This window comes from Schistosoma haematobium, chromosome 1, assembly GCF_000699445.3.
Source record: "Schistosoma haematobium chromosome 1, whole genome shotgun sequence".
NCBI classification, from domain to species: Eukaryota; Metazoa; Platyhelminthes; class Trematoda; order Strigeidida; family Schistosomatidae; genus Schistosoma; species Schistosoma haematobium.
Window position 1 is genome coordinate 58851996 of NC_067196.1, and position 72089 is coordinate 58924084.

The 72089-nt window shown below is 32.3% G+C and overlaps 1 protein-coding gene across 2 annotated transcripts; it reads right to left on the minus strand.

Annotated features, from left to right (window-relative positions):
• Positions 1-7277: 7277 nt before the first annotated feature.
• MS3_00001724 (uncharacterized protein) lies at positions 7278-30445 on the minus strand (the record flags this gene model as incomplete). 2 transcript variants are annotated; one of them, XM_035729628.2, is made up of 7 exons in its annotated part: positions 29872-30445; positions 18347-19822; positions 16011-16151; positions 15851-15953; positions 12567-12638; positions 10516-10671; positions 7824-8142 (listed from the first exon to the last, which is right to left on the minus strand). In XM_035729628.2, exons 1-7 carry the CDS (start codon positions 30311-30313, stop codon positions 7824-7826), a joined length of 2709 nt encoding a protein of 902 aa, XP_035586437.1. In that variant the 5' UTR covers positions 30314-30445. The 2 variants fall into 2 exon arrangements, with proteins under 2 accessions (XP_051074634.1, XP_035586437.1); XM_051209201.1 differs by having other exon boundaries at positions 7278-8142; positions 15851-16151.
• Between the last annotated feature and the right edge of the window lie 41644 nt (positions 30446-72089).

The window sequence follows — 72089 nt, forward strand, 5'->3', positions numbered from 1 at the left end:
GCTCACTAGTGACTGACTTCAGGAGACACTTCTGGAGTTCTAGTGAGAAGTCGTTACCAGTGGAGTTCAACCAGGTCTGTTGTGAGATAGGAACTCACTGAAGACAATGGTGTACGGTAGCGCAACTTCGTGGATTGGTTGAAGTTAGACATTAACACCGTTGGATGCCGGCTCAGTGGTCTAATGGTTAAGTGCTCGCGCGCGAAGCCAGTAGGTCCTGGGTTCGAGCCCCGGGTGGTGCGGGGTCGTGGATGCGCACTGCTGAGGAGTCCCATACTAGGACGAAACGGCCGTCCAGTGCTTCCAGGTTTTCAATGGTGGTCTAGCTTCAACTGACTCATGAGTTCAATCTGTGAAAATTTCTAAAAATCTCCACAAAACACATTCTGATAATAACAATCACCTGCTCACTAGTGACTGACTTCAGGAGACACTTCTGGAGTTCTAGTGAGAAGTCGTTACCAGTGGAGTTCAACCAGGTCTGTTGTGAGATAGGAACTCACTGAAGACAATGGTGTACGGTAGCGCAACTTCGTGGATTGGTTGAAGTTAGACATTAACACCGTTGGATGCCGGCTCAGTGGTCTAATGGTTAAGTGCTCGCGCGCGAAGCCAGTAGGTCCTGGGTTCGAGCCCCGGGTGGTGCGGGGTCGTGGATGCGCACTGCTGAGGAGTCCCATACTAGGACGAAACGGCCGTCCAGTGCTTCCAGGTTTTCAATGGTGGTCTAGCTTCAACTGACTCATGAGTTCAATCTGTGAAAATTTCTAAAAATCTCCACAAAACACATTCTGATAATAACAATCACCTGCTCACTAGTGACTGACTTCAGGAGACACTTCTGGAGTTCTAGTGAGAAGTCGTTACCAGTGGAGTTCAACCAGGTCTGTTGTGAGATAGGAACTCACTGAAGACAATGGTGTACGGTAGCGCAACTTCGTGGATTGGTTGAAGTTAGACATTAACACCGTTGGATGCCGGCTCAGTGGTCTAATGGTTAAGTGCTCGCGCGCGAAGCCAGTAGGTCCTGGGTTCGAGCCCCGGGTGGTGCGGGGTCGTGGATGCGCACTGCTGAGGAGTCCCATACTAGGACGAAACGGCCGTCCAGTGCTTCCAGGTTTTCAATGGTGGTCTAGCTTCAACTGACTCATGAGTTCAATCTGTGAAAATTTCTAAAAATCTCCACAAAACACATTCTGATAATAACAATCACCTGCTCACTAGTGACTGACTTCAGGAGACACTTCTGGAGTTCTAGTGAGAAGTCGTTACCAGTGGAGTTCAACCAGGTCTGTTGTGAGATAGGAACTCACTGAAGACAATGGTGTACGGTAGCGCAACTTCGTGGATTGGTTGAAGTTAGACATTAACACCGTTGGATGCCGGCTCAGTGGTCTAATGGTTAAGTGCTCGCGCGCGAAGCCAGTAGGTCCTGGGTTCGAGCCCCGGGTGGTGCGGGGTCGTGGATGCGCACTGCTGAGGAGTCCCATACTAGGACGAAACGGCCGTCCAGTGCTTCCAGGTTTTCAATGGTGGTCTAGCTTCAACTGACTCATGAGTTCAATCTGTGAAAATTTCTAAAAATCTCCACAAAACACATTCTGATAATAACAATCACCTGCTCACTAGTGACTGACTTCAGGAGACACTTCTGGAGTTCTAGTGAGAAGTCGTTACCAGTGGAGTTCAACCAGGTCTGTTGTGAGATAGGAACTCACTGAAGACAATGGTGTACGGTAGCGCAACTTCGTGGATTGGTTGAAGTTAGACATTAACACCGTTGGATGCCGGCTCAGTGGTCTAATGGTTAAGTGCTCGCGCGCGAAGCCAGTAGGTCCTGGGTTCGAGCCCCGGGTGGTGCGGGGTCGTGGATGCGCACTGCTGAGGAGTCCCATACTAGGACGAAACGGCCGTCCAGTGCTTCCAGGTTTTCAATGGTGGTCTAGCTTCAACTGACTCATGAGTTCAATCTGTGAAAATTTCTAAAAATCTCCACAAAACACATTCTGATAATAACAATCACCTGCTCACTAGTGACTGACTTCAGGAGACACTTCTGGAGTTCTAGTGAGAAGTCGTTACCAGTGGAGTTCAACCAGGTCTGTTGTGAGATAGGAACTCACTGAAGACAATGGTGTACGGTAGCGCAACTTCGTGGATTGGTTGAAGTTAGACATTAACACCGTTGGATGCCGGCTCAGTGGTCTAATGGTTAAGTGCTCGCGCGCGAAGCCAGTAGGTCCTGGGTTCGAGCCCCGGGTGGTGCGGGGTCGTGGATGCGCACTGCTGAGGAGTCCCATACTAGGACGAAACGGCCGTCCAGTGCTTCCAGGTTTTCAATGGTGGTCTAGCTTCAACTGACTCATGAGTTCAATCTGTGAAAATTTCTAAAAATCTCCACAAAACACATTCTGATAATAACAATCACCTGCTCACTAGTGACTGACTTCAGGAGACACTTCTGGAGTTCTAGTGAGAAGTCGTTACCAGTGGAGTTCAACCAGGTCTGTTGTGAGATAGGAACTCACTGAAGACAATGGTGTACGGTAGCGCAACTTCGTGGATTGGTTGAAGTTAGACATTAACACCGTTGGATGCCGGCTCAGTGGTCTAATGGTTAAGTGCTCGCGCGCGAAGCCAGTAGGTCCTGGGTTCGAGCCCCGGGTGGTGCGGGGTCGTGGATGCGCACTGCTGAGGAGTCCCATACTAGGACGAAACGGCCGTCCAGTGCTTCCAGGTTTTCAATGGTGGTCTAGCTTCAACTGACTCATGAGTTCAATCTGTGAAAATTTCTAAAAATCTCCACAAAACACATTCTGATAATAACAATCACCTGCTCACTAGTGACTGACTTCAGGAGACACTTCTGGAGTTCTAGTGAGAAGTCGTTACCAGTGGAGTTCAACCAGGTCTGTTGTGAGATAGGAACTCACTGAAGACAATGGTGTACGGTAGCGCAACTTCGTGGATTGGTTGAAGTTAGACATTAACACCGTTGGATGCCGGCTCAGTGGTCTAATGGTTAAGTGCTCGCGCGCGAAGCCAGTAGGTCCTGGGTTCGAGCCCCGGGTGGTGCGGGGTCGTGGATGCGCACTGCTGAGGAGTCCCATACTAGGACGAAACGGCCGTCCAGTGCTTCCAGGTTTTCAATGGTGGTCTAGCTTCAACTGACTCATGAGTTCAATCTGTGAAAATTTCTAAAAATCTCCACAAAACACATTCTGATAATAACAATCACCTGCTCACTAGTGACTGACTTCAGGAGACACTTCTGGAGTTCTAGTGAGAAGTCGTTACCAGTGGAGTTCAACCAGGTCTGTTGTGAGATAGGAACTCACTGAAGACAATGGTGTACGGTAGCGCAACTTCGTGGATTGGTTGAAGTTAGACATTAACACCGTTGGATGCCGGCTCAGTGGTCTAATGGTTAAGTGCTCGCGCGCGAAGCCAGTAGGTCCTGGGTTCGAGCCCCGGGTGGTGCGGGGTCGTGGATGCGCACTGCTGAGGAGTCCCATACTAGGACGAAACGGCCGTCCAGTGCTTCCAGGTTTTCAATGGTGGTCTAGCTTCAACTGACTCATGAGTTCAATCTGTGAAAATTTCTAAAAATCTCCACAAAACACATTCTGATAATAACAATCACCTGCTCACTAGTGACTGACTTCAGGAGACACTTCTGGAGTTCTAGTGAGAAGTCGTTACCAGTGGAGTTCAACCAGGTCTGTTGTGAGATAGGAACTCACTGAAGACAATGGTGTACGGTAGCGCAACTTCGTGGATTGGTTGAAGTTAGACATTAACACCGTTGGATGCCGGCTCAGTGGTCTAATGGTTAAGTGCTCGCGCGCGAAGCCAGTAGGTCCTGGGTTCGAGCCCCGGGTGGTGCGGGGTCGTGGATGCGCACTGCTGAGGAGTCCCATACTAGGACGAAACGGCCGTCCAGTGCTTCCAGGTTTTCAATGGTGGTCTAGCTTCAACTGACTCATGAGTTCAATCTGTGAAAATTTCTAAAAATCTCCACAAAACACATTCTGATAATAACAATCACCTGCTCACTAGTGACTGACTTCAGGAGACACTTCTGGAGTTCTAGTGAGAAGTCGTTACCAGTGGAGTTCAACCAGGTCTGTTGTGAGATAGGAACTCACTGAAGACAATGGTGTACGGTAGCGCAACTTCGTGGATTGGTTGAAGTTAGACATTAACACCGTTGGATGCCGGCTCAGTGGTCTAATGGTTAAGTGCTCGCGCGCGAAGCCAGTAGGTCCTGGGTTCGAGCCCCGGGTGTTGCGGGGTCGTGGATGCGCACTGCTGAGGAGTCCCATACTAGGACGAAACGGCCGTCCAGTGCTTCCAGGTTTTCAATGGTGGTCTAGCTTCAACTGACTCATGAGTTCAATCTGTGAAAATTTCTAAAAATCTCCACAAAACACATTCTGATAATAACAATCACCTGCTCACTAGTGACTGACTTCAGGAGACACTTCTGGAGTTCTAGTGAGAAGTCGTTACCAGTGGAGTTCAACCAGGTCTGTTGTGAGATAGGAACTCACTGAAGACAATGGTGTACGGTAGCGCAACTTCGTGGATTGGTTGAAGTTAGACATTAACACCGTTGGATGCCGGCTCAGTGGTCTAATGGTTAAGTGCTCGCGCGCGAAGCCAGTAGGTCCTGGGTTCGAGCCCCGGGTGGTGCGGGGTCGTGGATGCGCACTGCTGAGGAGTCCCATACTAGGACGAAACGGCCGTCCAGTGCTTCCAGGTTTTCAATGGTGGTCTAGCTTCAACTGACTCATGAGTTCAATCTGTGAAAATTTCTAAAAATCTCCACAAAACACATTCTGATAATAATCAATTAAAGTTAAAGCATGTGAATTTAGGATTGTCAAACAACATAGAATTAAATTGTTAATGTGGCTATGACTCATATCGAATGTTAACTTGAACCTACATATATGTTAAGTGACATTCTAAGATCCATGATCAAAATAAATATGAGTCAAATAGGGTGAGAGAGAAATAATAGTGCAATTACAATTCGATCAAATAAGTAAGACGTAATACGGAGGGATGAATGCGAAGTGAATGAATCATGTGTAGGGGAGATTAATAATGATGTTTAGCCAATAATACGAATAATAATAATGACCCATATTTATTCTGATCATGAATCTTAACGTATATGCAGATTCACGTTAACACTCTATGAGTCATGTTAACATTAATAATTTTATTGTATTTTGTTTGGGCATTTTTTCGGATTATTAATTTGGACATATAATTGTCGAACCTGAAGAGAATTTATCGAAAAGAATATTCTTCGTTCATATACTAGTCTTTGAATATGACCGGGATCTTTAAACGAATAATTAACTGTTTACAATGAAATATTTCAAAATTATAAAATGACTTATTTTTACAGATTTTCTTCTGTCTTTCAGTTTCATTTCAATAAACGAAATAAAACAACAGCAGTTTTTCCAGACTACATATATTTATCTTATAATTGACACCTAAACTATGTGCTATGTACAGAAAGAAATAGGAATCTGAAGTATATATATATATATATATATATATATATATATATATATATATATATGCAACTAATCAGTTCACACCTTTGTGTGGTATTCTTTATTTAACAAACAGAAATTATACATTTCATGTATACACTCATCACCTTTCTTCATACACTACATTTGTGAGATGTCCTTTTTAGGGAGAACATTTGTACATGCATTGATAAAGGGTAAACTTTTATATAAAGGAGCGCATATATGGAGTTATTTTAACGAAATCATTAATCATTAAATTATTGACATAACTTGATTGTCACTGGTTCCTCCTTTTTTTAAATAACAGTTTCTTCTGCCTTCATTCCTTCCCCTTCTTATTCTCATTCACTCATATTCTCTCGATTTATGGCACATATAAATACATGTATAGGTCTTTTTAAAATTCTTTCTTTACTCATTTTGAATTCCCATGAAATTTATTCTTTTTTTTCTGTCATCGTATTATAGTTGTGATATGATCACAGCTGTTCGAAGAATTCAGATTTTGACAATTGTTTTGTTTTCTCTACTTTTTCTAGTATTTATTTCTTTTAATAGGAAAGTGTTATTTTGCATTCAGTGGTCACTAACACAACCATCCAAATACACATGTACACAGGTATATCAACAGGCTCAATGATGTTATACTAGAAATACAGAAAATGATTTATTATAGTAGCTATAAACATCATCATCTTTATTTCCATCAACTTCATCACTCTTATCACTGTTGTCATGGGCGTCATAATTATGCATGCAATAAATTTGTCAATTATATTCATATGGTTATGTATGTGTTACTGAGGTGAGAAAATGGTGTTGTATGAATGAATGTTTTGATAGACATTCTACAAATTGTATACAGTGGCATTTTAAGACAATAGAAATATTTTCACAAATATTATTGGTTAAATTAGTTAATTTTCTATGTTACAATAAATAAATAAATTGATAAAAGTGAAGTTGGACTTTTTATTTTTCTTTTCTACTACACATCCAACTAATCAACAAGTTTTCTGTCTCTAGTTTACTAATCAATATATTTCGTAAATGAAATCAACCGAATAATAAGGAGAATTTCTGTAATGACTATGAAAACAAGTGTTTTTTTTTCTAGAAAAACAAACAAACAAGTTGTTGATATTGTAAAAAGAAATATGACAGAAATGTAAGCACTTCTTTCACAACTTGACCTAACCCTTGCAACTATTAAATTTTATGATTGAGATCATGAACCGATTGATGTTAGACCATCACAAGTGAAAAACTGGAAGCACTGGACGGCCGTTTCGTCCTATTGTGGGACTCCTCAGCAGTGCGCATCCACGATCCCGCTCGCGGGATCCAGTTGGTTAAGCGTTCGCGCGCGAGACCGAAGGCCCTGGGGTCGAATCCAGAGTATAATCTCTTAATGATAATAATTATTATTATAATTATCACTATCATCTAAATATGCTTATACTAACAATGATATCAATTATTCCACTAAATGATTAATAAAACAGAGAATGTACAATTAATTCTTCTCGCATATATTCTCATTCATTTTTTGATGAAGTTTTGTTCTGTGAGCTGGATGGTTTGGTCATGGGACTTTTATCGTTCTTCTGAACAATATCATCAACACAAACTTCAGATACAAGTCATTCATTACATAATATTAACAACACAATTAAATAAGTTTATATTTATATTAAACGAAAATTAATATACAATTCACATAGTTTTTAGAAGGCAAATATCTTCAAATTGAACGAATTGTGTGTGTACAAGATAGAAATAAATACATATTCTTATTTATTTTTTAAACAAAAAGAAGCTGTCTGATTATTAGTAATGATCAAACTAAGATGATGATGATGATAATGATGATGATCATGATCATGATGATCGTAACCAACAAAGTGTACTTGTTGATTACAAAAGTTTTTAAACAGGAAGTAGAGAAAAAAATAGAGAGAAGTGGAGAAAAAGAAGTTATCTTAAAAATATCATGTGTCTTATTTATTCAGTAGTTATCTCTGAAGTTATACTTTTGTTATTATTATTATTATTATTATAAATACTACTTATTAATTCTTTTCTGTATTTCAACTCATTTATTTAGTAAATAAGTTTGTTTAAATGTATGCTCGAAGTATGTCTACATATGTTAAAGAATATCATTTTGTCTAGATGCTTTTTCTTTCCAATTGTGTTATATCTTCTGAACAATTTCACTATTTTTTTTCTTATCTATGAAAATATTCTGTTTTAATATTGATTTTAGAATTTATGTTTGATTAGTTCTGAGATATTGGTTGGTGTCCCTAATGTTGTTGTTGTTGTTGTTTTTTCTACTGTCTCTGCTACTGCTCCTGGTGATGTTGAGAAAACAGAATGATGTTGGTGACTGTAGTCACTTTTAGATTTGTAATTTGAAATACTCATTTTATTATTAGGAAAGTTATTAGTTTGAGTAATTAAATTACCATCATTTTGATTTAATTGATGTGTTGTACGATGTAATGCTAAAGTACGTGATTGACAAAATCCTTTACCGCATATTTCACATAAAAATGGTTTCTTTGAACTATGTGTAAATCTATGAATATGTAAAAAAGAAAAGAAATTCGAAATAAGGAATAAGATATGATATATAAATAAATTAAATGAATGTTGAGCAATAATCATCATCTCTTAAACCATTCCACTCTCTTCTTAAGGAATTAAATAATAATTTAATTAGGTAATAAGTACTGTTGACACTCAATCCTGGTTTCTATAATCATAGTAACATTGATTGTCTAAGAGTATAATTCTAGTTTCCTTAAATATTGAATATGATTAAAGTACAAAGATTCAGATATCATACATGTAAACTGTTATCAATATTAGAATACAAAGTAAACAACTATCCATCAATTCATGATTTATATCGATGAATAAAAGTTTAAATTTCCAAGACATTATGAAGTCTTTCTAATTAATTTAATTAGTATGAAATATACTCAGTTGAAATAAACTTAGATGTAGCTTCATTTATTACTTTATTTACAATAATACGGGATTCTATAATAAAACTCAAGTTCAACATCATAAACTTATCATTTACTGAACATATATGTGGTCGATGAACAGTAGTTAAATATGTATTTTGTCAAATTAGGAATATTTTAACTATATAATTATATGTAAATAATACAGAGTATTGTGATGTGTGCTACTGATGTCGATAGATATAAATAGTATGTATCATCAATCAAAAGTGAAATATCTGGCAACAGAAGGTTAACAAGATCGAAAGAAAGAGAACGAGAACAGTGAATGATTGCTATGAAAATGAAGGAACAGTGAAGTTTGAGACAACTGATTGACATTTTTCAAATGAGTTATTTACTGTATGGTTCTCAGATGTTACTAAGATGTTCTGTAATTTTGTGTTCAAATACATTCGATTGTCCCCACTTGTGTTCTCACTCACTACAGTATTATAGGATCTAGATAAAACTGACTTTCAATATTTTCTAGTTGTAAGCAACTTTTTTCAACTGATATCAAATCTTGGTGAAAATTACGTTCGAATAACAAAAATATTACTGAATATTCATCACTGTCTAGTAGAAAAATACCATTTGTATTTTACGAATTACAGAAGATAATCGTTCTACATGAATGTAGCATTTAGTATTCTTAGAACTATTTAGATTTAACCTTGTAAAACAACCAACCTTATGAACAGGTATGAACAAATTATCTTACATCTACAACGTATTTATAAGTGAAATTTCCTAATAAATTCTACTTCAATTAAGTGACCAGATCATTTGGCCAACATATTACATTTTTTTCCTACGAAAATGCAAGTTCACATGCTTAATATGTGCAGGTGTTTTGTACTTAGCTATAGGAAGAGTGTATTTTGTATGAAGATTGGTGATACGACTTGGTTTACCAAACGGAAACAAGGAAATAGTGATTCGTACTTATGACCTATTAGCTGAAAACTAGTTGTTGACAATTTCCCCTAGATCTGTGTGTTTCTGACAGTAGAAAATAATATAATTGAAGTCTACACATTTTTAAACAAAAAACCGTTTTATTAAAGTATATAATAGGAATTATGAATACATATCTATCGGAGTCAATAAATTCGTATTATTGTGATATCAACAGAAATATTTCAAGTGATTATCAAATATAGATGATTTGATGTCCTATGAAGTTACTGACTTGATAACAGAAATTTTAGGTTGAAAAATATCATTGAAACGGCATATATTGTGAAAACTTTCTTGTTCTCTCTTTCTCAACGAATCCTATTAAACTATACTTTCGGAAAGTTATGGAACTGACGCTTGTTTGGATTGGAATATTTGGTCTCCTAGTATCTCATAGTGATTTATATTATATTGATATTCAGCTTGTTATATACAACTAAAGGTGCACCTATTTAAATTTATTAATATCATTATTATCATCTGCCATAGTTTTTATTTAATTAAACAACTGGATAGACGAATTCAGCTCAAAGAGTATGATTCTATATTTTGTATAGATATTGTCTAGAACATACTCAGAATTTTGAAGTACACTAAACGCTAGCCACAATCTAACTGCCTAGCTCAGAGAACGAAACTCCACCAAAATCATCCACTTGAGTTACAAATCTTCTCCATCATCGAACGTACTGTTTCCTAGTTATATTAGAATCACAGAGAAAACTATAAAGTGTATTTATCTTAAAACATTTTTCCTCTGCTAATAGCTACTTAGAATTTGTCAAAAGAAAACACTGTTTTAAAAACTTTTATATTAAACAACATATCCCAACAAGATATTGTTATGTCAGTATGACTAAGAACATATGACATTAATAAACACAGTCCATTTATGCAACAAACATTTATCATTATTTTAAAATGTGGAATTAAGATTTTTATTTTAGAAAGAAAAACAAACAGATTAGCTAACTTACCTATGATCTCTTAAATGGTCTTGTCTACGAAATGCTTTACCGCAAACATCACAAGGAAATGGTCTTTCATTTGTATGTGTACGTTCATGAATTAATAAATTATACGATTTGGTAAACTGACGTAAACAGAATTTACAAATATATTGTTTACGCACTCTATAAGTAGAATAAACAACACGCAATAAAGATATATTACTTAATAAAAATTATTTATTTACAATTGAAATGAAATCATTTTTTTAATAGACAAATAAGGGAACGTTATACTTGAAATTTACTCAATATATTTATAAGGTATAAGTTGTCATAGAGTTCCATTTCCATATTTACTTAATTTCATTGATCACAAATGAAATTGTACATTTTTCGTCATTCATATTCATAATTATTTATTCTTATTATAATTTAAAACAATTAGTCCCTTTGATAAATTTCGATAATGATATTAGAAGACAGAGATTATCAGAACTATGTGATATATTAGCGCAATACATTTCGAACAATCTGCTCACACATATACTTGTTAAGAGCATTTATACATAAAAATAAAAGGTCAACTAGACAGGAAACGGGGTAAGAGGAGATAAGGATAATGATAAGAGTAATAATAATAATAATAATAATAATAATGTGAACACAATTTGAAACCTAATCGCTCTGGATAATAAGCCAATATTACCAGGGTAGGTTTAAGGTAAGAACAAACTGTTTTTGAACACACATAGGGGGTTTGAATTTTCGTATGGCTAAGGCTTCAATAAACCTTAGTATACGCCCTTTTACACTTTTATACAACACTACGAAAGCTGAGATTAGATCAATCCTGTGACCTGTTTCAATTATACGTTTAGCAATAGAGGATGATGGATGTTTATCCTCTGCTCTTATTGGGTCACTTGATTGTATTTGTTTCTGAAGCCATTTGGATACATGTTCACTCACCCTAATGTTGAGATCACGATTACTCCTCCCTATGTATGTGTGACCACACACACATTTAAAGTAGTAAACACAGTGGGATGTGATGCAATCGTTTCCATGTACTTTAGGTTTTGAATGAAGCATTGTACACATCGTTGGATTCCTGTTCAGTGATCTAGAGGTTAAGTGTTCACGCGCAAGACTGGAGGTCCTGGGTTCGAGTTTCGTGTGCAGGATCGTGAACGTGTACTGCTGAGGAGTCCCACACTAGAAGAAGATGACCGTTCAGTGTTTCCAGGTTTGCGATGGTAGTTTAATATTGATCGGTTTATGGTCTCATCAAAAATCATGTAACAATTATACCACACAACTAATTATTCTCTCTCTCTTCAGCACAAACAACCCAATCAAGATATTGTTAATAAAGAATTAATTGATACTGTTATTTGATAATTTATATGTTGTTATAGAACTGAAACGATCCGTTCTGTTGTAACTTGTAGCCTTTGTCAGAATTCCAATAGTATGTCAATCCTAATACTTTCAAAATGTATTCAACAATTCCCATGAAAGAAATATTAATACACAAAGAGTTGATATGTTTATTTGTAATTTTCTCAGCACTAATAAATATGTTTACCGAGTTATACATAGTAATCGTTGAAGTATATAAGTAAAAATTAATAACATGGTGAAATATTAATAATATCTGGCTGTTCAAATCAAAGTGGAATGATGATGGAATATACAATAGAGTAGTTGAAAATTAAATACTTTACATGTTGATTTACTAATCTAGAATAATGAATGAAATTAACTAAAATTTTATTTCGTCATGGTACAGATCATGTACGGTTGAAATATTGTAATCCTGACAGGATCAAGGAAAATAGTAGTTAATGTTAAATTCCCAGTGATATTGATTCCATTGATTTCAATGATTTATTCGTAAAGCTTTTATTTTCATTTCAGATGAAATCATTGCCTCATTAAAATATAAGTAAACTTAAAAACTGTATTAAACAAGAGTACAAATAGTCCACTCTGATCACCATAATTATCTGTCTAATCGTTCGCCTCCATGTATATGAACAAACAGAGATATACAAACATCTTTTCAAAACAATTACCTTCGACGTGTTCCACTATGATTTGATTTATCTTCTTTCGCATTAATTAATCGACCATAATTTACACGTAATCTATCCAAGTGAAATAATCAACAACAACAAGAGTATTTAATCAACATTTGATTAAATAGACAATATACGTTCATATGTTAACAAAGAATATTACTAAAATAGCATAAGTAGTACAGATATCATTTTATACTGATTATAAGGAAATAAGTTTAGATAAATTGAATCAAAGTATATCTAGTATATATTGATTGTTATTTTTAGTATAAAGTTAAGAAATTGTTATTTACTTGTTCATACCTTACGGATCGACCAGATAATGTTGACAATCTATTTATTCTGTACGGATATGTTCGAAAATATCGTGAAATCACGAGATTTTAATAATACAAAAAACGTTACCTTAATCTAGTAATAAATATACTTTGTTGAAAACAATAGTATGAATGATTAGATTGAACATTCTTTATCTTCATATTACCAGTTCACAGTATTCCGTTAAAGTGAATTATGTGGCTCATACTATTGAGTAATTTATCTGACTGTCATATGACTAAACTAATAACTCTGGTCGTATGTATAGAAATGTTACTCGAAGATGAGTTTGGTAGCTTAATGTATAGAGTATTGGGTCAATAGTCCAAATGTCTAAGTCAAAGGTATCTTATCAACTAAACTCATTATTTTGATATCTTCTTAGATAATCAATCATTTAAGTTTATTCAGCTAACCACCTCCTAAAAAATTATGTGATTATTAATCAATTTTAAACTTTTATACAATTAGAGAAATACCAACACATTCAGTTTTGAATGTTTACAGAATGTAAAATATTAGTGATTTAACACGTTCGGTAAAAATTAGAAAGAATTTATTCCTCTCAAAAAATTTATCACAGTAGTTTGTGTTATATGTGATAATCTAGTGTTACCATGGTGACATTGCACTCAGAAGCCAATATATTTTGATATATTCGTAGTGTATCTGGAAAAGCGTATAACACGAGTAGTTCAGAGTATTAGTCACGAAGAAAGAACACACACACAAACACAAATAACTAAAGTCTGTATACTGTAAATTTAATCTGATGATAACACAGATTTTACTGAATACGTACTCATTACATAAGAGAAAAGTGACATTCAATAAACTAAATGTGGCTTGTTTAAATCTAATTGAATCTATATTAATTACTAAATGGAATTTAAACTTATCATTTTATAAATGATTATCTCTCTGGCTTTTTTGTTTGTTTGTAAGTCTAATTAAAATTTCATTATGGGTATACGTGTCTTTAATATGAATTTATTTAATATATGATAGTAAATATTTTTTGGCATAAATTGCAGATTTCGGTAAAGTTTATCGAATAAATCCTATCGAATTGTTGACTTTTTACAGATTTGTATGCATCTCTCTCTCTCTCTCTCTCTATATATATATATATATATATATATATACACTCATATGTACATATACACATACACATACACAGATAAGTACATGTACCGTTAGTACTAGCTTGATACTCGTTAGTCAATCAAACGATCCATTAGAGATAATCGGTTGATTGATAAAATCATAGCAACTTTTTTCTATTTAAAAAAAAAATATTTTTCGAAAAAAAATCACCCCACTTCCTGATCAGTGAGTGAAACTTTTAATTAGTAACTATTATATGGATGGTCAGTAAGTCGGTTTATTGCGCATAATTTACAATACAAAAATAACAAAACAATAAAGGTTCCTATAAATTGTACAGATAGAATTTAGGTTAAGATTTATTATTTTTTCTTAAAAAAAATTGTTACATTGTATTTAAAAACTTTGTTTTTTTTCGTTTTGAAATAAAAGTACCAACCCTTCTGTACAAAATATAAATAAACTGTGTTTATATTAAGAATTATTCGGGTACATGAATGCGCAAATCTAAAATGCTTCTAATCCCTAGATAATTCATGTAGACAGACATGTGCAAACACAAGTGTATAAATGTAAATAAATAGATGGATAAATATTAAGTGTACGCACCTGAAAATATAACACACATAAAATGCACATGAATATACAAGAGATTATAGATTCAAGATGATATTTATACTTTCGTTATTGGTGAAGCAAGTTGTAATAGTGAATTGAAATCAATAGTATCTATGATGAAATAATCTAACAATTTAATTAAAAGTGTAATTGAACTGATATTAGAAAAAAATTTACTGTTATGATTAGCATTAGTAGTAGTATATTACGAATCTAATGAAATCTTCTTTTGGAAAATAGCATGATTAATTTCAATATTCAATGGTCCCAGTCGATTTTATAAAAAAAATAAAGATAGTAAATTTCAAGCTGTACTCCAAAAAAAATCATGTAAATTGTTTAAACTTGAAGACAATATGTTTAAGTTGTTATTGTTTTCAGTTATCATGTCTACTATGTAAGACATTTTTATTTGAACATACTTTGATCGAAAAACTGTTGATAGCGATCGATATTCAACCGACATGTCTACTTTTATTTGAGCGGCTGAATATTATTAAGCCGTCTCAAACTGAAATTATAACTGAAAGTCAGTTACATAAATATGTAATTGTAATAAAACAATTATTCATAGTATTTTTTTACAGACCGAGACGTGAAGGTGCTGAATTCGATTCCTAGTAGGGTCATTGGTTTGCTGTTGATGTATGAAAAACAATGATGTAATCAAATGGAGTGTGAATGATATATTAAATTGATTTTTCCAAATCGTCTGTAAGAGGGTAATTACATCTTGGGAAAGAGTAATTATATGACTTAGTCAATGAGTTATATTTGTTGATGATAGATGCTTAGTTGTATAGTTGTATGGTATTACATATGCATTCACATAGCAAGTTGCCAATTGACTGATGTTAAATACTACTCAATTTAAATTATACAATTACGACTATAAATAAATCATGTGGTCTATACATTATTTTGATTCACTTTGGGAGTCGAAAAATCCTTATCACCAGTCTCATTATGCAACGTTGGATCTTTGGACTCAGTATCAAGCTCACTTTATTTACGGATTCCGCAAACATAACAGTGGCAAGGATAACAGAAAGTTACATTTAAACCTATCACAGACTAAACGATACAACAAAGATGAGATTTTTAATAAATTTTCTTGAAACAGACATAATACTTTATATTTAAAATTAGTAAAAGTTACATTTTTATGTTTCAGAATTTATAATAAAATAAATTAATTTATTAAAAGAAATACAAGTAGTTTTATTTTTGAATACCTTGAATTCGCAGTTTTCAAATGTACTTCGACGACATGACCATCTTTATCCTCTTTGAACTGTTTTCTCTCTATGGGTTTAATTGGATTATTTTCTGTCCTGACTAAATGTTGATTATTATTATTATTATTATTATTATTATTATTAGTGTCAGTAGTACTATCGTCAAAAAATTGACTTTTCAGTTGTTTCTCTCGAGAAAGTTCTGTTTGATACATTGACGATGAATTTGATAAGTGAATATCATTTACTTCATAATCAATACATGATTGAGCTAAATGTTTAAAGTCGAAACGTTTATCTATAATAAATAAAAATAATGAATTATAATTTAGAAATATAAATATTGACTCCTGTATTAAAAAAATAATTGATAAAAATAAATATTCATATCAGCAGGGGTTTTTGTGGATATTATAGTAATTTTAATAGTTAAGATCATGAGTCGATTGAAGCGAGACAACCATAGAAAACCTGAAAGCACTGGATGGCCATTCCGTCCTATTGTGGGACTCCTCAGCAGTGCGCATCCACGATCCCGCCTCGCGAGATTCCAATCCAGGATCTATCGGTCTCGCACACAGACGGTTAACCTCCAGACCACTGAGGCGACCGGCATCCAATGGTGTTAATGTCTAACTTAAACTAATCCACGAAATTGAGCGACACATCCACCATTGTCTTCAGTGGGTTACTATCTCAATACTAATTAATGACTAAGTACTATTTCTTTTGTATAATATGAAACGTATATTATAATTTCAGACCTTCCAACCAAACACCGCATCTATAGTTCATGGACTGTTGTGTTACCTCAAAAACACTTTGTTAAGTTATTTTTCAAGCGGAACTTTCTTTTTGTTAACATTAATACTGGACATGTATATCTAGGATATGTCTTTTGTGAACAACAGTAGTCAAAACTGGTCGAAGTTCATAATCTGATACTGATTTGCACTCTACAAGTAATTTGGTCACTTAATGTTGTGGCAACCACCTATTGCCAGAGACCTTGGAGTTTACTATGCCTCTTAATGACAACTTAACAAATCTGCTGGAAAGGACGAGATAAGTATTTATAAACAAAAAGAATAGTTAGTAATTCTACTTGTTCGAACACCGTGAAAAGTGAGTACATTTTAAAACATTGGGATTCAATCATTAACTTATCATCCAAACTGAAAATTAGTGAGTCTTTAACCACTCCTGATGAGTCCCATAATTTATAGACGATCTTTGAGTGACACCGAAGTGATGTTGAGGATGTCTACCTACTAATTAAGACTAGATGAAGGCTACAAAGCACTATGAGGGATCCATATTATGATTTGCATTTGACGGTTAGGATTGGGAATTAGATTTAGGTTTCTCATCTCGGACTGACATCAGCTAAAATAACAAAAGGATATTTAGCCAAATGAAATCCAAGACCCGTTATCGTATATCTGATTGATTCGTCCATAAATTATAGTCTCGTCAATATACAAATTAAAGCAATTAGGTTATTGAGTTGAAATCTAACTGTATGTTTTCATCTTACGTTAATCATTATTCATTGTTTTATATAAGTTTCTATCTCATCACCAACTTAAATAATTGTATGCATCGTAGTTTTTTCATTGGAACTTGTGGAAATTCATCACGTAGCTACTATAAACGAGAACAGTATTTCTTTGAAATGATAGATCTTATTGAGGTTACTGTCGGTAAACCTTGGATTCAAATCTCAAGTTAATTAACAATCATTAATGTAACAAAAGCTTATCTTTCGTCCTGTGAAGAAATTAATTGTTATTTATAAACAGGTTTATAAAAGTTTAAATTTTATTTTATGCTTAGAACTAGATCTCAATTTCGCCAAATATATTCACAGTTTGGATTATATCATGTTTCACCTAATCAGCTATCTCAGTAATTAATTAATATCACTAATTCATTAAGGATGTTTTTCTAATTGTTACCAAGTCAGCATATAATTATTAAATAACATTTATTGTTATTATTTGTAAGGGTTGGTTTTCAACTTATTATGAATCACAAACTCACAGATAGCTCCTAACCATCAACCTCAGTTTCTATAGTTTAATATTACTTGTAATTTACTCACAAAAAATATAGCTTATAATTGAATCCATAAAACTAAATTTGGTGAGACTATAATTTATGGACGATCTTTGAGCAACGCTAAAACGACCATCAAAATGTACACCAAATTGCTAATGTTGATTGAGGATTATAAATTAGTGCAAGGAATTTAGATTCACAGTTGAACGTTGGGGTTAGAAATTATATTCAATGTTTTCATCACGAACTGACATCAGTTATAATGCCGAAATGGTATTTAGCCATATGAGTGGATAAATTTTACACAAAAATATCCAAGACCTTCTATCATAAGTCCGGTTGGTTAGTCCATAAATTATAATCTCGCCTTAAATTTCATCCACTAAGCTTATGTGATTCACATATGGAATTTTTCTTATTTCATTGACTTACCTTTTCGTAATCTTGTATTCTCACGATTAGTTTTATAACATCGTTTGCCTGTAGTTAAATGTTGTTTATATTGTTGAATATGATTAAGATTATATGAATGTGTAGTATTTTGTGGATTCATGGAACACTGATCACTTTTACTAGGGTTTGTCATTGCTAATTTCTGTAAATTACATGTAAATGAATGAACTAATTGATTTAATTGACAATTTAATAAATGATAATTATCAACATCATCATGAACATGATCAAGATCATTTTCATTACTATTATTAATTGAAGTAATTGATTTATTGTTAATTGTTAGATTATTAATTATCACAGGTATATTAGGTGCTGAGATTGTTGTCGGTGTCATAGTGCTTTCTGTCAATATATTTGAATTGATTCTTTCATTCGAATATTGATCGAATAATTTTTTATAATTTAACATTATTTTCTGTGTATAATCACTATAACTACTATCATAATCGTGGTTAATAGTATTATTAGAATAATTATTATTACTTATATCATTTGAACTAGGAAGTTTATTATTTATTTTATGTAAATCACTTTGTTTTTCATTTGCCATTACAGTAAACTCTGTTGGGATCATATAGCTATTATGATTATTAATAATATTAACATTAGAAATATTAGTGATGTTCTTATCCTTCCAATGATTATAATTTATATAATAGTAGTAATAAAATAAAATATTCTGGTACATTTTTTCAGCAAAATTATCTGTTAATTTTGTATACTGATCTGGTTGATATTGATGTTTACAGTTTGTAATTTCATCTTCCATATTGTTCATTATCGTTTTAAACAATGTTGGTTCAATATGATCAATGTGATTGGATAAATGATTGTTTTCTGAAGGGTTAGTTGATATATTTTGAATGGAATTTGTTATATTTGCTCGATTTCTGGTATTAATTAGAGATGTATTTATATAATCATTTGAAGTTCTCAATGATGAAGGTGTTGTTGTAAGGAAAGATGATGATAAAGACGAGGAAGCACTGCAGACACATGAACTAGTACATGAAGTAAAAGAAGAGAATGCTGAATGTTTTACTGGTGACGAATATGTGGAAATATTAGACATATTATTCGATGAATGATTATTCTTTGTATCCGATAACTGTGTCATACTGTTAGGGGATACTGTTGAACAAGAGGAACATGGGGATAATGTGGCGGAAGGCATCCAGTTGTACGTGCAGTTCATTCTGTCTTTATTATTAATGTTAAAGTTATAAGTTGAATTAGTAGTAGTATTATTAGCGACAGCAGTAGTAACAGTTGATGTCATATTTGTAGGACCAGTACCAATAGATGTACGTTTAAGCCATTCACATAATAATAATAAATACTGTTGTAATTGTACACAGAAATTTCCATAAGCTGATTGATTTGGCTGGGTTTGATTGAAATGACTATCTGTACAGCATTGATCAAAATTTCTGGTTAGTTCCTTAGATATATCTAACAATAATTTTAAATGTAGAGAAGGAAATAATAAAAGACAACGGTAAATTAAAATACTTACTACGATAAACAGGAAAAGTGAAAAGATAATGATATTTACTACTTCACAATAAAGGAACTAGAGAAACTTTTTAGGTGTTGTACTCTTTTGGCTGGATTGTTTATTCGTGTAGAAAACAGTTGTTTCCTTGTGAAAGCTTTGTTTTTAAAGAAGTTCTCTTTCTTTTGAACATCAAAAGATGTGTTAAGCTCAGATACTTTTGAGATAACAGTAAATATTTATGGCTCAGTATAGGCATTTTGGAAGTGTCGTGTGTTTTTGGCTGCATAGTAAAGTCGTTAAGTTTCTTGTCTTTATAGACATCAGGATATACTTCGAAAGATCTAAGCCATTTATTTCAAAGCACATAACATCTTCCGAAACCGCCTTCTAGGCTAAAAGATGTTCTTCACTTTCACGAAAGAGACATATGAACCCCTTTATCATGAATGGTTTAGAGAAGTAACTGTTTACAGGATAAAGCTCTCGTCCTTAATCTTTCTAGTCATTACTTCATATCACTCTTACAAATTCTTATTGGTTCCGAGTATATGGGTTTGGGTTATATTCGGTCATTAAGTAGTATTATTTGTCATTAAACCAACGATAGCATAAATTATTGTATGAATGTTGACAAAGAAACCAAACTACTGATCATCATTATTCAAATCGTCTTCAGAATTATTACTAATACCAATTCCTATCCTCAGCAGTAATTTTATGGTAGACAAATTTATTTTTTAAAACAGATTGTTTTAATTGAAATACCCCAGTGATGTAACCACATATGTTTAGAATTAAATATTCAATCAGTTATTGTCAGTAGAAGATGAATACTATTTCAAACTTATCAAACTTTATGAAAAAGCTCTAACTACAAATAAATAAGGAGTTAATCCGTTTATCTTATATATATATATATATATATATATATATATATATATATATATATATATATATATATATATATATATATATATATATAACTACTGATAGATTTGTATTTAGTTAACAGAATGTAGATAAACTATTTCACTACTAATAAAGTGTACAGATAAATAATACAAACAGATTCAATAAGAAACTAAAGTATGTATATTTTGAAATGACAGAATATTCGTAGCTCAGATGTTAAAGATGTTGTGATCTTTGAGCTGGATGGATTAGTGATGAAGCTTTTATTGTTTTTCTGAGCAAAGTTATCACCCACACTCTTTAAAAAGAAATGCATTATTGAGAATATTGTCACAATTAGTTAACAATTTGTTCTGATGACCGAGAATTTGGTCATATAATTATGGTTAACAATCAACTAAATTCCAGGTCGACAGAACAGGTTGTTCATTAATCGTGATAAGATTATAATAATTTATTTCTCTTTTAAAAAAGTGTGGCGATGACGTAGTTTAGTAAAACAAAATAAAAACTTCATAACCAATCTACCCAACTCAGAGTCCACAACATCTCCAATAAGCAGATAGATTCTTGGTCCTGAATTATTTTAACTATAAAATTGATTAGATTTGTTTGGAATTTCAAATATATTCAACTTATAGCCATATGACAAACTTGCGTTATTAATAAATATTTCTGATGTTCCGTGACTTAGTGTGCTATTTGTACTTGTGTTAATGGAAAGTTGGTTTATCTTAGTTTGGAACTTTTCAATCGTGATTCCATATGGAATCGAACTCTGGATCTGAAAAGTTTCATAATACCATTTAAGTTACAGAATCAAGAATACAGTGATTCACTTTTGCAAATATAGTTGATTCTAAATACAGTTCAAACATGATCCATTCTAACTGATGAATAACTATTGCATATTAATAAATATCTTTTTAAGGTAATCATTATCATGTGGTGATATTCGTCAGAAAATTACTCATAACCGTGCAACATAAAACAACGGTTTTGTTTTACTATACAACTCCAGGAATCTACAGGTATCAGAGATTGAACCTAGATCTTTTAGACCTGTCGATGAGAGCTGAGATGATATCCAGTGGACAATACTTTTCACTTTAATTAATTCGTAATATTCCCCTCCCATAGCCATCGTTAATATGTAGTTTATGTGTAAAGAAAATTTCTTCACTATTGTTAAAGAAAACTCCTATGGCAACAAAAAACAGCCCGTTTAATTTCCTTTCCTCCTTAACCTCATTTCATTCCAGAATTTATTTACTTATAAGTATTATTTCCTGTTTCATTTTGTCAATATGGGATATTTTATAGGCAGAAAAATGTTATGCAAAATCTTTTAGAAACAACTTCATCTTCAATTCTCTTAGTTATGATCAAGACAACTGAAAACATTTGCATACACATACATACACATTCTCATATTTGTTTACCTATTCGTAAAGATGCCAGTAAATTGGTAGAAGGAAAGTTACTAATCCATTAAAGTAAATAGTTTAAAAATCCTGATTGTAAACATTTTATCAGTTTAATCAGACATCTTTTCGAAAACCAATTTCTGACTAAGAATGTCCACGTGTGTTTTTTCGTCTCTCTATGTTATTGAATCGTTTACAATATCTAAGTGAAATCAAGTATCTACGACTATTTCTTTTAGGGACAATCAGTTGTGAAATTCTCAAGGTCGAACAGTAATTTACTGAAGTCAGCATTAATCACCATTATTTTTATGGTCACTATCATCAGTATTATCTTTTCTAAGTGTTAGACTTATGTGGGTTGATCGGAAGGAAATCAATCAAAGAGTTGACATATATATGTGCTAGTCGCAGCCTAGTGAAATGACGATATCTAGTTGCTATGATGCACAAGTCCATAAATAATTACAGTGCTGACAAGTAACACACTATTAAAGACACAAATGATGGATTTCTCGATTAAGCTTAATGACTACTAATATGTGGATACAGACATACAACAGACCTAATTAATCATCATAATGAGGAGAAGTTATTTATGAAAAAAAGTATTTATTATATAAACAATTTGTGGCTCTTATAGAGATTAATCACGTAAACAACTATCTACTTCGAATGTAAGTATTTACCCTGTAAAACATTTGAAACCTTACTCTATCAACCTACAGTTTCGACATCGGACTGCCTTAATCTCACAATTGTATTATTGCTAATTGCTTTCACTATTAAATGTAAGTACTTACTGAGTTATCGGCTTACTTTTGCTCTTGTTCTTTTCCTTTCTAGGTTTTATCACACTCCTCCAGTACACCAAGTACGTTCAGGCTAAATGTAAACCTATCAAAGGCTGGAAATTACAACTCAACCAATATAATAGCCACAATTGTCCGATTATAGTCCTTAAAACAAATTTTGCTAAAACTAACATTTTCAATTTAATAGTCCCTAAATTACTTCCTAATCAGAGGGTATCAAGTCAGCAATATTCAGATTTTTAATATCGACACTAGTCAATGCTAATTCTGATACGAATATCATGCTAAATAAATCAAATCTTCCAAAGAAATCAAAAAGGGGATCGGGTAGCTAGTCATCTATTTGAATAGTTCACCAGTACTCGGTTTGGTTGACACTACATGACATAAGTGTGAATTCCACTGATGATTGAATCAATTACTCCAAGGTTGTAGATACGGCTCATAAACGAGTGTCATTTATCACAAATCGTAAGTCCAGAGTTTTCTGTTTGTTGAGATTGACCATCATACTTCAAACAGGTTTTATCAGTAGGAAAATTCCATATTCAACGGTCATAAAAACATTATTTGTATGTTGGAGAAATTTTGAACTTCACAGTCCGATCACCATTTTACAACTAAAATATAGATACATAAATGAAGGAAATTCTCTGTATTAGGTTCTCCTTAAGTTCTATATCCATAAATTCAAGTTACTTAAGATACTATTAATCAATCATGTCAGTAAAATGCAGAAGCATAAAAAGTGGGAAATGGACAAAAATAAATAAACCTATCAATATGGGGTTGTGGGGATTATTGAGTTTTTGATTGAGATCATGAACTGATTGATGCTAGATGACCATTCGTGGGTAGAGACAGGTATCATCCTCAGTACAATGGAAGATAGTCGCACAATTCCGTGGATCGGTTGAGGTTAGACATTAGCACCATTGGATGCCAGTCAGCTCAGTGGTCTAGAGATTAAGCGTTCGTTCGTTAGTCCAATTGTTCCTAGGATTGAATCTCGCGAGGTGGGATCATGGGTGCGCACTGTTGAGCAATCCCGCAGTAGGACGAAACGGCCATCCAGTGCTTACAGGTTTCCAATGGTGGTCTAATATCAATCGGTCCATGATCTCAATAAATAAATCTAGTTAGATTCAGCTTCAATTAATAAAATATTTCAAAAAACAAAATATCTATCAATAAGTATGAAATGTTGGTTATTTATATCAGTAATTTATGATATTATTTTCATCTAGACTATTTAAATTCGAATTCCTTAATCATAAACATTTGGTGAGTAGAAATAATAAGTGCTATACATTCATATCGCCGGGAAATGGAGATAAACATGAGGAAAATGAACAAGAATTGGATGGAACTAGAAAAGAAGGCCCAGGATAGAGTGGGTTGGAGAATGCTGGTCGGCGGCCTATGCTCCATTGGGAGTAACAGGCGTAAGTAAGTAAGTAAGTAAGTAAGTAAGTAAGTAAGTAAGTAAGTAAGTAAGTAAGTAAGTAAGTAAGTAAGTAAGTAAGTAAGTAAGTAAGTAAGTAAGTAAGTAAGTAAGTAAGTAAGTAAGTAAGTAAGTAGGCAAGTAAGTAATACATTCATATGAACTGAATGAATAATAAAGAACCTTTCTATTTAAGTCAGAACAATTGATATACTATTACTTCAGTTCTTTAAAACTACATCCTGATGATGAATACCAGACTGGGATAAGATAATTGTCCAATTCACTATTCATTATAACATCTTACCAATGAAGATCAATTAGTGGTAATGAAAATAATCATTCAATCTAGATTACCTTAATCATATCATTTTGAAAAAAAATATTTTTTATTTAAAAATAAAATACGAACTGATGAGAACTCACTTTTCTTTTGATGAATTAAAATTTTGTTTTAATTAAACTTAATATAAATCACCGAAATACTTTTCTAACTTGAAAATGTACAATTATTTTCTAAGGTTATTTATACTGAGTTCTATTTAACAGGTATGAAAGAAGATTACATTTTTTTTTATCTTCGTGAATGTATGTATGATGTGTGAATGTATTTATGTATGTATGTATGTATGTATGAAGGGATGGATGGATTTATTATATCCCTTATAGTCACAGAACACAGAAGTGAGTTCTGATCATGAAAATAAAACTATTTGAGAACCTATTCAATATAAATGATTTTTCTTTTCTTTTTTTATGTTGAGCTCTATTCAGCTAAATATGTGTATTTTAAAATATGATGTACTATAACATCATAAATAGAGGAAAAAAAGAGGACAAAGCAGTTTTGATAACAAATTACGTAATAGATATTTTGGGAAAATAATCTACTGAGATCTAATAAACACTAGTCATCACGAAAATAGTGTTGGATATACGTATATTAATTGAAGTTTAGAATACAGACTGATTCTCTGATTTGGAATTATCATTAACATCTTGTGAACTGAAAATCTTGGATTAAACGCTACATAAGATTTTAGTTGCATATCAATGACAGGTTTCAAAATTAATTATTTATGAATGAAAACCTTTTATTTGACTTAATGGTCAGACTCATGACTAGAAATCTGAAGTGAAGTTTGGAGTCTACGAGGATTGGTAACAACAAAATGCGATGGTCCCCGAGTACAATGATGGTTAAAATTTTCATTCAAATAGTTTAATTAGTGTAGGATTTGTGATTGAAGTATTTTAACAGTTAAATCCACCAGTCTATCCAAGCTAGACCACCACTGAAAACCTCAGAGCACTAGACGGCCGTTTCGTCCTAGTATGGGACTCATTAGTAGTGCACGTCCACGATCATGAACGTGAGACTCCAACCCGAGACCCTTACTCTCGCGCGCGAACACTGAGCTGGCACCTAATGGTGTTAATACTTAACTTCAATTGATCCATGATCTTCGTAACCTTTTAGTTATGTCTATGAGTAAATGTAAAGTGCTAAATTAAATCCGAGCTGATATATTGTATGAACAAGGGTTAATCATTAAATGACATAATGAACAGGTAGTAGTTGATTATCTTTTGAAACTAAAGAAAGAACTGGATAGTTATTTTTCCCTTGTCTGCAACTTTTTATTAGTGTTTATCTGCCACTTCAAAAAGGATAAAATCACACTGAAAGTAATTAGCGATCTAATCAGTATTCCGTAATCATATCTTAATTTCAATACTTTACTACATTACAAGTTTCTTCAGTAATTTCCTCGGTGAGGAAGTGTCCCACTCTTAAACTAGTCAACACAAAGAAAAAAACAAAAGACGTTCAATAAGACTTCAGGATATTAAATTTAGAAGTTAGTAGTTGGGAAATATTAACTCAACGACCACCGTTGGCTAGAATCCTGGGATATCCTTGATTTTTTAAACCACAGTGTGATTACTATCATAAGACAAAGTCCAAATGACTAACCAAGACTATTCTAAATGATCTAGTCTATAAAAGTTAATCAAACTAAAAACCATTATTAGGAACAAAATTCACAAATTACATAAAAGAATATAAAGTTTTCCCTTTTATTTGGTCACATCGTTATTAAGTGTTCAGTTTAAAGTGAAACACAGCCATTCTAACAAACTTATTTTTTCTGAAAATAAATTATTGAATACTTCTTACATTTTCCTTAACCTTGGATGACTAGCTTTTATTAAAAAAATGATAGAAGTGAATGATAAATAGACTGCAAAGTAGGTTCAAGATTTATGAGCATTAATGAGTGAGCGTTTATTCATGTTAAAAGATTCGTCTATGAACCACAAGGTTGTAAGTTCGAACCCCATCTCCATCTATTTTCATTAGCACAGACCAAAAGTATCATTGAACCTCATGCAATAATTTCTCCATGAATGCAAGTACACCAAGTTATCTTTAATTGCTCGGAAACATTTCGTGTTATTCATCGGAAAAAGACAAGACTTTTGAGAAAGCAATCTCAGAATAATAAACTGTGTGATCACAAACATAAATCATTATTTACCTTAACTATACAAAACGTAATTAACATTGAATTGTTTGGGTATTTCCTAAAGAAAGTAATTTTTGATCGCTCAATATTAGCTTTAAATTTAAGTATAATTTAATTAAATGTGTACACACTAATCGGTCACTAGTAAATGAGCTACATTGTATTTTTTCTCCCAACAATAATAAGACCTTATCGATCAAATTTACAATATTTTGATCAAACTATGTTCAAGACTTTCTATCGAATACCTTTAATAATCTCATATCAGATACTATCAAGGTTAGTAATATAATTTATGGTCATTTCATTTTGGATAAATATAAATTTACTGGTATAAGTAATCACTCTTTTGGATTTATCTAGAATTACTATCTTCAGACAGTATGAAGCTAAGAGTAAAAGTACAAATATTATCAGAACAAAAAATCTCATGCAATCAGAAAAGGCAGTTAGACAGATGTAATAGCGTAACAATTAAATCAGGAAAGAAACATGTTATTATTCATATTTTAAACAAATCTAAACAAAGTGCACATTTTTCAACAAGTTATTTATATGTTTAACAGCAGTGTATGAAACGAGGCTACTACGGAATTTGTATTAAAATGACTCGTGAAGTTTCATAATCCGATATTTTTCATTTGAATGTCAGAATAAGTCTCAAAAATGATTTAATTACTAAATTATTTACACATTACAAATAAATTATATACAGCATTTTCAAAGTTTTATGTTGTTGAAACTGATCTACTTCTCAATTAAAAAGCGTAAATTTGCAAGAGCTAATGACTAAAAAGCAATACTGAAGGAAGTCGCTTAGTAACCACAAATACCAACAGGAAATAATCATACTTTAGTCTTGAATAATAGCAAATACAACAGTTTTACGAACAATAGTGGATAACAGTGAAATCAAGGATGCGCGTTTCGTCAGCTGGATGTACCTTCATCCCAGAGTTGATGTCCACTCTGGGACTGGAACCCAGTACCATTCGCTTCAAACGCCATCGCATTATTCACTTAGCTACTGAGCCCTGATAACCACCAAGTGAATTAATAAATTGATCTCTGAAAAAATTTAGTGGTATTTGAATTTAGTAACTAAGTAGATAATACTTCAGGGCTTTAAACTACAGATAATGCGTTAAAGTTTCATTATGAACATCAACACTGTGATTTAGGTATACCTAGCGGACGGGTTCCAAATAAGAATTGAGGTTCATGGATTTCACTATTAATGACTACATAAATATACTAAATACACACACTCACTTGCATAAAAATCTTTCAAGAATAATTAAAATCGTATATCGGATGTATAATATTTTAAATAATTATTTCATTGTATTTAAAATTTTGATTGTATTTTCCAATTGTATTCAATGCATAAAATTTTTGAAACGTATATACTTATGATATTCGCTTTATTATCAAGTTTATATCTAATAAATTTCCTTTAATTAATATTTATATCAGAAGAGGGTTTTGTGGAGATTGTAATAATTTAATAGTTAAATTCATGAGTCGATTGAAGCTAGACCACCATGGAAAACTTGGAAGCACTCGACGACCGCTTAGTCCTATTGTGAAACTCCTCAACAGTGCGCACCCATAATCTCGCCCCGCGATTCAAACCCAGGACCTATAGGCCTTGGGAGCGGACGCTTAACCTCTAAACTACTGTGCCAGCCGGTATCCAACAGTGTTAATGGCTAACTTGTAATCATATTCCCTGTGTCGGTGTCATTTATATAATTTTGCTATTCAAACTAGAATTCGATCCTGAGCGTTAACTGTTTGATCACTGAATCATAAATGCGCTTTTAACCAGTATAGCGAATTAGATACATATATATAACTTTAGTTAGTTTTAAACTCCGACTGGTATCATCCCCTAATGATAGTTACATTCAAGTATTCTACATATCGACTTCATTTAACAATATACGAAGTATGATAGAATAACATTGAAAGAGTTTAGCATTGATTGTAGTTGAATAATAAAAAACCATTAATACACTATTTATAAATTCTTGTTAGTTTCCATTAATATACAAAGTTGTAAGTTATAATTTCTTGGAGTGTATACTGATATAACTCATTTACCATATATTTGTAATAAGGATAGATTATGTGAAAATTAATCTTACTACCTGTTTTCGAGAAATGAATTCAGTGAAGCAGGAATTTAAGCCGGTAAGTTGATGATTTTAAGTCAAATGAATTGAACTAGTAAATTCCAAATTTATCTTGTGGAGATTATTGTTATTATTGGTTTTATCCAATATTATATTTTTGGTACAATATAGAATTCTTAGTACAAATTATTTCAACAGGTTTACTTTTCTTATTTCTTTTTATCCATCCCTGCGATAAATATTGAGTAGTCGCCAGTTAAATGTTAGCAGTTCAGGAATCAACATTTGAATAATGTATATTTTTCTCAATGAATATAGCCAGCAACCACGATGTCTGATCAGGTTCTTTTGTAACTTGTACAGCAAAATGTCATAAACTTCTCACAAACGCACCTGAATAGGTTATGAGACTAATAGACATAATGCTGTGTTAAAACAAACAAGCAAAACGTTAACTTGTTGAATTATCCAGATTCCTAGAACGGGTAGCCCAGATATTCAAGCAGGCCGCCTCTATATAGATAGTAACACCATGAAATCTAACACTCTAGGAGTAGGCATGATAGTTTGAAGTTACACAGAGCTTGAATTAACAGAAAAGTTTCGATATATACCTAAGTGAAAGTTGTAAATATGTGATTTAAAATACAATCATTCTTACAAGTTTCATGACACTAGTAACGATATTTATAACGATAATAATATTAAATTATAATAAAGAATTGTTACAACATACCCAGTCGTTTATTCGTATCTTGGTTTAGTCGATTGTACGAAATCTGATGATCATACGTTTTATGATTAATAGTTTGTGGGTTAAATATATAGTTGTTAGAGTCATTATTATTATTATTATTATTATTATTATTACAACTCTTCGGTGAATTAATCCGAAGTTCTCGATTTATATGATCACTCCTACAAACAGAGCTGTTATCAGTATGAGTAAGATTTTCATTGGTATTTTGTAAATATAAAGATAGATTTGTGAAATAGCTTCTTTGATAATCAGATAATTCACATACATTGGTATATGTGACACTTTCACACGGAACAACATTATTATTGACACTGTTATTGATCAAATCATTATTTTTGAGGCGTATCATTTCTTCTAAATACTTCATGGAGGCTTCTTGAAGATAATTAATATTCTCTGACATGACAGGTGTCGTCATTCTCGAGAAGTTTATAAATGAAATAGTAAATTTAATGTTACTGAAACATGATTCTGTTGATAATTATAAAATGTGCATTACACTAAAGTCTTAATCATTTATCCATACAAGTTCTTGTTTTATTTGCTTCCGACTGGTTAATCACAATGTGTTGCCTTCAAATATAGATTTAAAGGGGTAGGAGAATTTGTATATATTTTTTAAAATTTACAAATGTTCACTACTAAAGTAACCTCTCCCCTCCTACAGATCTTAAGTAGTAAGTTAATCAACTTGTCTTAACTAGAACACTGATTGGTTGACATTTTTCATCAGCCGTATCTGTTATGTAGCTATTATACGTGATATATTGGTAGGCAGAATAAAATTTCTGCCAATCAAACTGATGATAGAAATTATCTACAGAAGCGTAGGGGAATGACATAGAAGAAAAAAAAAACTGTTTACAAGTATCTTATTCTAACGCGTGCGCATACGCACTATATAAAGAAAATGATTTTAATTGCAATATTTTTGTTACATATTATGATAGAAAAATAGATGCACAATAAGTAAACATGTCACTTCTAATGATAGATTTTGGCAATGGATTGTGTAAGACACTAAACTTCAATGAAAATTTTATCTTGATATTTTAAGAAAGTAAGAAATGCATGAGAAAGAAAATAGAATCATTCACTATTTTGTAAAATTCACATTGTCAAAGAAAGATACGAGTAGAATTGGGTAGTATAATTTGTAAAATAACATGTTACAACAAGTACTGTATATTTCTATATTGCCTACAAAGAGTCATTTGTATAAATTTACATATTGTTAATTTATGTTGATCAGTTAGTATATGGATGAGTAATATGTGTTGTTATTTGCACAGAAAAGTAAACTGATTAATTAGTGATGTGCAGTTTAGTAAACCAATTGTAAATAATATAAGGTAAATAAATACAGAAAATTGTGAATAGAATGTTGTATTTTTGTGTTAAATAAAGTACGTCTATTTCGCATATATGCATATAGATATATAAGCATACCAATACACGCACATGTTTATGTCTAAATGAACAAACAAATATAGTATCCCCTCCACATGTCCACTAACACAAACACGTAACCCATAAAAATTCATTAGTAATCTGAGTCAATTTCAAGATTTTCGCTGTTCATTATGTTTTTTTTTTGGATTCATAAACTTTAAATTACTGAAAACAACCTAAATGAAGAACAACATTTGAATTGTTGGAAGTAAATAAAATTAAAACTGAGATAAAAATGATACACGTATAAATAAACTCCTATATTTTCTGCGTTTATGCGTGTGTGTGTGTGTGTATGTATGTTTACACACACAGATATTTCGGTAGACTCATCCACTGAAAGTGATAATGACAATGATAACTGTAATGGTGGTTGTTTATGTGGGATTTTATCAATGGAGTTAATTACATAAATAGAAGTTACTATTATTGCAAGTAATGCTGAGCAGTCCTTTTGCTCTTTCTTGCGTAAAATTCATGTTTATTTCACCAATAAATAAGCAAATCATTTTATATTATTATACGGTAATGAATGAAAAATAACGAATGCCAAAACAGAATTTATTTTGTCTGTAGTTACACTTTTCTATGGTAACGATAATTACGTTACATAATAATGTGTATTAAGATGTTATTTTTGGACCTTTTGAAATTATTAAATGAACATCGGTTTTAAAAACAAAAAAAAAGAAACTAATTTTCAGTATGGTATTTCTACTTCTCGCGACATTTTCAACATAAATTAATGAACATAATTCACACACAGTAAATAAATTCCATGAAATGGAGAATCTGAAATATTCTTAACTCACTGGAAATGGATAGCGACCATGTCCTTAACAGTGACTAACTTCAAGATGAAATTCCTGGAACTCTAGTGAAAAATTGTGACCAGTGGGGTTCAAACACTAAGATGATCAACTTTGGCTTTACAAGAGGCTGTAGTATATTGTACAGTATTGCCTAGGAAAAGACATGAATTCAAGGCAAAAGTCTGGATAGACAACACCGCTTATGAAGATATTATGAGTAAACATGAACTGGAAACAAAAACAAGATTGGAGAAAATGGCAAATATATGTGCTTTCAACAAAGTCGTTATCAGTGTCACAGTTTGCCCTCACAAACACAGTTAAAGCTATATTAGATTCACCGTACCACACTTTAGAGAACCAGATCGATCACATGCGTATCAACAGGAAGTTCAGAAGGCCCACGAAAAACGTAAGGACAAAGAGAGGATTTGATAAACCTTCATATAACCATCTGTTGATGGCTCAGCTAGAACAAGAGTTAAAGAAGGTTTGGATACTATGAAATGCGGCACCACAAAAGTTTATTACAGCCTTTATTGAATAAGCTAATAAGGGTAGTTAGTTCAAGATACCTTCAAAAATCAATTGTAATCCTTACAAGACCTACCAGAAAAACAGGAAACCATTATGGAAAACAACTGGAAAGGGGTTGAGGAAGCAATTACTTCAAATTACCAGTAGATCCTTGGTCACAAGTACCACCAACATAAACAGTGCATCTCTATGGACACTATGGACAAGATCGAAGAGGGAAATAAACAAGATATCAGTTAACAACAACCAAACAAGAGCACAGCAAGACAATGCATAGGGTCAATATACAAAAACAACCAAACCATTGAAGAAAACCATCAGAACTGACAAGTGCAATTATGTAGAAAATATGACAATGGCATCAGAGAAAGCTGAGAGTGAATGACATGTGAGAGGACTATATATCACAATCAAGAACCCAGCAAAAAATATGATAAGTCAGAGCAGCCAGTCATCAACAGATAAAGCAAACCAGTCACGGAGTAGACAGATAAAGCATTGTGAAGAGCTCTCGATTAGACCAGGCTCACTGAACCCACTGTATATCAAAGTGGCACACATAGACATCTTTGTGCATGTCACCCCACCAGCAATAGAAGAAGTAACGAAACCAATCGATACATCAGGAAGGGTAAAGCACAATCGCCGGATAGAATACCAGATGGAGCCTTGAATTCGGATGCACACTCACTCTTCCGAATGATATGGGAGGAAGAACAAGTGTCAGTAGACTAGAACAAGTGATACCGCACCAAGATACAGAGGAACGGAGATCAGAAGCAGAAAAGGTTTTCAACAGAGTGTTACCCAACCGAATGAAAGACTGAGTAGTTGTACAGTTTCGAGACCAAGAAATCGGCTTTCTCAAGGATAGATCGTGCACCGACCAAATCACCACATTGTGGATCACACTTGAACAATCAGTTGCATGCAACTCACTACTAGATATCAGCTTACTTGATTGTGGGAAAACATTTGATAGCGTGCATAGGAAAAGCCTATAGAATCTTATTCGACACTATATATTACGTGGTGATATTTCACTCACCATCATATGGAACCTCCATGAGTGACTGGATTCAAAATATGTGCATAGAAGTAAACTCACAGATGCCTCCACAGAAAATGCAAAATCCTGAAATTCAACATAGTGAACACCAACCAAATCAGACTTGATGATGTTGGAGCTCTGGAAGATGTGAGAGCTCCCTCGTACCTGGTGATCATCACTGACAGATTAGAAAGTTTTGATGTAGATGTGAATGCACGATTGGCAAAGTAATGGTAACATCCCTGCACTTGAAGAATATCTGTAACTGAAAATAACAATCCGTTAGGATGAAGGTCAGAATTCTCAATAGCAAGATTGAATAGTTTCATCATGCAGAGTAAAAACTTAGGGAACTACTACCACCATCACAAAAAGTGCAAGTGTTTATGAATAACTGTCAACATGAGATACTCCAGATCCATTGACCAGACACCATTACCAAAAATGTATTCTGTTAGTGGACGAATCAGCTGTCAGTCGAAGAGGAAATTAAGAGGAACTGTAGTGGTGGATAGGAAACTTTATGGAAACCGTTAGAGTGCATTATAAGGTAAACCGTAACTTGGTATATACATATTTGTTTACCTTAATTATACTATTGATCATATAAGTCATGATAATAGTAATCCCATATATCAAAAGTAGTCACCTATTTATTATTTAAAATGAGGTTAACAAATAAATCACTTAAATTTAGATTCAGCTGGTAACTATCTCTAGAAACATTAGAAATAGTAGATATCTATTAAGTTAATTTGTTTGATTGTTTACAAGGTAATATGAACTTTGCCACGCCTTTTATTTTTATTTGTAATTTAAGAAAAGAGATTTATACAGAATTTCGCACATACCTATCACAACTGGTGCAATGTTTTCTCCATTAACAAAATAGATAAATGTCCAATCTCATGCATATATGTGTCTATCCATTTTAATATCTTTTTGAAAAGAACAGACATTAATCATTAAGGGGTTGTCTATAGTATAATTTTATAATAGGGTTTATTCATCACGATCTATTACAGTCTAGCATTCAAACTTTAAAACACATACATAATACCGTTGTTATTTTGTTATATGAAAGACTGCTTATCTTGCCTGTGAATTTTTAAATTGAAAGTCTCTTGTGCCAATATTCTATAATATTCCACTGTCTTATGAAATGGTAAATGAATTAATTATGAACGGAATTAAATCAGTTTAGAAATCACAGAGTAGAAGAGATAGTCCTTTTTTAAAGGAACACAATTAATGTTGACACATTTTACTTTGATAATTTAATTTACGTAATTACGTGCTTGTGTATGGGCCCCAAAAGTGACCACGTGTATGTTGACACAATACATAATAACTGAATTGAGCTTAATGTAAACAAAAATGAATATAATTAACAATGTAGTTATAATCATTAACATATCTATCCCATTGGAAAACAATATGTTAACAAATAACATGAAGATTCATTAGTTTTAATTAAATAGTTATGTGGTCATAGGTGTACACCATGGACGTGGCCGAAAGTAGTCACTCAAGGTTCTATGGCTTCCAACATCTCTTTAACTTTTGTTTGGTCATTTAGTTTATTCATAAAATCATCCACCATAAACTTTCAGCATGTTTCGTTGGTATAAAATTTGCCGATAATGTCTTATATCAACACTAATTGTTACTATGATGTAATTTTGCCCTAACCATGAGGCTTAAAAGTCCTAGGTTTCTGCTGTAAACTGTTTTCATAAAGTGAAAATTCGCTAAATAAATCATAACATATTATTGTTTGTAAATCATAGTATGTAAATTTACTGTTACCGTGTTTGTCACTGATTTAGTGATTTTTTAAACAGATTTGAGCAAACAATGATCATTAGACATTTCATCAGTAAAGTCACAAATACTATAATAATAACTTACTTTAGATAAAGGTTCGAACTACGAATTATTGAACATCGATTGAAAACTAGTGTTGAGCAAGTGTTCGTAAGGTTTGGATTCAACTGCATATTGTGTTATGAGTATGATTTCTAAGGAATTTTAAATTAGCACAAAGATGAATAGTGGATAACAGTGAAATCAAGGATGCGCGTTTCGTCATATTTTGGACTCGTCAGACGGATGAACCTTCATCCCAGAGGTGATGTCCACTCTGGGACTCGAACCCAGTACCCTTCACGTCAAACGCCATCACGTTACTCACTTAGCCTCCAAATGCCCTGGTAAGACCGAGAGTGGGGAGGGTCCGCTCTCCCTCCCGAAATGCTCTCACATGGCCACGCTTATATAGCCTCTGCGAGGGAAGTCCTACTCACTGCCTTCTCGTGGCACTACTGTTGTTTACGAAATTGAGAGGACGAAAAGCAAATGTCCGGCGCTTTAACCGGGTTAGTGGACATGGAGAGTTCACATAGGTGAGTTGGAAAACCCTGATTCCAAACCAATGGTGCACATGGGCTCCAGTATCCTGAGGGAACAAATGGCGTCTGAACCAATCGTTGGTCACCGGCTACCATGGGACTGCATCTCCTTACGTTGCTCCACTGCCTTGTGGATCAGACCTTCAGGTCGAAGGCTCTGGGTGTGGCCCCCTAAGAAAACCACCTGCTTTGGTTCTGGCATCCGAGCAGTATCACAGCCCTCACACATATCAAATGAGATTTGTGTGGTGCATATGTATTTGGTGCCTCCTTGTACCAATATCTATGTGTTAAAATAAATAAAAGCTACTCAGTCCTAATAACCTAAAGTAAACAATACCAAGTGAATTTAACTATCCATTACTTTTTGGATTTTAGTTGTTGTCTTATTTGCTATTGGTTATTATTTAAGTTAATTACCAAACTATGTAGGTTTTGATACATGCATTATAAAACTGTTATTGGTTAAACTACATTTTTCATTAATAATACATAAAATACCTGGCAATACCAATAAATGAACCATAGAGAACAAAATAATACAATTATGAGGGAGAAAAAGAAGAAAGTAAAGGCAAAAAGCGGTCAGAAAAAGAAGTAAAAGTTAATTAATGAGGCTTTTCAAGTTGGTACTCATATGTAGTAGTTTTGTTTTATTTAAAGATGTACAATACTATTTATGAGAAATATAGCAAACATCCCACAACAAAACAACTGATTCCAATTCGTAGCTATATATGATAAACTTTGAAGCCACTGAGTAGAATTCGTATTGGAGACTTTTCAGAGGTGTTTGCACAAAGTTACACATTGAACTAGAACCAAGGCATTCAGGTTCACAACGTTTAATCACTAATCCAAAATAAATCAGTCCTCATTTTTGTATATTGTTGGTTTATAATATGTTACAGCTATCGTACAATGACATTGGTAGGTTATTACATCGATTCTGACTAGTTAGTGATCAATGAATCTCAATCCATCAGATCAATAGCACCATACATATCATGAGAGCGTGACAACATGATTTCGATCTCAAGAAGGACCTTCAATGTATACTACTGAAGAGTTTTAGATTAGAAAACAACTGTGTCGGTACCTGATGGCTCCTTACCATTTTCCAGTTTATTTGAATGATTGGAATTGTCTTTAAATTAAAAATAAACACATTTTATTTGATATAAATGAAGAAAAACAAAACTACAGGATGTCAGGCATGTGATATATTCGACTAGAAGATTTTATTTAAACTTATCGGTCAGTTTGTATTTAGTTAATATTTTTAAAACGGGGGGGGGAGAGAGAGGAAACAAATGTTTCTCCTGTTTTAGTAAATAAAACAGTCGACTGACAAAAACATAATAGTGGTAATTTATTTAACTAATATTTATTTTTTGTTTTATACTATCTAATAGATAAGGAAACATTTTTAAAAGGATAATTAAGTGTGAATTGTCATTGTTTTAACGATTAGTGACCTTTAATAAGCAATGTCCTAACCCACTTATCTCAGATTATTATTATTCACCTTGATATGATTTAGGGTTATATGTCAAAGGTTATTTAATCATCTTTTAGTTTTTTTATTCTGAGTGTTTCTTTGATTGTTGATGATGAGAGTGTTTGTTGTACTTTTCATCCTGCTAAAATAGCTTATTAAAATCAAGTTTAATAATATCTTATGTTAATACAATATATATAGATATCAGGTGTGAGCTTGTTCTCGCTCACTTATACTTTATTAGTAATAATTGTATGAGCGTGAAATTCAGTTTGTGTAAAGAACTTTATTATCAAGTAAACTTATCAGTTATGACTTCACTGTAAAATGTTTATACTCTCAAAGTTGTCTAGAAAGCTAATGATAGCTAAAAAATATATATTGTCATCAAAAACTCAACTGTGATTCAATAGCAAGTATATATTTTTCAGTAACCTGAAATACCATTTCACTCGAACCGTGTAAAAGAAAATACCCGCTGGGCAAGTAATAAAGACAACAGAATGTAATTATGTAGCTTTCAGTTGAATTCACAAGTTAATCTGAGCTAGATTACCATTGAAAACCTGAAAGCACTGGATAGCCGTTTTGTCCCAGCACGGGACTACTAAGAAGCGATATCCACAACTCCGCCATGGGACTCGAACCCGGGACATTCGATCTTGCACGCGAACGCTTAATATCCAGACCACCGAGATGGCATCCAACGGTGTTAATGTAGTCTTCCTTCACGCAAAAACCCAATACCATAGATTAATTGTTTGAAATAACACTGGAGTTTCCATAGCAATTGACTACTCATTCAATAGAAATGTCGTTTAGAAATAAATAAGGAGAAAATGTACCGAAATTCATTAACCCGAAATAATAAGTAAGAAGATATTACTATCCTCAATGCTCCTATGAGTAGTGTTACAAATAGTAATATTAATAAAGGAATTGGGATATACTGGCAGACCTCATTAATTGATCAATTAGCCAGTCAATCTTAAAAAACGTAGAATCTGGTAGATATAATTGTTAGTTCCCATACCACATAAACACAATGTCATAAAATTATCAAGAAAAACGCTAGAATAGTACAAGTATTAAAATGATCAAATATAGCAAAGTATACTTTCATTTAATTTATATTTTACTATATCAGCATAATGAGAATCAGATCTTTAGATGAGTTTCATAAACTATTCTAATTCTCAAGTTTATACTTACTAGACTATCTCAAATGACAATATATTCTATTTAGCTTGTAAACACTAATTCGAATAAGATATTTTTACTGTAATTGAAAACTAAAGGTCAAATGTGCTAATTCGTTGACTGACCTCAACTTCGTTACATGATAGAAATTGTATTTCAGGACTATCTATATCTTTGTGAATTGACTTCTAATCTTGGAACAAACTATGCCAAAAGTAGTAATTATTTGCACAAACAAATAAATAAATGAAAACATTAGTCAGCCAGAAAGTGTTCTGGATAAGTTTTTCAGTTTTTTTAAGGTTTAAAGGATAATTATTGATATCTCATAATTGCTTCTCAGAGATTTCATATAGTCAGCAAAGTTATATGATTACGATTCCTGTGACGATCTTCATTTGTAGTAAACTGATTTTTATGGTACTTCATGTCCATAAGTTGAATAATTTAGTTGCAAAGAATGAATTGTTATTCAACCCATATGGAAAAAAATTAATCAGACAACTAAACAGAACAGTCAGTGAAAGCTCGAAAACATATATAAATAGAAGATGTATGAAGTTAACCAATTACAAACGAGGTCATCAAATGAAGTTATTCTGATAAAAGTGTGAGTAGTACACAGGGTATTTTTATGAATCACTGATTTATCACTACAGATTAGTTTTATACTCATATCCCATTGTGTATTTACATCTGAATTAGTAAAGTTTTCTTAAATTATTTTAACTAATTGATCCTACAGACAAAATTTTAACAAATTCACTTGGTGTTGTTTTACTTGTATCTTTCCATTGTTATTTAGGACTGCAATTGATCAGTCTCTTGTTGGCATATGTTCACCCTGTGAGGATTGCCTCGATATAGCCTTCAGTCACAAGCTTTTTAGGCAAAGATGGATAGTGGCTAGCAGTAGAATGAAGGACGCGCGTTTCGTCCTAAATAACAATGGGAAGATACAAGTAAAAAGCACCAAGTGAATTTAAACTTCACCCCATCGCACAAGCGAGCGGCTACAAAAACTCAGTAGCTAAGTGGATAATGCGATGGCGCTTGAAGCGAATGGTACTGGGTTTTAGTCCCGGAGTGGACATCAACCCTGGGATGAAGGTACACCCAGCTGACGAGTCCCAAATATGACGAAACGCGCATCCTTCATTTCGCTGCTATCCACCATCAATCTTTGCTTGAAATTTCAACAAATTTTTTACATAATCTGTAAAATAAGTTTATTTTAGATATTTAATTCATAAGTTTGAATAAAGTTAATTGTGTAAACTATTGATTAGTTCATTTTGATGCAGTTTTCTTTTATTTAACGTCACTATTGTAAATAGAAACTTCTTAAACAAACAACTATGATGTATTTCAGAATTACATTTTTGTACACGTAATAATCATTTAATGATTACCACTACCACATACTTCATTTATTCTAATTTAATAATTTTTTTGTAAATATTAGCTAAGTAAATTGTTAAATAGAGGAATGATATTCCACGTTTTATTTGTTTCATAATTTATTCAGTATGTACATGTGATAATATACAGTTATAAAATCTGTCATTTCATGATCCTCTAGAAGTATTCAAAGAATCATGAACAATAGAGTCAACAACGTTAGGAGTAACGGCTTTACTTGTCAGTCATTTTGAATTCATGTCATACTATCCATATGTGAGTTGAACCGAAATTGCTGATATAAGAGTTTCCGGTGACATACTGGTCGTCGTGTTCAAAAATCTGTTTACAGTAGTTGATTACTAGTGTGTTATATCAAAAGATTCAAAAATAAAAACTTGTAGCGGATACATTATAACATTGATAACTTAGGCTACACATATGTTATTGTCAAGCGATTGCTGTAAATTTTGAATGTCTTGAGTTCGATCTTCTATGGGGTCATAGAAGAGCATTCCTGAAAAGTTCCATACTGGGATGAAACAACTATTCGTTCTTGATGTAAACTGTTAAGTTTAAAGAGAGCTTTTATTGTAAAATGTAGTAAGATGTATAAACCATAAAGTACTAAACAGCCGTCATTCCCCAATTTCAAATTCCTTAATAGTACGCACTCACAATAACTCTGGCTGTAGTCCTTCCAAGGTTACTGCCGGTCCCGAGCCCGGGTAAAAGAGAAGGGTTAGACGTGGAGTTACCAACCCCATCCCGTAGAAAACAGCCTTGTTAAAAAACGCTAACTAAAATAAACAATTTAAACCGTTTAAACTCTGCACTCAGAATTGAAGGATCTGCATTAAGAAGAGTTATGATGTTTCATTGTGAAAGTCAAGATTCTTTGGAAATCACGATATCTAACTGCCAGCGCAGTAATTAATATAGGTGCATGGAATGGTCAGTGGAAGACGTGAGAACCAGGAGGCAGAGGAGCTGACATAGATTCAGATCACCATCCAATGGTTGCCACTATCAAACTGAAGTTAAAGAAGTACTGGACAACTGGATAAACAGAAGTACAAACGTTCAATACAGCCTTCCTTCGAAATTCTGACAAACTCAAGGAATTCAAGATGACTCAACATCAGGTTCCAAGCATTACAGGATATACTGAAAGAAGAAGAAACTATGGTGGAGGACAACTGGAAAGGGATCGAAGAAGCACTAACTTCAACGTGTCAGGAGGTGCTGGGCCGCAATAAACATCATCATAAGAAACGGATTTCTGTGGAAACCCTGGACAAGACTCAGGGAGGAAAGGACAAGAATACATCAATTAACAACGATCGAACAAGAACAGAGGAAATCAAGGCACATGCTGAATACACTAAAGCAAACGAGCGGGTGAACAGGAGAATTAGAGCCGACAAGCAGAAATAGTTGGGAGGGCTAGCAACGACAGCGGAAAAAGCTTCAATGGAAGGAAATATGGGACAGTTATATGACACAACGAAGAAACTAGCAGGGAAATATGGAAAACTAGGGCAATCAGTCAAAGAGACGAAAGGCAAGTCGGCCACTGAGATTGATGAACAGAAGAACAGGTAAGTAGAACAGTTTGAAGAACTCTTGAATAGACTACCACAAATAGAACTACCGGACATCGAAGCAGCTACTACAAATCTTTCCATAGATGTCACTTCACCAACGATCAAAGAAATGAGCATGGCCATCAGATAAACCAAGAGTTGGAAAGCAGAAGTTGAACCAGACAACTCACCGGCTGAAGCACTCAAGTCAGATATAGAAGTAACTGCAAAACCTGCTCCATGTTCTACTCAGGAAGATTTGGCAGGAAGACCAAATGCCGTCAGGCTGGAAAGAAGGACACTTCATTGGTATGCGAAAGAGTGGAGATCTGAGCAAATGCGAGAACTACAGAGGCATCATACCACTATCGGTACCGGGAAATAATCTCAACATAGTGTCGTTGAACTAGATGAAAGATCCAGTAGACCTTAAAATTCGAGATCAACAAGCTGGATACCGTAAGAATCGATAGTTGACAGACCAAATCGCGACACTATGAATCGTTACTGATCATTATCCGATTAAGGGTTTTATGGAGATTGTAGTGATTTAATAGTTAAATTCATGTGTCGATTAAAGCTAGACCGTCATGGTAAACGTGGAAGCAATGAATGGCTAAGTAGTCCCATACTAGAACGGAACGACCGTCCAGTGCTTCTAAATTTCCCATGGTGGTCTGGCTCTAATTGACTAGGGAATTCAATCATTTGGATGGAACTCGTCACAAAGCATCAACTTTCTTGACTATGAGAAGGCGTTTGACAGCGTGGATAGGAGAACTTCATAGAATCTTCTTCGAGACTGTGGTGCGCCCGAGAAGATCGTCAATATCATACAGAATCCACAAAAATGACTACAGTGCAAAGCGTCGAATAAATAACAGGTGACAGACGAATTTCAAGTGAGGACCGGTGCTAGACAAGGCTACCTGCCCCCTTTCTCTTTCTTCTGGTGGTTGATTGGATCATGAAGACCTTTACATCTGAAGGGAAGCGCAGAATACAATAGACATGTTGGATGCAACTAGGCGATTTGGACTTCACAGATAACTTGGCCCTTCTATTCCATACACACGAACAAATGCAGATGAAGACAACTAGTCTAGCAGCAGCCTCTGTATCAGTAGGCCTTAACATACACAAAGGAAAAAGCAATATCCTTAAATACAACACGGAGAACACCAACCCAATCACACTTGATGGAGAAAATGTGGAAGAGGTGGAAACGTTCACGTATCCATCTGGTCAGTCTAAGCGATGAACAAGCAATATCTGATGCAAATGTAAAGGCAAGGCTTGGCAAAGTAAGAACAACATTCCTACAACTGAAGTACATAGGGCACTGAAAACAACTGTCTGCAAGCCAACATCAAATTCAAAATCTTCAATACAAACATCAAAACAGTTTTATTGTACGGAGCTGAAACTTCGAGAACTACTACAACCATCGTCAAAAATGTACAAGTATTTCTAAACAATTGTCTACTCAAGATACTCAATGTCCGTTGACAGGATACCATCAGCAACAGCTTACTGTGGAAGAGAACAAACCAGCTTCCAACTGAAGAGGAAATTAGGAAAAGACGCTGGAAATGTATATGGCATACATTAAAGAAATCATCAAACTACATCACGAAGCATGCGCTTACCTGGAATCGTGAAGGGGAACAGAAAAGCGGAAGACCAATGAACACCGTGCGTCGGTAATTGGAAGAAGACATCAAAAGAATGAATGGAAACTGGAAGTAACTGGAAAGGATAGCCGAGGACAGAGTTCGGTGGAAAACCCATTTGGGCGGCATATACTGCTCCACGAGGAATAACAGGAGTAGGTAATAAAGTAACATACAATCTAACATGCGAATGAATCCTAAACCTTCATCAATTCAATACTCTATCATTTTCAATGCCTTTTCGATTAGTATCGGTCCGTACTGGAAGTTACCTCTAAATCAAATAAATTTTTTAGAATCCACTAAGTTACTCGATTTCTTAGTGAGTATAGGGGGAGGGCTATGATGATTGTTGGATTTTCGTAGTTGACATCCTGGGGTAACCTTAGTTGAATGATCAATAAAAACCAGGAAGCACTGGTTTACTATCTCGTTCTAGTAGGAGACTCCTCAATATTATGCATTCACCCTAACCATTCTTTCATTGTTATATCAATATAATATAGTTACTTCATGGTTATTACCCAAATGAAAAAGGCAGTGTCTGATAGAAATAATATCAATAACAATAGAATAGACGCAATTTTAACAATTGTTATCTGTAGTAATGATAATTGTAATAACTTTACTCTTCCATAATGAATATTGTAATTTGTGAAAAACATAGAAATTTATTAAATAAAATAAAAATGCAATACAAAAGAAAGTAATTAACTTGTGTGAGTATATTCTCTTAGTTTGTTGTTTATTACTGTAAATTAATGAAATGATACTTGTTCATTAATGTTAAACGAATACAAGAAGAAAGCGAAAATAAAAGAGAATGGATGGCGCCATTTTTTTTTTCAATGTAGAAAGTAAATCACAATAATTTTATTTAAATATTACAAACCCTGAGAATTAATGGTATTCATTAACCACCACGACTACATGATACATACGTTTCTCATTTATTAAAAAGGTAACAGAGTTATCAATTGTCAATGTTTTAAGTAAAAATTTATTTATAAGATTATTAACCTTTTTTTTCACGAATGAATGACTTCCCTCATATTCATCATAATTTTTTTTTCTTATCCACCCTTCACTCATTCTGTCTCATACAGGCGGATTTATTTATTAATGAAGAGGTTGATTATATTCACAATGAATTTATCTGTATATTCTTTCTTATATAATTAATCATTTTTATTATTATCATCGTTATTCTTGCACAATATATTTTTTTTCAAGTAACATTTGATCAGGAAGAAAATGTTGTTGTAAGATGTTATTAAAGATGTGAAACTTCGGATTCGACAGTCATCATGACACCATTTAATAGCAGTTATCACAAATTTACTGGCGAATAACTTCACAGATTTCTAATGACAAACTGTGATCAGTGCATGTGAAATAAATATTTCTAATTTCAACGGTTAATGATCATACAATACTGTGAATCGACCGGAGTTATAAATGTACGGTATTAAGTGCCAACTGAGAGGTTTGAAGGTTAAGCACTGATTTCAAGGTCTGAAAGTCTTAGATTCTATCCCTGTTGGTAGTAAGGGATCTCGCTGTTGAGGTGTTCCACACTAAAATGAAGTAGCCTGTTCTTTAACCAGAATCAGAGGTGTGAAATTTAAAAAAATTTCTTTCTTTGAAGTTCTCTACTTCCCCGCTGAAACAGAAGAGAAACAGCAACAAATAAAAGCACAGAGTTTTCCGATTTTTAGATAAAAACTGAGTAGAATTGTACATTAATTATTCTTAACTAAATAATTTATTGACAATTACACCATAAATTAATGTAAGACAGGCAATTAACAACAATCATATGATGATTTTCATAGTTGTGATTTTTGATAAAGATGATTTTATGTTAACTATGTTGAATGCCATTGGGATAGTCTATGAGAGGCTAATAATCTATGTCATTGATACCATTCAAAGACTAATCTAAAAATTCCCCTTAATAATTCGAGCTCATGTTGTTTATCACTACAATCGCAAATATTATCACTAAACTTTTGCAGTACAATTGTCTGAGTGTGAATGAGAGTTCTTGTTTTAGATTCAATGGTACTTTGGCATTAACATGAAATAATTTTATGATTCATTACAAATAGTTTTGCTTCATAAAAACAATTGATGATTCCATCGACAGTTAAATACATTGAATTCTTCGTAATATTATCCTGCTTCATCTTCTATTGTTTAGTTGACTAAACGCAAAGTTTCTATTTTTACTGTCTAACGTATTATTTCGAAGTTGCTAGAGTTTAGAATATAATTATTTGACTTTTAACATGAAGTTCTGAGGAGTGTTTTTTTTAATGCCATAATTTTATGGATGATTTAGCTACACCTTAGATGGTTACATTTAACAAAATGGTAAAATATTCAATTACGTAATAATCGATAAGGATCTAAATGGTTCGTCGTTTAGCGATGTTGTATTTTATGGTTGGTCAATACATATTTGACTGAATATTTATCGTCACATTTCATTTGTTTGATCACTTCCTTAAACAGATGTATCTAGTCTAGTTAACTGACCAGTTACTGTGTTTTCTTAAATATACATTTGTATGGTAACATTTATAGATTATCATCACTTTACAGAAGTGAATCAGTATAATTAATCATTTGAGTAGTTATTTGTCAGTAACTCTGGAATTAATGCCCAATCGTTCAATGTATGTATAGATTATAATGTTCTAGTTGTTTTAAACTTTCACTGTTAGAAAATATCAATAGTTAGGTCTCGAAATTAGACAAAAGTCACAAAGTGTTAATCAATCTTTAAGTAAAACTTTAAATACTATTGTAATCAACGAAAACTCAGGTGGGGACAACCAATTTATTGTTTAATATAAATTACAAAATATCTTGGTAAAATATGAGAACCATATATTAAATACTTCATTTGCATATCTTCCATCAATTGTCCTTCACATTCTGTACGATTCTTCGAATTCACAATTCCTTTCAATTTCCTTTTCGAATTTCTTCAACTCGATTTTCTTAGCCTTCTGCTGTCAGGTTTTCTACTTCTGATTGGTGTTATATACTACTTATATCTGTCGATATGAGTAGCGCACATCACAGTATTGCTGCTTTTCCGTATCTTCAAAAAACGAAAGTTTATCGAATGATGAGAATATGAAAATTAAAGAGGAAACATTTATCATCAATGTTTAATGATCGGATCTAATGTTCAACTTTAGTTTAGTCATTTGCTTTGTTTTCCAACCTTTGTGTAGCTTTTGATCCACTGAAATAAATTTTCACGGGATTTGATTGTTTGGAAAATCCAACTGATTCATAATAAACAGCCTAAGATTGTTGTTGTTTAGTCAGTGATCATTGGATATTTTTTAAATATACTTCTGAGAAGAGACTTAGTGAATTTGTCAGTTTTACCCATCATTCGAATGTGTGAATGAGACATAGATTTCCTGAATTTGTAGATTTCAAATGATGACTTAAGAAGTTAGACCGATTAAGATTAAATAAAAGTAACTCGTGTTAACGTCAAGTCACACTTTTATAATGTCATGAATTGCTAGTTGTACCCTTTTTATTTATATCTTTCTTGTATTCTATGATGGAGATAATCAGTGATAGTAATTCCTGGAAATTTTTATAAAACAAATCAAACAACTGTCCATTCATCTTTAAATTTTTTTGATACTTTATTTGATATCATTTATTGTTGAAGATTTACAACTTAATAATTACGACAAGTAGGTAGGAGTATTAATCATTGTAAACTATCATCACATTTATATATAAATGAGAACGTATACATATACATGTAAACACATACATATACAATTAGTTGACAAGCGAACAGAAACAACAATTTCAGAATTATTGATGACTTTCCCTATTATGTTAGAATTGTAAATTATTTAGAAATCATCATCAACATCAGGGACAATTTTTGTGTTAATTAGTTTATCTTTTTTCAATATCTAGTTCATTTTGAACATAGTTACTTCGACACAATTCCAATTGAAAATTACCAACTAGGTCATGAAAGATTCTAATGAAAATGATGTATTATGACCAAAATTTATTGTAATAATAACAACAGATTTTATTTTAGACAAGAAAATTACACATAAATATTTACAAACATACACAAATTAATTTGCAGACACTTCAGTTTCTATAATTATAACATTAGAATAATGATTAGTCTAATTTGTCTATTGTCACATGTAGATAGGATTGTATGTGTAGATGTGTGTGTGTGTGAGAATTAGGGGAAAATACCGTGAATTGTGTAGAATTTGTAGTCAAGGCGTTTTTTTTAAATCTTTGTTACTCCCTTGTTTATGAATATTGATTTTGATAATTAGACAATCTTTAGTTAAGATTGAATTTTATACATCAGTGTAATCAGGAAAAATCCTTGTTTTTAGCATTAATTGGTGACAAATTTGTTTCATCTTAAGTAGGAAAAGTGGAACTTAACAAAATAATATGTTATAGATAGACAGTTTATAGTTGAAGAGGTGTAATAATGGATACATTGAATGAAGTTAGAAACGGTGACCATTAGATTTCAATTTATTTACTGAATAATATTCGGAAGGTCACAACAACTGAAGATTATGTACGATAAACAATTGACAATCACTTCTCAAAAATTTCAAATTATTAGGGTACGTTTGTTTTGGAAAAAAATTTCAAAAATAACGACTGGATTTGGAAGTAAATTGTTTAACAATTCCTCCTTCTTTTAATTCATTTTGTGTGTGTACATCATCTTATTGAAAGTTGCTCCTTGCTGTGGATTTAGAAGAAAACAGTATTGAATTCTGTGAGTTCAACTGCTTAAAAAATTAATTTATCTTTGTCTTTGAAGTAAATCAAGATAAAACGTCAGCAAGAATCAAGCCAATATGAATATATTTGTATTAATGAGTGAAAACTTATCATGATGTTGGACTAATAATTGGTACAAACAAGAAATGTGGTCAAATAGGATAGATGTTATAGACTTTTATGCCATATCTATTTCAAAAAGCTTTACTAATCTATCCATGGTTATTGTAACACTTTTCATAGGATAGTCTAAAAGGTTCATAATTTCATATATGAATTTTCATATAAATCTTTCAAATTATTTTTAAAAGAAAGTTGTGTAGTGGTTAGCAGTAGAATTTAGAATGTACACTCCATCCTGTTCGAAAGCAAAAATAACTTTGATTAGATGACAATACCAAGATAATCCATTCAGAATGTACATACGTCAACAGCATCTTATAAATTGCTGTTTACAATATTAACAACAGAAAAATGTAAACTTTATGAGTTTGAAATAATTAATTTTATTTCTATAAAAAGCAAGAACAAAGATTCTTACAGAATAGCATGAATCCATTTTACTTCATTGGTTTTCGTCAGCTGCTTACAACTTGTGATATTTAAAATCATCATTACAAAATGGCTTTAAATTACTTACATGAGAGGGTTTGGTTGGAAGTTATATTGAAGATATATTCGTATAGTATAGCAAGGGTGTAAATAAATTGAATAAACTGAATATTGTAAATATATACCTCATGTGAAGGAACATTCTACAACATTGATTGTGATAACAGTTCAAACGATCAGAAACAAATGATTACATAATAAGCAAACATTGATAGAAACAAAATGAGTAGAGCTCAGTTGATAAAATAAGATTATTAATTTAGAAGATAATTGAACTAAAACTCAATCATGTAGTAAATGCAACAAAGAGTTTAAAGAAAAAATTTTTTTTAAGATGCAGAGAAGGAATATTTGTCACCAAGGCAATGAAACATTAATAACAATCTTCTATCCTTTTTAATTAAATTAATGTTGAAAATGATCTAAGTCAATGATGAAGTGAAAATCTAACAAAATCGCCATTTGTTCATATTATAAAGCTGTTTTCTTTTCAATATTGAGCAATGATTTATCTTTATTAAAAATTAAATATTAGAAGGGGTTTTGTAGCTATTCTAGTAATTTCAATAGTTAGGATCATAGTGGTCTAACTTCAATTGACACATGATCTTAACTATTAAAATTAAAGAGTTTATAAGAGAATTTTCTTTTTACAGTTAATTAATCTATGAGATATACTTTCTCTCTTTCGTTTTTTGTTGTTATTGTTATTTGAATAGTCAAATGACAATATTAATCATAATCACTTTGATGGTAATTATAATAATGATGGTACATAGATTTATAGGTTTTTATAAAGATTTGTTTAAATCATTTAATCCTTATACCATTTCTGTATGTAAGTATATGAATGTCTTTATTTCTAATAAATAAACATCTACATATACACTTTGTCATAAATTTCAAATAGATCTATGCATTGGTCTTTTTATTCATTCTATTCTTTAACAATCACTTTATTTTTTCTTCTCTCATTTGCTTCAGTTTTACAAAATGTATCATATTACAGATAATAAATTACAATTGAGAATACAATTTATATTAGTTGATTCATATAAATCTATATACAATATATTATACATACATAGATACATTTAACTAGGTATATGTTTATTTGCTTTTATATTAAGAGACATGTTCACATTCCAATTTTTGTTTAAATTTCAATGTTAAATAGTAATGAAAAAGAAATAGTAAAATAGAAATGTTTCAGTTCTTCTCAATTTCAATTAATTTATATTAAGTTGACTAAAATTCATATGTAGGCAGTTGTTTATGATTATTTATACAAAGTCATGTGTAAATATACATTCAAAAATAATTACTACATATTAATAATGTTATAAATAAGATTTGGGACTATATAATAAATAAAGTACTTTGAATATGAGAATATACATACATTGTAGATTTCAATGATTTGAACATAATCCATATGCATATATATCAACAAGAGACTGATCAATTGCAGTCTTAAACAACAATTTGATGATACAAATAAACCAACAACAAGTGAATATAAGTAAAAAATTTTATTTTAGAAAACAACAAATAAATTAACTCTTTAGGGAAGCAAAAAGAATCAGTGAACAATAATAATACCATTAACACAATTAGTAGAGAGTTATATGTGTTGGCTTTCATCATATATTAGAGGTTATACTATAAATGTTATGGATTAATCATACATTATCTATATTAATCTCTTTGGTTTTTGTTAATATCTATATTCTTAACTAGTATTACTTCTGTATACTTTTCAGGACTGATAAATCAAAAATTACACTCAGATCAATTCGAATTCAACTGATCAGCTTGAAGTCAAAATACATGAAAAGAATTCTAACAAAGTATAGATTGTACTAATTTACTATTAGTATCTTTCTGAAATTGGTACTGTAAAAAGAACAAATTGATTTATTCCATCAAAAAAAAAACTTTATGAAGAAAATGTAACCGTAGGATTATTTTCATTATCTTTTAAATATTTTAATAGGTGTTTATTCCAATGTCATTATATACAATTAATCATTAAGTGAAATATTAAGTTCATGTAAAATAATTTTAAATTATGAAATTAAACACTTTCTAACCTAGTGACATGATCAATTACAGTTCTAAATAACAATAGGGACATACAACCAAACAATATCAAAAGAAATAATTTGAAATAATATTTTATTTATTTATTTAAATAAAATGAAAATGTACAAACTGAAAATTCCACTGATTGAAATAATGAATCAATTGAAGCTGGACCACCATGGAAAACCTGGAAGCACTGGACGGCCGCTTCGTCCTAGTATGGGACTCCTCAGTAGTGCGCATCCACAATCCCGCACACCGCGAGATTCAAACCCAGGACCTAATGGTCTCGCATGCGAACGCTTAACCGGTAGACCACTGAGCCGGCCGGTATTCAACGATGTTAATGTCTAACTTCAACCAATCCACGAAGTCGCGCCACCGTACACCATTGTCTTCAGTGAGTTGATATCTCACAACAGACCTGGTCGAACTCCATTTGTCACTGCTTCTCATGAGGTGGGATTGTGGATGCGCACTACTGAGGGGTCCCATACTAGGACGAAACGGTCGTCCAGTGCTTCCAGGTTTTCCATGGTGGTCTAGCTTCAATTGATTCATTATTTCAATCAGTGAAATTTCAAAAAAATCTCCACAAAACCCCTTCTGATAAAACTGAAAATTGTCAGTTGAATAATTCATTACGTAATGATAAAGAAGAATATGCAATAGGGTAATAAATTTATCATTTTGGCTATTTTATTTCATTTTTTCTCTTCTGTCTTATCTTTATATGTATAAATACATCGGCCTAAACTGACAACTTTTATTAGGGGTAATTTGTATCAAACAATAAAAAAGGGTATTAAATTTTGTCGAATGTAATTACTTTTAGTTGATTTTTCTTTTACAATTATTTAAGTGTTTCTTTTTTTTCTCTCTCTCTCGCATTTTTGGCATCTTCTCTAGAGAATTTTGTTCTATAGTTTACATGTTGTACATTATTACATACAAGGTGAATGGATAACATTCAGGGTAGTAAAAAGTTGGCTGATATGCAAATATTTTTAGTAATTTGTAATTGTTTTCTTTTTGGAAATAAGTTGGTTTCTTATGCACGAAGACAGTTATGAATTAAATGAAAGCGAGTTTCGTGAGATTTGCAGTAAATCTTATCATTATTATCATCATCACCGAAAATGACCTCAAAGCCATTTATTTTTTTCTGGGGATATTTAATATTAATTGATTGCCACTTGGTGATCTAAATTTATTTACTTAAAAAAATCTGACTATTATTATAACTCGTAAAGCCAATTTTCATTAAGAACTGATGTTCAGTTAAATGTGTAGGAGGAGCTAGACAGCTATTTTGATCGAATATGTGATTTATCAGATATTTCTATTCATAAACATTCTGTTCAGTAGTTTGATGCTTAACTTGAACAGCTGGTCGAATATCTGTCAGTTTTCGTTTATTTTCTAACTGATATCATTAAAGACAAAAAACAAAATAATCTTTAAGTTACCTAGTCTAATCAAATTACATATACACTAGGTTTATTTACTTCTTAACCACTTTATTCTTTTATTTGATATTTTAAAAGTTTAAAAAACAGAAATATTTCCTTCATGGTAAGTTACGGATTAGATTTATATACTTACGCCTGTTACTACTCGTGAAGGAGCATAGGCCGCTCACCAGCATTCTCCCTCCAACCCTGTCCTGGGCAATCCTTTCCAGCTCCTTCCAGTTGTTATTCATCCTTTTCATGTCTGCTTCGATCTTCCGATACAATGTGTTCTTTGGCCTTCCTCTTTTCCGCCTTCCTGCAGGATTCCAAGTTAGGGCTTGCCTCGTGATACAGTTTGACGGTTTGCGTAATGTATGTCCTATCCATTTCCATCGTCTTTTCCTAATTTCTTCTTCAGCTGGAAGCTGGTTTGTTCTCTCCCACAGAAGGCTGTTACTGATGGTATCCGGCCAATGGATGTTGAGTATCTTGCGTAGACAGTTATTTATAAATACTTGTTCCTTCTTGATTATGGTTGTAGTAGTACTTCAAGTTTCAACTCCGTACAGTAGAACTGCCTTGACGTTCGTATTGAAGATTCTGACTTTGATATTAGTTGAAAGTTGTTTTGAGTTCCATATGTTCTTTATTTGTAGGAATGCGGCCCTCGCTATATCAATCGTCACCTTTACGTATGCATCTGATCCTCCTTGTTCATCGATGATGCTTCCCAGGTACATGAAACAAAACTAAGATTCCTTTCTGTTAATCAGAGTGAAGCAAAGGCTAAAATATTTCAAACATTTGATATCCAACCATTACGTTTTAGATTTTAACCTTGATGTATTTACTTGTAGTTTCGGACACTTATCAACAATACTTACTTTCTATCGATCACTAATAAATAATTAACCAATGTAAACATTTCATTTTAATAGAAGGTAGGTTACTTTTTTAATAAAAATTATCTATAGAATAGATGATCCACATAATTATACTGACAAATATCAAGTTAATCTATAAGTTATTTAATACGAATTTTCGTTACAACCTTATTTATTAATGTCTATATATATATATATATATATATATATATATATATATATATATATATATATAGTGTACAAGTATTCAAATAATATACAGTAGACAAATACGAACATAAATAGTGAGTAAATACATACATATGAATTTGGTCTAATAAACAAGTCTGAGTTCAACTGATATATGAAAGTACTCACTTCAAACAAGATGTTACAATCCCATTAATCCGTCAATTGCTACTTTTCTAAAATAAATTCTTATTACGATAAAATCAGACTGCTACTACTACTACTAACAATAATCATGATTATTGTTATTATAATTTCTACCATTTTATGATAAATAAAAAAACTATTAACTGATTTGTAAATGATTAAATAAATAAATATTGAATTGTGGGAACAGTTAATTGTAACAAAAAAAATATTTTATCATAGAGACAAAGAAAATCAATCTAACATTTACTTTATTTACTAACATCAATTGTACACAAATATATGAGATATGCCATAGTAACTTACATTCATATCTCATTTTTGAACGATCATTATAATGATGATGATGGTGATGATAATGACGACGAATTAAATACAGTACATATAATAGATTTTTTCTGTTTGTTTGTTTTTTTGTTTCAAATTTTCGCCATAAAATGAAATGAAAGAGATATTATTTACTCAAAGATTTGTAAATCTATTTAATTTTGTCTCATAAACAGATTCACTCATTCTGTTACATTGTGTAATTTTTGGTTGTTTTTTCCGTTTTGTTTTTTGTATTTGAGAACGTTTAAATATTTAACCGATTTATAGTTCAGTGGATTAACTCATTTTATATAATAAAATAAAGTTAAACAAGTTTTAACGTGAATATTTAATCTCTTTCTTTCTTTCTACAAAGAAAAAAATTAATTATGATAAATTTAATGAGTTGACACTTACAATACACAAGTAACTGTGATTTATATAAAATAAATGAAAACTATACTTAAACATTATGATAAAGAGTTGGCGTTATATTAATTAACTTTGGTTTGATTAATTTTGATCATTATCCTGAAGAAGTCGAAACAAGTTAGCTGGACGAAACGTTGGAATTATTTAAATTTCAATCTCTGAGATTATTTCAAATAATAATTACCAAATATACAAACTTAAGCAATTATTAACATGAATTGATTAGTAATTTATTATAAGAAAAGAAATTAATAGTATGATTAAATTATAGGGTAAAAACCAATGAATATGAGTAGTTTAAAAATCCCTATGGAATATTCATAAATGAAGAATATTTGAGCGAACAAGTGTTTTCAATAACTTCATCATCAAGCTCTACAGTTATAAGTCCATAATTATAATATTTTACAAAGACCAAATATAAGGCATGTATTAATGAATTTGACAATGTTGTGTTAAAAATGGTGAATGTTTGCATCTGTTACGACATATATATATATATATATATATATATATATATATATATATACTTCAAAATTGTGTTATTCACAAATTAGAAAGGTAATTTAATGAATATAACTAATTGACTAAATAATGAAATTACTTCTTCTTATATGTCATAGGTAATTGAAAAAAGTTATTTTGTTGACAATCTACCAATATACAGTATATGTAACAACAACAACAACAAAATGTATAACTTTCCAAAAATTTCGACTACCACGGGTTACAATTAGATACGTTACCATTTAGGTATTCAGGTCGAAATTAGTTCTTTATAATATTGAATCATATGTAGTAAATAGCTCAATAATGAAGTACACGAATTTACGTAGTAGGTTTTCGGCCCGTTTTTAATGATTCAAAGATTCAAATATATTCAGAAGTTCAGCATTTTCATGATGGCTTCATGAATAAAGATTGGATCTATTTCTTAAATATCACTTGACAGTCATGTATTTGTATTTAAAGTATTATAGTTTTTATTGTTCAGTGTTTAATAAGCCATTTGATTTTAACATGAACTAATTTAATAGTCACTTCGTTATATTTGTATTCATAAGTTATTAAACTTACTCATGAAACTCAATCGTATATATATCGGATAATATACTGGCTATAAGTTTGATGGGATTAAACTTAAAGTATTCAGTTTGTTTATAGTGAATATTTAATTGGAAAGTGAGAATATGTTTATATTCATTATAATGAATTAGTTCAATTATTAAGGAGGAGATATGTGCAAAAATAAAGAGCCAGAAATTATGTGTAATCAAAAGTGAAAAAAACCCTGAAAACTGAGCTTTGGAATTTTGTCAACCGAAGTAATAGCTTTTTCAACATATAGAATCATGCTACTTATTAGTAACATGACAATGAAGAGTACATTTGTATATTTTTTGGTAACTGGTATGATGATCATAAACAAGAGAATAAGCGATAACGTTTTCGGTTAAGTTAGAGGTCTAGATAATCACGTGGGGATCCGATTGCATTTAAGGTGTTCAATGAGTTCCTAAAGTTTAATACTTGTCTCACTGAAGCGAAAACGTCGTTGGAATTTATTAATGATTGTATACGGAATGATAGATATCCTAAAATATATTGGAAATGTTTACGCCGGAACAAAGTTTATCCGAATGCCAGAACCCTTAAACGCCATGAACTTACCCAAACGGATTCATTAAAATTACACATAAACAATCTAGAAAGAAATCTTTCACAAAAAGAATATATGCTCGATAACCTACCACTGGAAATAAAATCACAATTTATGGATTATAATAACACGGTGGCAAAAAGTAGATCAGAAAAACTGGGGACAAAACTAATTCAGTCACTGGAACCTCATAAACCTAAAAGAAAATTTCCTATGGACCCTGGGCGGTACGTTCATAATTTCTCTAGTGTTACGTTATACACATTGCAAGTAGAGGCATTGTCACTCGGCCCTAGGTTTTGCGACTATAGTAATAAAATAAACCAACTAGATACAGATGTACAGTTTGAAAATTTATTTACACAAACAACAGATTTGGTGCCTACTTCTCCTGATGAACTAACCAGGTTTAAGACCACGTTGGTAGACATCTGCCAACAATACAAAAATAGTAGATGTACAGTGAAAACTCTACTTACCAAACAGCACCGAGGTGCTTTACATGTACTTAGAAACGACAATACTCTAATCATAAGCAAACCGGACAAAGGAGGAGGGCTAGTTTTTATGAACAAAGCTGACTACATTAATAAAATGAACGTGATTTTGAATGATCCGACAAAATTTCAGAAACTCAACGACGTTAAGGACTTAAATATGAAGGCAGAAAAATTGCTGACTAACTCATTGAAGGAATTAAAAAATAAAGGTATTCTTACTCCTGACATACATGACTCACTCAAGCCTACTGGATCGAACACACCGCGACTATATTGTTTACCTAAAGTTCACAAGACAGGTCTTTCTCCTCGCCCAGTTTTAGATATGTATAATTCGCCTTATCATAAAACTGCAAAGTGGCTAGTTCGTATCCTAAATCCCTTACACAAATTAGTCGTCAACAGAAGCGTGAAAGACGTCTTCGATTTCATTTCTAAAGTGGAACATATAAATTTAAGTGGGAAACGAATGATATCTTTAGATGTTGCTTCCCTGTTCACCAATGTACCGTTAACAGAGACTATCGATTTTGTGTGCCAACAACTGCAGGAAAAACAAATCAATATTGAAATTCCTGAGGTTAGTCTTAAAGAATTACTTTTAAAATGCACAATGAATGTCCATTTTGTCTTTAATAACACATATTATAGAAAAATTGATGGTATAGCGATGGGTTCGCCACTAGGTCCCATCCTTGCGGATTTTTTTCCGGCGAAACTAGAAAACGGATCTCTCAAAGAGGTTAGCAATAAACTGGATTTCTACCGTCGTTACGTTGATGACACCTTCATCATTGCCGATCAGAACGTTAGAAAAGAACAACTACTGGAACTATTTAATAACAAACATCCTGCTATTAAATTTACATGTGAAGAGGAAATAGATAACAAACTAAATTTCCTGGACGTTTTGTTAAGTAGAAAAGAAAATGGTTCTATCAGCAGAGGTGTGTATAGAAAAAGTTCTTCTCCAAGCCAATACAAACATTTTTTAAGCTTTTTGCCTCTTCATTATAAGAGAAACTTAGTCAAATGTCTTGCAAATTGAGCTCTTAAGATATGCTCAGTCGACACAATTGATAGGGAGTTACAACACATTCATAATATTTTGATTGAATTAGGATATCCACTGGGTTTCCTGAAGAAACACTTGCGGGTACAAAACAAGAAAATAGTGACTCTGACGGCTAATAAGAAACTGCTTTTCTTGAAGCTGCAATTCAATGGTGATTTAGCTAGCGATGTATTACGGGATAGATTGACTAGAGCAGTAAAGAGAACGTTTAATGCTGTCAATCTCTGCCTATCGTATTCGACCCGATCGATGGTGATTCCGCAATTGAAGGATAAGTTACCTGGTTATGCCACTTCTATGTGTATCTACGAATTCAGCTGCTCCTGTGGAGAAAGCTTTATTGGGCGCACTACCAGGCAACTGAACCAACGAGCTAGTGAACACCTTCCTTCGTGGTTAGCAAAAGGTTATGTCAAAACAATACGCAGCTCGGTTCCATCACACTTGATCGATAGCGGTCATACAGTGGACAGAAACAAGTCGTTCAAAAAGCAAATTAGTCTTATTCCTGTCAATGAAGTTGTGGTTAAACTTCACAAACAAAATATAAAACTTACATGTTACTGTAGATTTAGTAGTTTAATGTGATTATTATTGGAGTAACATAATTCAATAAATGCATTTATGCATCTTATATGAAAGAAAAATGTCAGTAGAGATGAAAGAAAGAAAGAGCAATATCTATACGTGGTAAATCATCCATATTTTTTCAGTTTTTCAATATCTTACTACTTAGCTACAATCAATGCTAATAATAATAATAATAGTTATTATTATGGGACTATTTTCCTAATTTAAAAAATAAATACTGAACTTCTCGGCGTCAGCTGCTTGATTTTTGACAGTTTTATAGATTGCTTGCTCTATAAGACAAGAAAAGTTAGATAGAGGCTCGGTTTTTATTCCATTACTTCAGAGGCATCATCTCTGTAATAATAATAATAATAATAATAATAATGATAATAATGATAATATGAATTTATGTTCTTTATTGCTGATAGTAATAATAATAATAATAATAATAATAATAATGGTAATAGTAATAGATCCAGGAGAAGAAAGAAAGAGGAAATGAAAGAAAACAGATATTTTTAGGAGTTTCTTATTTATGTCCTTTATTAGACTCACCCATATTTTGTTTGTTTAGGTGTTTATTCTATATAGATGACCAGATTTTGTGTATGGTTTTAATTAATTAGTTAAATATCCCAAGTATCATAAATCAACATGAAGATGATCATCATAAGGATGTTTGTTAAATAATTTAATTTTTTTAAAACTAAGAAGTTACCTTCATTATTGTCAACATATTCATTATTATTATTATTATTATTAACTATGTACATATGAACTATACGTAAAACCATTTTAAGGAAACTCATCATGATACATATGAAGTAAAATATCAACTAGCCGAAAAGCAACTCTATTCTTTTATCTTAAAGAAAACAATAGAAGAGGTAATTAACAAACAAAAAATATATTGAATCACAATATAAACAATTATAGTTTATAGCTTTTTATTACACCATTCCCCTTTTACATACATTATAACTGATTACAATAACTAAATATGAAGTAAGGAAAATTGATGATGGGAAATTTGTTTTTTTTTTAAAAAAAAATATTTTTATTCTCTATGTGACAATTTAATTGATATTAAAATGTGTTAGACATCATAAGTAACTAAAGGAATTTCATGTATATTGTCTAACTATATAAGTATATGTGTATAGATATAAGTAAAACAATAAACATTCAAAGTTTTTGCACAATAATATAATAAATTAGTTTATGAAAAGAGAAAACTTTTCTATACTGAAATTCTGGTTATTTTTCATAGTGTCATAATTTCTTTCGTTTTTTTTTCTCTGAAAAAGGTCTTAGGGAAGGGAACAAGAGAATTGTTAACTACATAATTTATTTGTCATTAGATTCCATGTTGAATTTTTCTAAAATACTAAATCAGTGAAAAATCAGAAATTGTGAAATCATCAGAAATGACCTGAATTTTTAATCAAATTTGTAACACTAAATTATGAGTAGACTAAAATGAATAATTGAATAAACAATCTAATTTATGATGTTAATATTTGACCTAAGTATAAACATATTTTGTTATAGAGAAATATGTTTTCTTAGGTCAATATATGAGTTGATTTAAAATGATGAACTTTTTTTTAAAGATGAATAAGTATTTAAACAATTAAAGATGCTAAAAGCTTCTTGGTCACCTTTCGTCTAATTGATAAAATAGTGTGGACCGGTAGGTCCTGGGTTCGAATCCCGCGAGGTGGATTCGTGGATACACACTGTTGAAGAGTCCCACAATAGGAAGAAACGGTCGTCCAGTGCTTCCAGGTTTTCCATGGTGATCAACAATTGAAATGACCAAAATCTCCACAAAACAGCCTCCTGATATTAATCAACATATGCTCACTAGTGATTGGCTTCAAGATGTATATCCTGGAGTTCTAGTGAGAAGCAGTGACCAGTGGAGTTCAACCGGGTCAGTTGTGAGATAGTAACTCACTGATGACAGTGGTGGATGTGATGCTCAGTTTCGTGGATTGATTGAAGTTAGACATTAACACCGTTGCATGCCAACGGGTTCAGTGGTCTAGTGGTTAAGAGCTAGCGCTCGAGACCAGTAGGTCTTGGGTTAGAATCTCACGAGGTGGGGTCGTGGATGCGTACTGCTGAGGAGTCCCACAACAGGACGGAATGGCCGTTCAGTGCTTCCAGGTTTTCCATGGTAATCTAGCTTCAATCGACTCATGATCTCAACCATTCAATTTATTTTTCTTATATTTAGCTTAACTAATTAATAATGTATATCAACCATACAATTGGCTCACACGCCATCGTGAAATAGTTTTATGTTATTACGATAACAGATACCGTCAAACTGGACAGATATACCCTGATGGTTAGTATATTTATCTCTTCCTCTATACTTTGTAGAAGTGAAATGTGATCATATTCGAACTCATGAATTTAATATACTATACAGTAAGGAATATTGTAACGACAAAAATGTCTGAAAATATCTACTGTTGAAGATAATTGGTTGATAATTACTATTGTGATAACTATTGTATATAAATTGTTCCAAATATATACAATTTAAATGTATATTAATTGACGATTTATTGTAATATTTCATGTATTGTAGTGAGAATTATTTTCTGTAGAGGAATATAAAGTACTCAAATAAAGCAAATATAATTTATGAATCAAGAATATATTACTTTTTAAAAGAGATTCTTTTACAATTTCTAAAACTATAAATTCACACGTGTTGTATCTTAGGTGTACAATAATAGTTTTCTTATAGTTTGGCAATCTTTCCTGTCAACCAAATATCATTACCATATTTACCAAGTGATTCTGTTTTAAGTCAATATATTTAGAGTGCAATGTGATTTTATAAGTACCAAGTAATCAAAATGAAATAATCATAAAAATGGAATCAGATTAAATAATTTTGAATGATAGTATCTATGTACCATAAAAAATGAGTAATTTCAACTAACCAAACCAATTCTTAATTCTGTCAATTAAACAAATGACTATAGTTTTCGTCAGGAAGTGATATTGGATGGAGGGATTTCTCATTCACTTTGTACAATAGTTCCAAAAAAAACATTGGAGATAATGATTGTGTTTATTAGTGAAACGGATTCCCCAAATTTCTGGCGGAAAACTATGGGGTGTGGAGACAGCAAGTAGATACTATTTGATTATAATAGAGTTATATCACAGATTGACTGGACTTGAGAATGTGGCTACTGATACATTCACGAAATTGTCTCCCCCCTGCGAGACTTGAAGTTGAAATTCCAAACACTATATGATGTTGTAAGTCTAGATTTCCCAGAATTCAAAAACTCTAGTCATTAAAGTTGTACAGTTCTTTTGTTCTCAATCATTATTTAACTGCTTTCAGATTGTAATGAAAATTACTGTCAAATTATGTAAACACTGTATAAAACCACCTTAGTGCAATATTATGTAGTGACAAATGAATAATTAGATAATATTTAACTTGAAAAAAGAAGACTAATTTATATCTGTGTGTTTAACAGTGCGTACATACTTATATTTTCTGGTTGGATAAATACAGATAATATGTGAGCAATTGCGACAAGTTGAATAAATAAGTCCATAAATATGAGGAGCGACGTTTGCCTAATTTACGTAACAGAATCTCTCTTCATACCTTAACATTGGTTATTAGACACTACACCACTTACAAAGGAAGATGAAAAGGATAATAACTTAGGCAAATAAATTCAAACACATTCAGTTTAGATGAGAAACAAAGCCATCTTATCTCATTTCTAGACTTACAATTAATGAAAAGGCCATTTAAAAGGCTAAAACAAGATGCAGTTAGTTCGAATACCGTTTTAACTCATAACTTTTAATGTGAATCATGATCTATATTTTCAAAAAATTGTCTACCGTTGTTATCTCCGATCTCTAGCAGTGGTAAAAAATTTAGAAGTAAAAGTTAGGTTACTTTTAAGTAGTATAATAGAAACTGAAAAAGTTGTTTAGGGACCTAAAGTGATATCATGAAAAATTTGATTGCTTCTTAATTCACTAGAGTGGTTTAGAAATTTTTGTAAGTTCCATGAGAAGGACGATGCATCAATCAACTCATTGGAAGTTTTGATCTTTTAAGGGAAAATAACACTCATATTTTTGTTACCATGATAGATTCTATTCTTGGATTATGGTCTATTTATGCTCCTATTTTTTTATCGAATAACTGGACTATGAATTTGGAGTTACTTTCATCGTCCATATGGAGTAAATTTCCCTTGTGGGTTGATAGTCTCTCGAGCTGTAAGTTTACCAGTTTCTTCAGTAACACAAGTACTTAGAAATCCAGGTGTTATCACAATTCTCTTGAAATTTATGGTGAACCTAGAATAAAGATGAAAAAGAAATTTGTAAACACTTGTCATCTTATTTATAAATATAGTTTTAGATATTCAGATTTATTATATTTTATATGATTTGTGGCACAAATTGCCCCTTACTTGCCCACTGATTTCACTTGGTAGTCTTTTTATCATCAGGAAATATAGTTTGCGTCACATGTTGTTGTGTTCAGATATTCCTCAAAATGAGGCCTTCCTCAACTGTTCTACAACTACATAAATCGTTTATTGCTGTTGACTTCAACAGTAATATCTAAGTATAAACAAGACACAAATGAGAATTGAATAACAAACTCAAAGTGTTAGTTAATTACATACACTGTGTCTCAAGGACTTATACTGAACAAATTTCATAAAAACGTGGCTTTTTAGACATTAGTACTGATATTGTATTGGAATTAAAAACAAATCTAGGTGACTCAGTGTGTTTTATATTGATTTTTCATCTGTGTGAACAAAATTTAGTTGAACTGCTATGGTTTTTTTTCTCCATACCAAATTTCTTAGGTTTTTATTCCTGACGGCATCCCGAAAACGCATCATTATCAAAAAAATTGTTTTACGAAGAACGAGTATCCAAAGGTTAATGGACTGCTTACTGAAGAAGTGAGGACTCCAACCCTATGTCTGGTCGAGGAATCAAGTTTTTTCAAAGTAGTCAACAAAAATGTCACAAGAAAGATATTGGTTATCTCAAACACATTTTGTCGATTCCTGCTACTATTGCTATCAGATCAATTTAGATTTATGGTTGACATCTTATCAGCTGGAGCTTGTAAATAAACATTTACAGTGTTAAACAACTAAATAAAACAGTTTTTATCTTTCGGAGTCGTTGGATAACAAAATCTACGACCCTTCATTGGAGTCATTGTAATGTGTGTCCGTTTGTAGAATGGCAAATGTGAAACTCTTAGGTGTTCATTTCTGTTTGTTGTTCATTAAACACAGAAACTTCAGACAAAAAAACATATAGTGGAGCTCTACCTTTAATCATTACTGTTTTCATTTGGGGTCTAGATAAATTAACTAACATGATCCGACCGATGAAGTATTTACCAAGAACGATTTGAATAGTCTTTACCACTTTTTATGCATACCATACCAGTGATTATTCACAGACCTCATGACATACAGGAATCAATGACTAGGTTGTACGTTCTGGAGTGGTTTTGTAATATAAATGTTCTCCATTTGGTATTAAGTACTTATAGTTTTCCGATTTATTTAATTACATATGATACGAGGTCATATATTCTATAAGGGTCTGGTAACAATCCAAAATAAACTAATGTAAAGATGTTAGTGAAGATATTGTTGACGAATATGTACTCTCAAAGTAATTTACTGGATCACAGACACATAATTTAAAATGGTTTCATTATTAAGATAAGAGATTTTCGGTATTAGATCAACTTGAAGATAGTCTTCTATATGAACTGGTGAAACCTGAAAGATTACTGAAAGCCAAGTAGGACAGGAAAATTGTTTCATCCTTATATGAAACTCTTCAACAGTGATGACCTACTGTCTGAAATGCTTCGAATTCAAAACATTTAGGACTCACAGTGGACTAGCTACCTGAAGACCACTAAGTTGGCACCCAACTGTCTACATATATAAATCGATTAGTTAACGTTAACTGACAATGTAAATTTCTAGTAAAATTAACTTCACTTTATATTATATTAGGAGTTTTATCAATGAATAGTTTTTACATAGAGACTACATATAACTGTAGTCTTTATGTTGAGAACTACATGATTTTCTAAATTTGTTAACGGTATAAGAAAGTTCATATGATTGGATACTGTGAAGTAACTCAAAAAAAGTCGACTAACAATATATTTCATCGACTTCACTATTAGGCAATATTTACATTTAAACGTAAATGATGATATCAGTAGATCCATATGTGTGTAAGAATAATAATAACTTTTACTTGTGCCCAAGAACCCTTGTAAGATATAGGAAGCTAAACAAAGACTCCCAAACAACTCTATCCTAATATTCTTCCTAGTTTATAACTGTTAATCATGGTCTTGATACATGTCTCTAATTACGGGCGGAATGTGTTCTTCTGTTTGCTCCTCTCTTATAATTGAAGATTTCAAGATACGACTTACCTCATAATGCACTCTAACGGTTTCCATAAAGTTTCCTATCCACCACTACAGTTCCTCTTAATTTCCTCTTCGACTGACAGCTGATTCGTCCACTAACAGAATACATTTTTGGTAATGGTGTCTGGTCAATGGATCTGGAGTATCTCATGTTGACAGTTATTCATAAACACTTGCACTTTTTGTGATGGTGGTAGTAGTTCCCTAAGTTTTTACTCTGCATGATGAAACTATTCAATCTTGCTATTGAGAATTCTGACCTTCATCCTAACGGATTGTTATTTTCAGTTACAGATATTCTTCAAGTGCAGGGATGTTACCATTACTTTGCCAATCGTGCATTCACATCTACATCAAAACTTTCTAATCTGTCAGTGATGATCACCAGGTACGAGGGAGCTCTCACATCTTCCAGAGCTCCAACATCATCAAGTCTGATTTGGTTGGTGTTCACTATGTTGAATTTCAGGATTTTGCATTTTCTGTGGAGGCATCTGTGAGTTTACTTCTATGCACATATTTTGAATCCAGTCACTCATGGAGGTTCCATATGATGGTGAGTGAAATATCACCACGTAATATATAGTGTCGAATAAGATTCTATAGGCTTTTCCTATGCACGCTATCAAATGTTTTCCCACAATCAAGTAAGCTGATATCTAGTAGTGAGTTGCATGCAACTGATTGTTCAAGTGTGATCCACAATGTGGTGATTTGGTCGGTGCACGATCTATCCTTGAGAAAGCCGATTTCTTGGTCTCGAAACTGTACAACTACTCAGTCTTTCATTCGGTTGGGTAACACTCTGTTGAAAACCTTTTCTGCTTCTGATCTCCGTTCCTCTGTATCTTGGTGCGGTATCACTTGTTCTAGTCTACTGACACTTGTTCTTCCTCCCATATCATTCGGAAGAGTGAGTGTGCATCCGAATTCAAGGCTCCATCTGGTATTCTATCCGGCGATTGTGCTTTACCCTTCCTGATGTATCGATTGGTTTCGTTACTTCTTCTATTGCTGGTGGGGTGACATGCACAAAGATGTCTATGTGTGCCACTTTGATATACAGTGGGTTCAGTGAGCCTGGTCTAATCGAGAGCTCTTCACAATGCTTTATCTGTCTACTCCGTGACTGGTTTGCTTTATCTGTTGATGACTGGCTGCTCTGACTTATCATATTTTTTTGCTGGGTTCTTGATTGTGATATATAGTCCTCTCACATGTCATTCACTCTCAGCTTTCTCTGATGCCATTGTCATATTTTCTACATAATTGCACTTGTCAGTTCTGATGGTTTTCTTCAATGGTTTGGTTGTTTTTGTATATTGACCCTATGCATTGTCTTGCTGTGCTCTTGTTTGGTTGTTGTTAACTGATATCTTGTTTATTTCCCTCTTCGATCTTGTCCATAGTGTCCATAGAGATGCACTGTTTATGTTGGTGGTACTTGTGACCAAGGATCTACTGGTAATTTGAAGTAATTGCTTCCTCAACCCCTTTCCAGTTGTTTTTCATAATAGTTTACTCTTATTCTGGTAGATCTTTTGTGGTTTTTGAACATGTTGCTGAAGATTCCTGTACGTATGTTTACCTAAAATTACCAAAACCACTAGAAATTCATAATTGCTTTTTTTGTTCATCATAACGCATTCAACAAAAATTAAATCGAATGTACGAAGCTAGCAGATTTCCATGCAATCTTTTAGTAATCGAGGTCTACTACCTACTAACTTCTAAAGTTTTTAAGTTTGAAAATACATCATATTAAATTAAACTCTCTTTTTCAACTGCGATCTTCAATAATATATTTAATAATCTGTGGTAGGATAACAAACGCTAGTAGAGGGAATGATTGGGATGTGAGTGATAGAGTATTGAAGGCCCTCGCTATATATATAGAAGAAGTACATCAGAAGTTATGGGTTAGAAAGGAATAAAGACGGGGTCTAAGTATAGCATAGTGTATTATAGCATAGTATAGAACTAAACTATGTACGCTAAACTATCCTACTGATCCTGTTAGATAAAATTCTACCAAACATTACGCAGTAACTCAAACAAGCAGGTTCAAATAATTAATGAGAATAATTTAGTCGTTGAGTATTCTAAAACCCGGTGTGATAAGGGCCCAGCAAAAAAGACAACCTTATCGTGAATTCGAAGGAAAGCAAGTCTAACAATTATGTCAGGAACTTATTATGATTATTCAGTACGTACGATTTTATCGCTGTGGTCTCCTTCAAAGTAATTTGCATGAAATTATTGTCTATCATATTGTATCCTGTTGCTAAAGGGAATCCAGGCAACCGTGGGAAATTCCTTTTTCATTTAAAAAAATAACAGTATCAAAAAGATATCGTTATTATGATCCTTTATATCATATTCACTGCAGACTTGTAAACTTAAATTTATGACTTTTTTCCAAAGATTTAATCGGAGATCAACTTCTCAATAAACATAGGTCTAACTTCATTACACCTAAAAAAACTAACTTACCTTCACGGTTAAAGTGAAAAAATTCAGACAACCTTGATTTGTCTGAAGAAATATGTTTGAAAATACTTCAAACCACATGCTATCCTTTGTCTTAACAACAACTGTAGTGACTGAATGCCATTATGTACTATATAGTAATTTGACATAAATGACATAATAATAATCACTTTGTTTTAGTCTACTATAGTCTGCATGAAGATTGGCTTCTGTAATTTTTTTTCGAAAACAATTTTTAATTTAACTGCTATTCCCTTATACAAATAACATGTCTCTGAGGCACTGATCTATTACTTTCTCATCACACCTTCATGAATGTATTAAGAGCTAAAGGAAATGTTTTTTTAAATATTTTTTTAGAATTATCGGGTTCGACAATGAAGTTTACCCAGAATAACAGTTAGCAATGTAGAACTTTTAGGTAGTAAAAATAGTATCTATAAACATAATGTAGTATCAGAAAAAATTACTAGTTATTTTATAACTGACTGGTAGCTTAGTGGTGACTAATTTTATGTTTGTCTGGTCATTCAGTGTTGATCGGATTCTACCTATCAAGTTTCGATGTGGTCAACACTTTAAATGGCTAAACATCGCGTGTACTATTTTGACATGTAAGGTGGCTGGAGATCGGAAGAAAATCCTGAATTTAGTTTTCGCGGTAATCGGTACTCGTCAGTAAGGAGTATCGGCATTATCCATTTTCACAATCTGAGACGTTACCAATAAGTTATTTGGGTTACTACTGTTCTCCTGTAACGTTGAGATAATTATATGTTCAAGTCCCATAGGGAACAAAATTATAGGGTACATCGAAATGACGAGTGCCAGCTAGCACGTAAACTAAGCAATAATAGTGTTCCTTGACAACTACCTTCAACCACTTTAATTTGGTCATTTTCTTTAAATTGGTTTGATCTTTTCAAGTCCACTTTCAAATCTACCAAAGTCTAAAATTCAAATGAAACTGACAAATATTTACGATTTGATAACTTAGAGATGTAAACAAAACTAGGTATCTGACAAATACAGAGAATAAAATTTACAAAATATATCAAAAACATCCAGAAATTAATCATTTCCGAATTGTTTGCTATTTCTTTCCCAATTAACTAAGTGAAGAATAACATATACCCGATATGAGTAATAAATGACTTTAGAATAGGATCTGCACTAAGAAGGACCTGACACACATGACATTGATCACCACCAAGTGGTCAATCAATTATGATTACATCTCAGTCATACAGGAGGTCGGTCACCGCCCGGATAGCCTAGTGCTAACGTCTCTGACTGTGAAGCTGGCTGACACGAGATCGAGTCCGTCAGGGAGCACCAGTTCCCTCAAGATAACAGGTACACTTTGCTGACGAGTATCAAGTAGCACGAAACTTAGGTCCAAGGTTTGCTGTTGACTACCTCCAACCACTATCTTAACCGACTTTAGGGAATATGTTTATCATTTGACATTAATTATTAGACTGTTTCCTTTCTGTATATGCTTATACAAGGCACCCTCGAACCTAGAAGTGTCAAAATGTGTCAACTTCATGGTTGATGTCCGTTAACCAATCACAATCTTCGGACGAAGACTCCATGTGATGAGGTTCAAAATCAAGAACAGATTGGTTCAATTTTAATTTTACTTTAAATGCTGAGCATTAGTAGTATTCTACATTATTCATCTATTGCTTTTTAATTACATTCTTTGCATTTGGATTTTCATTAGGAATAATGTAGCTACTTTGACTCATTTGTTTTTTGTCTTATTAATTTCCACTTTGTTGTGTTCATGTGATGTATAATAACTTAAGTCAGTTTACATTTTCGTCAGATGTTAGATTGCTTATGATAGACTAATTTACTACTATGAGAAGATTTGAAAACTAAATATTCATTTTTTACCAAAATGTAAATGATAGATAAATACGTTTTGAGTCTAAACAATTAGGCACTAATATTTTATTTTTCAGTTATCATATGACAGTTATTCGTTGTTAGTAAATGGAATAATAGCATTTAGGTTACATGTTGAATGATGTTTGGTAATATATAAATCAGGATTTCAGTTTTGTTCTACTTGGAACTGATCAACTAGATTTTACTTCATCTGTACTGATATACTTACTGAAATTACAGTTCAAAAATGATCACATCAGATATTAAGGAAAAAACTGGTAATTTCGGTGAGTTATAAAAGCCACCATGTTTAATTGGTGAATATGTATCATTAATTAAAATAATTGTATCCTCCTACTTGAGTATTTAAGGTTGGATTAATATGATTTGATGGAGTTTTGTTCTCTGAGCTGGATAGTTTGATCGTAGAGCTTTCTTTAATGGGGCCCTTTATTTTGTCGTCATTTAGATCGGAGATGTTGGCGACGGGCTATCCACTTTAGTAGCCCGGGATCTGACTCCAGGTAGATCATATAAAGGATCGTTATTGAAATATATATGTCGCCTATCCTTGTATATAATCATCGAATTAATTCGCGTTAGTCAATAACGGCATTACATAAGTCAAATAACGAGAATGGACCCTTGAATATATATATTTGGTATATGAAGCGGATAAAATAGAGAGAGACGCGCAGTGGAGATGGCGGGTAAGCCAACTCCCATTTAACCAAGCGTTAATCAATATTTATAGCCACACAGAAATAAGCTACAGATATGTGATGAATAGGATAAGAAGTTTACACATACATATGCGCTAACATAAAAAACGTCAAGATTGATAAGCGAGTAATTAGCAAGATCAAAATATGGCTTAAGTAGAATGAATAGATTGGCCTGTCCGAAAGCTGAAATAAGGTATATTTGCTTAACATGTTAACCGACACTACATTTCATCATTCGTCTGAACGGCATCATCAGCACAAACTTCAGGTAGAAGTGAAGTGTTCAAATTTCTCCGCAAAACTCCATCAAAATCATCCACCTGAGCCAAAAATCTTTACCATCTTAGGTTCAATATGCTCTTTCCAGAAGCATCTCGGTACTGTATTCGTTAATAAACTAATTATATCTGAATGTTGACTAGTAGTCAGCTCCAGGACACGTGTATAGTTGTATTTAAAGCTTATCATTTGAAGCCATGTGACATCAGAAATTGATCAATCCAGACCTGAATACCAACTATAGAAAAATACAAAACCTTAAAACTAATCATAAAATGTTTACAGTTTTTACTACATAATACCTAAGTAGGTTGAACAATATATTTACACAGATTATATAGTTGAACTTTTATCATTACCGCTTAATTCTAAGTAAATTCCGTTATATTCTGATAAATTTGTCTAGACAATTTATCTAAAAGTCTCTCCGTTACCAAGTCATCTTAAAAATATATATGACAGTCATTATTATAAGTTAATGAAGTTAACTCTAAGAACAGGTAATATTTTCAATAACTTAAAACGTGATTGATCGTACTTTCGTAGGTTAAAATGTGAAACTTATTTACACTCTCGTTAAGCTATTGTGGAAACTGAAAACTAATTAGTTTCAAAATGTATAGTAGACCAGTGATTTTCTATTACAAAGTTTAAATTGTTTACTGTTATATTATTGATAGAATTGTTTGTTTCATTTGAGAACTTATATATAGATAACTTGTGGTTGAAGAGTTTTGTGAACCGTCTGGGTTTCTTTCTGAAAAGGATTTCGTCAAGTTCTGTTTACAAACGTCCAGGAATGCAGAATGATAATTTGCTAAGATTTATGATCTGCTCAAACATTGTTCAGAATATGAATAACACTGGTAAGTGGAATATATCGAAGTATTATTTAGTAGTGCACAATGGTTTCGGTCTTTGTTAACACATTAAATCATGGAATGAATATCATAAACTAACTCATCACGTTTATACGAATACATAATGACTTTATTTTTTTAATGTATTGACTGATGATGGTGATGAGTAAACACCAAAGACTAAGTAACTAATTCAGTAATGATATAAGTCACCTTGCAAGCGAATCAGAAGTCATTAGTAGTTACATTCGCAGTGAACGTGTATAGTGGTGACATACACTTTAAACTATGAAGCTAGTGAATTTCACCAAATTAGGAGTGATACAGATATCCTGACGAGACTGAATGATTTCCATGCAATACAGTGAGTTGAATGGAGATTAAAAATGAGAGCATTTGACCCTAACTCAATGTCCTAAAAGCAGTATGCTTTTCCAAGGTGGAACACTTATCCTATACCCTTTGACTTTTAATAATTCTCCTGGTGGATTCAGTCCCTAAATTGAAACTGAATTAACTTTTTCATTAAAATGATAGATTACCTAAATTATTGTCTGCCTTCAATAAATATTAATAACTTTCATAATACTCCCTAACAACGATTACAAATGAAACAAAGAACAGTTTAGAACCCATCGGCTTGATACACTTATCACTCAGTGAGCACTAAACTCTTTATTAAGAATATGACTCGTGAAAAATATTCTTTCAAAAGTCTAAGTTTATTCTCTTAAATTGTTTAATAACTGAATTCAATTTATTCAGTGGTTACTAGTCTCAAACGATGTAAAAGTTTCCACTATTGGTTATAACAAATTAACTAATTTATATTGGTATATAGGGTCTTTGCATATATGGTTTTAAGTTGTACTATATGCTTCATTTTTGATTGTTGGAAATAATCATACACTTGAATACATTTTTGTCTAGATAATGATTCACATAATATAATGAAATAATAGTTTTGAACTCATGTATTAATTATTATCCATTAAGCTGTTATTCAAATCAATATATAAATCATCATATTTCTAC